At 37.0% G+C, this 72,089-nt stretch overlaps 1 protein-coding gene across 3 annotated transcripts; it reads right to left on the bottom strand.

Annotated features, from left to right (window-relative positions):
* Positions 1-23,564: 23,564 nt before the first annotated feature.
* On the bottom strand, positions 23,565-53,569 carry LOC141653474 (copper-transporting ATPase PAA2, chloroplastic). 3 transcript variants are annotated; one of them, XM_074461250.1, is made up of 18 exons: positions 51,921-51,961; positions 51,291-51,461; positions 50,487-51,235; positions 49,611-49,708; positions 49,139-49,192; positions 48,051-48,137; positions 30,454-30,618; positions 30,180-30,290; positions 29,011-29,079; positions 28,361-28,470; positions 27,505-27,610; positions 27,336-27,402; positions 27,145-27,224; positions 26,545-26,999; positions 25,617-25,791; positions 25,082-25,213; positions 24,213-24,363; positions 23,565-23,941 (listed from the first exon to the last, which is right to left on the bottom strand). In XM_074461250.1, exons 3-18 carry the CDS (start codon positions 50,668-50,670, stop codon positions 23,814-23,816), a joined length of 2,172 nt encoding a protein of 723 aa, XP_074317351.1. In that variant the 5' UTR covers positions 50,671-51,235; positions 51,291-51,461; positions 51,921-51,961; the 3' UTR covers positions 23,565-23,813. The 3 variants fall into 3 exon arrangements, with proteins under 3 accessions (XP_074317351.1, XP_074317349.1, XP_074317350.1); XM_074461248.1 differs by lacking the exons at positions 51,291-51,461; positions 51,921-51,961 and adding an exon at positions 52,877-53,569 and having other exon boundaries at positions 50,487-50,564; XM_074461249.1 differs by lacking the exons at positions 48,051-48,137; positions 51,291-51,461; positions 51,921-51,961 and adding an exon at positions 52,877-53,509 and having other exon boundaries at positions 50,487-50,564.
* Positions 53,570-72,089: the final 18,520 nt, after the last annotated feature.

Raw genomic sequence — 72,089 nt, 5'->3', positions numbered from 1 at the left:
CGAAACCAAACTTACTCTGGTCATCAGTAAAAGTGATGAAGTAGTCATAGTTACCTCTTGCGGTGATTGTCATTGGACCACATACATCGGTATGTATTAAACCCAACAACTCACTAGCTCGAGTTTCTTTTCCTATAAAAGGTGTATGAGTCATTTTGCCAAGAAGACAAAATTCGCATGTACCATATGATTCGAAATTAAATGGTTTAATGACACTAGTCGACACTAGTCTTTTAATGCAGTTCTCGTTTATGCATCTTAGACGACAATGCCAAAGATAAGAAAGATCGGAATCACCCGTTTTGAGCCTTTTGTTCTCTACATGATAAACATTACTAGAAGTGTCGAGAATATAAATACCATTAATGGAAATAGCTTGGCCATAAACCAAGTCATTAAGTGAAAACATACAACTCTTGTCTTTTATCACAAAATGAAATCCTTCCGTGCCCAACACGGACACGGATATAATATTTCTCGACAAAGACGGAACAAATAAAATAACAATTATTAAGATTCAATTCCAAACCCGAAGCTAGACAAATTACATATGTTCCTACAAAGACGATCGCTACTTTAGAACCGTTGCCCATCCGAAGGTCCACATCACCTTTAGCTAGCTTCCTTACGCTTTTTAGGCCCTACAAATGATTACACAAATGAGAACCACAACTCGTATCTAATACCCAAGTTGTATTTGAAGCGTAATTAATATCTATCATGTAAAGTTCAGATGAGAAATTACTTGTGGGTGTCACACGACCCGCTTTGATATCATCCAAATACTTGGGGCAATTACGTTTTTAATGCCCCACATTATCACAATAATGACACTTGTCACCCAAAGGAACACCCTTCTTAGGTTTGGAAGAGCTAGTCACGATAGCTTTCCCTTTACCCTTGATGGGTGGGGACATATTTCCCTTAATACCACTCCTCTTGAATGTACCCTTACCCCTTACCTTGATGTTAAGAACATCCTTCCTTATGCTCCTACTACCTCCCATGTCCTTCTCCGCTTGAAAAAGTAGAGAATGGAGCTCATGAAGACTTTTCTTCATGTTAGCCATATTATAGTTCACCCTAAATTGGGTGAACCCCTTGACTTGAGAGAGGGAGTGAAGCACTCCGTCAACGGTGAGCTCTTCGGGGATCTTGCATCCAAGCTCATCAAGAGTTTCCACGTACTCAATCATTTTAAGCACGTGTGAACTCACGGATTGTCCTTTCTTGAGGTTAGCCTCAAAGAAACGGACCGCCGCATCATATTGTAGGATTCTAGGGACTTGAGAGAACATGGTTGAAAGCCTTGATAATACTTCATAAGCATTGGCGAACTTGATGCATTGCTTTTGCAAGGACGACTTCATAGAAAAAATCAAGACATTCTTGATGGCAAGGGATTCCCTTTGGTATTCTTCATAAGCATCCCTTGCCATGGTGCTAGTTCGAGTGGTTGGTATTGCAATGGGTGGTTCAACAAGATAACATAACTTGCCATCGCAAACGGCGGCTAAACGAAGTTGTTCTTCCCAATCTTTAAAGTTACTACCATTTGCTTTTAAAGTGTATTTGTCCATGAATGAGCGAAGCCATGAATCTTTTGATATGGTGACGGGTTGGCTACTTGTAGACATTTTCAATTAATACAAAACGGAAGTGGAAGGAACAATTAACATTTATCGTAAATTTAAAAACAATTTTTAAATAATAGCATTTATATAATGATCTCCCACTAAATTATATAAATGATTCCAAGATCCATCTTTATATAAATATGGGCACGGTGGGCCGATTCATCACATACTTACACAAATATGGTGGGTCAACTTTTGGACCGATTCTACTAATAGAACTCTTGGTTGACGAATTTAACTATTAAATCCCGTCTACTAGCCCCGGAACTAAATAAGGGCACGGTGAGCCGATTCATCCCCTACTTATTCCGTTAAGCCCAACCAATTTTCGCGAATAATAACATTTATTACCCTACTTACCCAATGTAAAAAGAAAGCACCCCGGTGAGCCGAGCCTACTCCCTAATGACGAAGGGATTCGTGGGTCCTACTAATTGGTAAGGCTAATCCCAATATGAAATTGTGAGAGATCTTGTCAATTTAATTGTCTATCATGCTTAAGTGAACTAATTTAGTGAATTTTAGACAACTTTAAATCAATAATGATAAGAAAAACATGCAGTGACGATTTGGCATGCGTGCATAAACATAAAAGCAATAAATCCTAATATGGCCACCTAGTTAATCTAATTAACTACTCTATTACACTTTGGAAACCAAATCCTTTGGTCCCTAGAGTCTTCATAAGAAACACCTCCAAGGATTCACAATCTTTTGGATTTCGGAACGCCTTTCCGAAAAACACCGTCTTTAGGAAAATTCCGTCTTGGGAAAAATAAGAATATACTACTACTAAAATTAACTAAATATCAATTCCTATTATACATTAATTAAAAGAAATAAAATAAAATAAAACCATTAATTAATTACAAACCAACGATACGAGATCGTATTTAAATTACAAACCAATCGATATTCCCATACATTGCGGGTAATACCGATTTCTAATTATGGCCATACTAGGAAAAATTACATAATGTAAAATAAATAACACCATTCATCAACATGAATAAAAATATACAACAATTAAAATATGACATGTCAAATCGTCCTAACTTACCAACAACGATCATTTGAGCTCTTTTTTGCGGAATTGATCCTTCTTTTTAACAATTAAAAATTCCGCAATGAACTCTTAAAATATTTTTAATATGAACCTTTCATACTAATCTGGTACAACTCTAAAAATTAATCCCCACTAATTATTTGGTGATTTTATAGGTTTAAAAGATTATTTATAGCATAAAAAGTCATAAAAACATAACTTTTATATTAAAAATCAATTTAATCATAACCCTTATGTAAAAATAAAAAATAAATTTTTTTACATTCTATTCACTCACCAAAATGACATGCATGAAGGAAAAATTGATCATAAAAATATATTTTAAACATTTTTACAATTTTATCGGTTAATAACATCTTTTACAATTTAATTCCAAATTAAATCATAAAAACTAAAAAAAATTCAAAATAAAATTTTGATCATTTTGTAACAATTTACAGTAGCTAAAAACAAAAACAAAAATTCGAGCCTCAAAAATTAATTAATACTCCCTCCCAGTCACTATATTGTTCCCATTTGATATGGGCACAATATTTAAGGAAAAGTATTAAAATATGAGTAAAAGAGTTGTGTGGGGTTAGTGATATGAGAGAGAAATGAATTATTAGTAGTTAAATAAAGAATTGTGGGGCCAAAACATAAAGGAAAATAATAAAATATGAGTAAAAGAGTTGTGTGGGGTTTGATGATAGGAGAGAGGAATGAATAAAATAAGAGTAAAAGTTTCTAAAAATAGAAAGGGGAACATTAGTTGAATAATCCGTTTTGGGAAAGAGGGAACATTATAGTGACTGAGAGGGAGTATTTATTTGCTAAATAACCATTATTTACCGATTTCTATCAAATAAAAATAAATAAACTAATTAAATTAATCACATTAATTTATAAAAACTATAATTCTCATAAATAGAACATGCAAGTGGTTATTTACAAATAAACATGCATCATAATTTTATTAACTCTTATATAAAATAAATACATATTAACTCAATTTTATGCAATAAAAAGTACTAGTAATATACCATAAAATTTTATAAAAATCAAATTTTTGACCCATATCATCATATGACCATATTATTAACATGCAAAATAATATATTGTGTAAAAACTAATTTTAACATCAAAATACACATTTATCAATTTATCTCATAAATTCATAAAACCGTCTTAAAATGACATGCATGTAAGTAACACAGCTCTGATACCAATTGTTAAGATACATGACCCTCATTAGACTTTTCTAATGTTACATATAATTACTTGTTAATTTTATTAGGAGGTCTTTAAGATACATGCATGCAAGTAAAAGTGAAAATCTATATGATGTTGGAGTATGTGTCGTCGACAATAATGCGATCACATGTTTAAATCTCATATTAAGAATACACAAGGGATTGTAACATTTTATTATCAACTGATCCACATTAATCGGTAATGATTGGCTGACTAGAGTTTGACATTACTGTCGTATGACGGTGGTGATCAGTTGATCCCTTAAGGTCATACCTCTAGGGAAACATTCTTAATTGACTAATTAATTAATTAATTGTGTGACGATACAAGTTAATTAATTCCTTAAAATTGAACAAATGATTTTGTGGGAAATATTACGTATCTTATTGTAATTTGATTAAATAAGATTCATGCCAAGTAATTAAATTGTTTTATTACTTAAGGTTTATTTATTGTTTATGAAACAATTGAAATAAGAATGAATTGTTTATTATAAATACAAGTAGTTGTGATTTATAATTATATGACCCATTTTAAGTAATGGTAATTGTGAATTACCAGTTAATTTTTGTATGTGATTTATTTTGTTTATATAATGATTTTTAATTTGTTAAAAATGCATTTTTTAAATGACATGTCTAGTAACATGTACAATTTGTCACACAATACAAATTAACAAATTGACAAACTTAAAATGGACCCATGTTAATATGGGTGTGCCGTGATTATGGAGAGATTAGGAGTTAGTTGTGTTTTGATTATTTTATTAAGTGCAAACATAATCATTACCTACTAAACATAGACTATCATACCTACACTCTTGTGAAGAGCAACAACAAAAGGTATTGGGCACTCTTCCCTTCTCCCTCTACCCGGCCACCCTAGAGAAAAAGAGAGAGTTTTTCTCTTCTTATTTTTACAATTTATTCTTACAATTATTCATTCACTTGAATTACAACTTATCTCACTAGTTTTGTTGTTGAACAAAAACTCATAAAATCTCACATAAACCTCTAATATTATTCAATCAATACTACAAGTAGTATACTTATAATATTAGTATCTAAATTAATATTTGTATTAAGAAGGATTTCCTTGGTACAAATCCTTGGGGAGAGATTCTACTCTTGAATCTTGTTCATCCATTAGGAAAGCTCAAGAACTAAGTAAGGTAAGAGACCTTACTAGTGCCCATATAGCCGAAACTACAAATGTAAGGAACCGGTTTTTCTTTACCCTTGTATTTGTTTTGCATGCATAATATCTTAAATTAATTTTATGACTAAATTAATTATTCACATATTCAATATGTATACAAATGAGATTATTGAATCCTAACATATGAAAGGTAAGATTTTTCCTTACATTGTTGGTAGAAGAAAATAAGGGCACCACAAAGAGACTCCTTCTCTTTGTGATTCTTGAGCTAAATAAAAACGGATGATCTTCCTAAAACAGAGTATTCAAAATAGAAAACCTCTTTAAGATGGCACCCAAGATTAGCACAAAGATTACTACAAGTATTAACTAGATAGTTGTAGTAATATACCCTTAATAATAATTTGTATTACTACACTAGTAATAACAGATGAATACTATCATATTTTTTATGTGAGTTTTATAAAGATAACATGTGAAAAATATAAGTCACTAGTGAGGAAAAAGTGAGCAACAATTGCTCTCTTTTATAGGCAAAAAACCGGCACCCCCATGGACTAATGGGTGGATTTTTGCTTATTTTATTCACATGCATGTAGAGGTAGAGTATAGTGTAGGTTTGATGATTGAGTCATGTCTAATCATGAAATGGTTATGTTTCAAGCATCTTACAAATGCTAGAAGACAAAATACCCATGGAGTCCCCAATACTCCTCCATAACCGGTTATGGGGGTCTTATGGGTCCATTTCGCTTTTTTTTTTTTTACATTTGTCCCGCAAATGCTTATTAATCTCGTGTGTAATTATCTTACATAATTAAATATTAATTTGATCATATAACAATTATGTGACAAATTAATAAACAATATACACTCAACTTGTTGAGTGATATTTTATCATCATAGCAATGTATAATGGGTACTATAATGCCCAATTTAATTAGTTTACAACTCCTTGTAAATATAATTAACTTATAACCTCTACCTCAAAATATATATAAAATCTCATATAATAATCATGAGCTCCAAACTCATATTAAATAATTAACTCACATAACTAAATATATATAAGGGATTAATAAACTTGTATCAAATACAAATAATTAGTTTTTCCATTTATGCGTCATCCTATAGGTGTGACTGAAAGGGATCAGTTGAACACGGTCGTCAAACGACAGTAACGTCAAACTCTAGTCAGCCGAGTGTTACCGATGAACGTTGATCAACTGACAAATATAAAATACATCCCTGATATTCCTTGTACGAGATTTATTAATGTAGATGCACTATTGTGGAGGACACCTACTCCAACAGTATGGTGGTATTCCCTACGGGGCCACAACTCTGAGCCTCGGGATAAATGACCTTAGCAATTGCAAGAGGTGATGCATATGGAAGTGCGGGCCAGGTGTCTTTGGGTAGATCGTCATACCCTCCACCAGGAGTTTTAAGAGCATTGGCAAAATCAAGTTGAGTGAGGATTAATGGCTTACCATTTATCTTAGCGATGAGGGAGTCACCGGTTTTGTCGACCCGTATTGTTGCATAAAACTGGAACACTTCACTTACAAACACCGGTTCCCTGAGCTCTACCAACTCCACCCATCCTTGAGCGGCCAAAACATCCCTTACTTCCTGAAAGGCAGGAGATTCGTACCACAACTGATCATAGATGCGGCATGAGTGAATGGCCTTTGGAGAAATTAATCGTTCACAGTTTTTGTAAATCGACAGAGGAAGGTCGAGATTTTCAATTTGTTGCCTCACACTGGTCACATCCCATTTGGTGATTAACGGTACCCAATCAGAGGGAGAGAGGAAAACAGCTTTACCTTTCCCAGTCATAATTGTGGTTTTTGGCTTTCTTAGAGGGAGGTTGTCTTGCGGATTTCCGCCTTTTGGGTTAGGTTGTCACCGGAGATGCATTATCGAGCCCGACTTCAGCCGCTTCCTTAGTGATGTTAGGAAGGGGTGAAGTGGCTTTTCCCTTTCCTTTACTTAACTTCTTTTGTGAACCCGAGTTTTCGCAGGCAGGGACTCCACCCTCGGGTTCAGATGTTTCTTTTCCAACACTTATTTCCTCACCGTTTCCCTCTTCCTCGATATTCGGGAGGGAAGTTGTTGCCTTTCCCTTTCTCTTCTGACTCCGTTTTAATTTTTCCGGCACATCAACCACTGGAGCGCCTTGATCCACCTCTTCCTCGGAATAAAGAGGCGGATCTGAGGGATCCACTTCTTCATTATCACCATCAACAATGGTGACAGTCTCGGAGGACGACCCAGAAGAAGGTGTAGTCTTTTTCTTTACCCCTCGGGTTCGATTTCCGATCATAGAGGAGATCGGAGTTTCAGTGGGTATTGGTTTGTCGGGGGATAAAGTGGCTAAAGGTTCAGGTTCCATTGGTGTTTCCGGGCTCGGGTTAATCGGAAAAGAATAAGACCCTTTTCGTTTTCCAGTCATTTCAGTGGAGGTTGCAAGTTGTGAAGAAGGGGGATTAGGTGAGTTGGATGGTTGCGAGAGTTGAGAGGTCATGTATGATGATTTGGCAGGAAGTTTTATATTGAAGGAGGTTTTAACCATAGTCAAAGTGGTAGGTGAATTATAAGGGTAGGTGAGGAGAGGGAATGTGAACGGTTGGTTGGGGAAGTGAGAGTGGCAGTGGGTAAGGATTTGGGTAAAGTACGGGATAAGTGAGCCCAATTAAGGAGGGCAAGTGAGGTGGTTGGCCCAAGAAATAAATGAAATGTAAACAACCAAATGTTAATATGGTGAGTGTAATCTAAACATATATTTAGATATGAGGTTGAGCGATTATCGACTCACAAATATGGTATCGATTTACGGTCAATAAACGATATGAGTACACTAGAAAGAACAATACCATACTAACATGTCCCTAATTAGTCAATCATTTAGGAGAAGAAATATAATCACATTCATGAATTATAAGCAATTAATTAGACCTATGTCTAGCCTAAGTTTCTCAAATTGTTTCCTTTCAAGTGGTTTAGTAAATATATCGGTTATTTGATCTTCGGTTTTGCAAAAAATAAGTTTAGCATGCCCTTTCTAGATGCATGGTCTCGAATGAAATGATGACGTATTTCAATGTGCTTAGTCTTAGAATGTTGAATTGGTTTTTTAGAAATAGTTATTGCACTCGTATTATCACACATGATTGGAACGGAGTCATAAATAATGTCAAAATCAAGGAGTTGTTGCTTTACCCAAAGAAGTTGCGAGCAGCAATATGCGGCACTAACGTACTCACTTTCGTCCGTTGAAAGAGAAATCGTGTTTTGTTTCTTTGAGCCCCATGCGATTAGGCAAGGACCCAAGAACGTTGCAGTTCCGGAAGTGCTCTTTCTATCAACACTACACCCCGCATAGTCCGCATCGGAATATCCTATAAGATCAAAAGGACAATGTAAGGGGTACCACAAATAAAGATCTTGTGTTCCAATCAAATATCGAGGAATGCGTTTAACCGCTTTAAAATTAGATTATTTCGGATTTGATTGGAATCTAGCACATAAACAAACGCTAAATAGAATGTCGGGATGACTTACGGTCAAATAGAGAAGCGATCCAATCATACCTCGATACACCTTTTCACTAATGCTCTTAACTTTCTCTTCCTTGTCCAATTTGGACTTAGATACCATAGGAGTGGGGAATGAGGTGCCATTAGTCATCCCAAATTTCTTAAGCATCTCTTTAACGTACTTTTGTTGATGGATCATGATTCCATCTTTGGATTGCTTGATTTGGAGCCCAAGGAAAAATCCTAGCTCACCCATCATACTCATTTCCAATTCCGATTTCATTAGTTTCGAAAAGTAAGCATAAAGTACCTCATTTGTTGCTCCAAATATAATATCATCGAATATACTTGGACAATTAACCGTTTGTCCGACTGTTGATTCAAAAACAATGTTTTATCTACGGAACCTCTTCTAAAACCATTTTCAATGAGAAAATTAGACAATCTATCATACCAGCACCTAGGTGCTTGTTTTAAACCATAAAGAGCTTTGTCTAATTTGAAAACATGTTTAGGAAAGTCATTGTTTAAAAAGCCCGAAGGTTGCTCTACAAAGACATCCTCTTCCAAATATCCATTTAAGAAAGCGGTTTTGACATCCATTTGGAAAAGCTTAATGCCTTTGTGAGCCGCAAAAGCTATTAACAATTGTATGGCTTCAAGCCTAACTACCAGTGCATAAGTTTCGTCATAGTCAATTCCTTCTTGTTGATTGTAACCTTGCACCACTAGTCTGGCTTTATTCCTTCGATTTCACTGGAATCATCAAGCTTATTGCGAAAGACCCACCTAGTACCAATGACGTTACGATTAGGTGGCCTAGGAACCAAGTGCCATACCTCGTTTCTTTTGAATTGATTGAGTTCTTCTTGTATTGCAATTAACCAGTCAGCATCAGTCAAAGTGACTGTTACATTGGCGGGTTCGATTTGAGAGAGAAAGGCGTTGTGGGCACAATACTTGCTGAGGTAGGCTAGATTTTTTAGAAAGGATCTTGTTTTTATTCCAAAGTTCAAATCACATGTGAGGTTTGAAAGTGGATGTAAGATTTGATGTTTCCACCTTTTGGAACAATGGCGGTTTGTTCCCCCTCGGATGTAACAGTCTCAGTGACTGTTGTCTGCTGGTTAGAGGAGGGCTCTTCATTATGGTTTGAGTCTACGCCCGGAGTAACAGTGTCTTGCACTGTTACTATTCTGGAAGTGGATGAATGGTGGTTGGGTCTGTTACTGCTTGAGAAGAGGAACTGGAAGTAACAGTGTTACTGACTATTGATGACGTAGTCAACTTGGTCTCCCAAGATTCAACTAAGCTAAGTAACCCAGTTACTTTATCGGACGAGGATTTTCCACCTTTTGGCGCTAGTCACAACCCGGCTCTATACATTACTGTCATTTTGTGGACACGGGGGACCCACGGGGTCGCTTGGGAAACAAGCGTTTGCATTTGTGGAGTCGCCACCAATTTTTATGGGAAATTGGAACCCGTTCGAATACTTTGCGTCATGTCATGACACAAAGTAGTGACATAGACACCAAGAACTCGTAACTCTTAGCATTCTATGTCTAGAATGACTCTCGTGGATGCCAATGAACACGGATGTTCACAGAGATCTGGAGTAAGGGGTGAGGGTATGTATTAGGAAGCTCTTTTGATCGAACACCTAATCCCGCCCGCCTCGATAGCGGCCTCTACTAATGATTAGGGAAAATCATCTATACATGATATGTTTTCGATTATATGCATGCAATGCAACATCAAATAAATTAATCCTAGCATGTGAATATTAACTAAGTCGGTGAACATGTAATTTAGCACACATTAGGTCGAAGTAGGTATTTAAGGTTGATTACATGTGAAAACAAGCAAACAATAATAAAGAGTATAATAAATGAAATACGATAATTAAAATTACAATAATTACAATGATTACAATGGTTCGATTGATTTACGTCGAAAATACACTTAAAACGGATAATTTGAGAAAAGAAAGGGAAAATAAATTAAGTGTAGAAAACGAACAGATTAAGAATGATAATACGGGTAATAGTTGATTAATACGTAAGCATGGAGGAGGACGGGATATGTGATGTGGGTGTTCCCTTTACCGTTTTGGATATGCTTGTGTTGTTGGTATGCTGTTAGGACTAGATATTGTATGCCTTTAGACTAGATATGTATATATATGTTCACTATTGCATTCACGTAGCTTGTTCATATGATTAGTTGCATTTCATACACGTTGCATCTTGTTTGTAAATAGTTGCATAGATGGTCTAAATGTGGAGGGTATATGTCGTCAATGATGATAATTGTTTTGCCCGTGTCATTTCCCTCTTGATAGCTCGTGCCACTTGATGACACATGTTAGGGTTTTTGCTTGCAAAAACCCGGAAGTCTAGCTTAACAACCAAGTTGTGACCACCTTGTGAGATCGTATTAGGCCCTAGACTTGACCTAGGACCGACATAGCTACTAAAATGTGAGGATAGAGCCTCCATATGGCCGGTCCATCAAACCGGTCCCGTAGGTATTTGAGAGTAGTTCTCCTTACGTGGTATGTCATGTCAAAACGCATAAGTATGGAGCTCATTCCTTGATTCCGTAGAAGTGTTTATGTGCATATTGAGACGATTTTGTTCTATCAAGTAACCTCACAATAGCCAAATAAGCCTTTGTTACGCCCTTGGGTCAATTGTTTCCTTTTGTTAACCCATTTTGAGCCTAAGCCTTGTCGTTTATATTGCCAACAAAACAATTACATCCCATAAACAACTCACCTTGGTTGAGTAGTTCGTCATTGTGGTTCTTTTGTGGAGTATATTTCGGTTGAAATTTTGACTCTCCTTGAGGTGTATGATCTTAGTGCCACATGAGTGAAATGCAATTTTGGCGACTTTTGCTTAATAAGAGGTGAACAAGTCATGAAAAATGCAAGAAAGAAAATCAAATAGAAAAGAGAAAAATGAAATGAAAAACAAAAAGAAAAGAATGTTGTATTTGTGTTCAATAAAGGGTGGATGGATTTGCAATTGAGTCTTATTTTGAAAGAATGAAATGAATGATTTTTGGAAATGGCAATCTTTGCCAAATTTTGGGGAAAAATTCTTTTGCATTGGTACGGTTTAGTGAATTGGTTAGATGTGACGACTACTTAACCAATAGCCTCACATGTCTTAAAACGGTGCTTGCACCAACCCCTTTTCATTTAACCCAAGCCCCGTTACAACCTGATTGTCTCTCTCGTATGTGCATCATTTTGACATTTCTCTTGCGGATATTGGATGGAGTACCATATTAGATTGCTGGCATGCTTCGTAAGTCGAGTTTAGAAGAGTGATTTTGGCTACTTTTTGTCACAAAAATCACCTCATTCTTTCATTTGAGTGACTAGTGAAACCCGTGAGAGTCGGGCTTTGGTCTCCTTTTGGTCAAGGGTTTGATATGGAGTTGAATCTTGCGTGTATCGCGTCAATCTTGGGAGTATAGTTACGTACTTCCCCTTTCCCGCCTAGAATGTGTTTCTTAGGCACCCGTGTTGTCAATTTAAGTTGCTTGAACTAGAATTAGGGAGTCGATACCTTGGTAAGACCCGGAGACGACATCCTCCACTAATGACTTTCTTTATTCGGTTTTTGAAAGCAAATCGACTGCTTAGATGAGGAAAGCGGCTTGACTTTTTGTGATGCATCTTATTTGTTGACTTATGCTTAAATGATGGATGTGTCGAATTTTTCCGCAAGCCCCCACTTGCCTTGCAAGGAAGCACATACCTCATTGTGTTTCATTGCGAGTTAAAGAGACGGAGAAGGCCCGTTAATTGCCTTTCATCGGATATTAGTAGCGTAGATAGTCTTTTATATTAAGGGTCTTAGTTTAATTAATGAGCTTACTCGAGGACGAGTAAGTTTTAAGTGTGGGGAGATTTGATAACTAGGATTTTAGTCGCGTTTTACCCCTCATTTATACCTTATTCCGATTCGATTTTGCATTCTTAAATGATTAAATAGCTCATTTAATTAATAATTTGTAATAATTAGTCGTTTTAGCTAGAATTAATAATTAGTCGGATTCTTGTTTAATATTAGTATTAGTATTACTTTATTATAATAATGTGTAGGTAACGAGGAATAACGAGACGAAAATAAGACGTGTCAAGACGGAGTCAAATGGTGGAAGATTAGACGGGTCACAAATCCATGTTGACCAATGTTCTGTTGAAGTCAATGACCCCTGCTTCCCAGTTCATTCGTTGGTTTTCAATCAACAATGGCACAATCTCCATTTAATAGCCAAGCTCCCTCCATTTACCATAACCATATCATCTCCTTCACCCTCCATTCAATAAACACTTCACCATCATTCCATGAACCCAATTCAACCATTCATCACCAATCCAACCACCTTTTCCGTCACCTAACCCCTTCTTCTTCATCAATTCAATCACCAAATTCGATCACCATGGTCGATAATTCACAACCACCCGTCTTCTTCAGCCTCAGCCGACTTGACTCGTGCCATCAGACCGCCGCAGCTGCTCAGTCCAATTCGCAACCGCACCTCTCTAGCTTCTGCTTGTGGGAATTGAAACCCGATTCGAAACACTAAAACTGGATGCGGCGACCTCTTGTTCAGCCAGCAGCAGCCAAGCTTCACACGAGCTCACATCAACAGCCACGAAGTCAGCTCTTATTATTGTAGCAATCGGGTGAATCATGTAGCCGAGGGGCAAAATGATGCCCGGCCGGGTGAAGTTATGCCCGGTCGGGTGTTGGGATGTTTTGACCGAGTGAAATTCTAATGGCTTGCGTTGAAGATTGAATTTGGTCATTATTTTTGACCATTTGTTTGCCACGTGAAACTGCTGAAGAAAAGCTATATTTTGCCTTTTGTATTATTTCCTTTATTTTTGTCTTATTTGTTATTTCATAAATTGGCCACAAAAATTACAAGATTGCCATTACTTATCCTCTCATATAAAATAGAGAGAATACCGCAAATTGGATATAGAGCCCCATTTTTCAGAAATTAACTAGGGTTCTAGTCTTATTTTTCTCCCAAATTTCTTCCCTAAAATTAGTTTAGATTAGATTAATTATACTCCAAGATTCAATCTTTTGGGTTTGTAAGATAATTTCCTAGCTTTCTCATGCAATTTCCTTCAAGTTGATATGAATTATTTCTCCCCCTTCTCTTTTTCATTGTCATTTCTATTATTATTGTGTTTTAATTAATTTAGTCACTTTAATTAGTCAAGTTGTAGTCTTTATTACTCTTACCATGATTAGTGTTAATTTATTCATGTTTAGTCTTGAGATTAGTTGTTAAAGTTTCAATCTTTATCACTTTACTTTGTTTAATATCATGTTTAAAGTAATTATAAATATGTCTTGTGTTAGTTTAAGTATGTTTAGTTAGTAGAATTTTCACTAGGGTTTGATTAATCCCTAACATGCCAAGTTTACATAATTAAATCCCATTTTAATTAGTTGTTGAGTAATTAGTTTGGGTTAATTATACGATTTGACTTGTAATGTTTTATTTGGGATTGTTGTTGACTTTTGACCCTTGATCGTCAACGGGAGTTGGCTAGGTTGGGAGTCGGCTCACTTCACTTAAACTAGTTGCCAACTCGAGTTGAACCCGGGAGGGAGAACTTGAGGAGGGTGCCTTTAATTTTCGGTTTGAAATCGACCCATGGGAGAGGGAGTGGGATGACCGGGAATCTATCCTAGTCTTAATGACCTTGACCAATATTTGAGTTGGGGAAATCGAGTCATGAGCCCGGGAGGGAGTTGAGTCGATACTACTAGTGTCCTATTATGGGCCCGGCAGGGAGTTAATAGGCGAATTAGAGGCGTTTTCCCCTTGACTATTACCCTAACGATTAATGAACGGGATTTATGATGGTAGATGAGCATGTTAGTGGATAAATCGGACCCTAGACTTTCCTTATTGCTTAAATCTTTATTTCATTACTTGTTTATTTAGTTTAGTAGTCTTAGTTAGTTTAATTTAGTTAATTAGTTTAATATCAATCAATCTCATGATCCGCGTAGCTAGCTTGTAATCTAAGACAAAACTAGTACTCAAACTTGATCTCCTTGTGGTTCGACCTCGACTACCCTTACTAGTTGAGTTAAATTGTTTGATCGGGTACGACGACCTCTACCCCGCTATCAAAATGGCGCCGTTGCCGTGGAGATCAACGGATTGATATTTGTTGAGTCTTAGATTTGTTAGTCTACGTTTTTTGTTGTCATTTTCAAAATGTTGTTTTATCTTGGTTTTCCTCAATATGAAAATGAAGAATTTTGGGCTTATCTTGATAGACTTGTGCAATTTCTTGACTCACTAGATGATCATGATTTTAGTGAGGAAGAATTGCGTCTTACAATTGAGAAGGGCATGAATAGTCAAGTTAGATCTTTTCTTGATTTCTTGTGTGATGGTGATTTATCTTCCAAATCGGATGATGAAGCATATAATCTTTTTGATTGGTTGAACCGTGAAAGCCGAAAGCCTACTTTTTGTTTGCCGAGTATTAAGGAGAATACTATTATGGATGTTGGTAAGAGTGTTGAGGATGTTGGTGAGGAGTTTGTGGGTGTTGTGGAGATAGAGGAATGTGAGGATATCTTGGAGGAGAGGCTTGAGATTGAGGAGGAGAGACCTTTGGAGCAAGTTGAGGTTGAGACCCCCTTTTTTGAGGATGAGCCCTACACCCTTTTCGAGTATATACACACTACCTCTCCTACTTCCTTAAACACACCCACTAATTATGAGGATGTGATCTTTGAGGAATACAAGAGTGAGAGTGATGAAGAGAGCATCATGGTTGAAGAGTTGGAGGTCAAATGGGATGATGAATTTCTTGGTGAGGAAGTCCTATTGGAAAAGTGGGATGTTGAGGTTGATCTATTTGAAAAGCCTATCTTGGAGAAATTTGATGTTTTTCTTCATGATGATGATGAATCCCTTAAACCCATTGATTCCATTATCCTTATTTCTCTCGACCCTTTGTTGGAGGTTATGTATGTTGAGGAGGATAGTGCAAGCATTGATGGCGAGGGAGATTGTGAGGTGCATTTATTTGAACCTCTTTTTGAGAAATTTGAGGCACATTTTGGTGGTGAGGATGAGCTCCTTTTATCGACCGACGATCTTGACTTCATTTCTTATGCCCCTTTACTTGATTATGCTTGCATGGGTGAGTTGCTTGAAACCCCCCTCCCATCTACATGTGATGATTATGATGCTTCCCCCTTCCTTTTGGAAAAAATTGTGTTTGAAATGGATGAATGGAGGGGAGAAGCAGGGGATAAGGATACTAATAAAGTCTCATATGTTGTTGATTGTCCCTTGCTTGTTGGTTTTGATCATTCTCCTTCAATGAAGGAGGAAATATTTTATGTAATCGAGTTTGAAAATGTCGAGGAGAATGATCACAACCTAGACGATTGGAAGAGGCTTAAAGATGTGAGCTTCATTGACTTGGGCAAGGAGTTAAGTGGCCTTGCCCATAGGTTGTGGGATCCCGGATAGTTTTGGGACCAAGCTTAGGTTTGGCGGTTTCCTTAAAACCGCGCTTCTTGGGAGGCAACCCAAGCTTTTTATGCATTATTTTTCTTTTTGATAATTTGTTCTAAAAACCCAAAAACACGTTCTTTTCTTTGAAAAAAAATTGAAAAACCAAAAACATGCATTTAATTTCAATTTCCTCCACACATTTGTTTCTTTTTGAAACATGGTGAATAAATAAGTGTGGGGAGGAAATTTTATATTTCAAAAATCTTCAAAAACATGTATTTTATTTCCGAATTTCCTCCACACATTTATTTCCATTGGAAATTATGTAAATAAACAAGTGTGGGGAGGAAATTCTATTATTTAAAAATACAAAAACATGACTTCTATTTTTCCTATTTCCTCCCTACATTTCGTTCCATCGAGGACGATGTAAATTTTAAGTGTGGGGAGGAAAATATCCATCTTGTGTATATTTGTTTATATTTGTATATATTTACTTGTTAATTTGAGAAAATTACAAAAAAATACCTAAAAATTGAAAAATTTCAAAAATTTCAAAATTTTTGCATTGTTTATATTATATATATTGCATTTGTCCTAACCATTTTGATAGGCAACACATGAATCATCGGAGAAGACGCTTGGTAAAATTCTTCCAATCCTTTCTCATTTATCCTTCCTTTTCTTTTTGTATATATAAGCATGGAGGAGGACGGGATATATGATGTGGGTGTTCCCTTTACCGTTTTGGATATGCTTGTGTTGTTGGTATGCTGTTAGGACTAGATATTGTATGCCTTTAGACTAGATATGTATATATGTGTTCACTATTGCATTCACGTAGCTTGTTCATATGATTAGTTGCATTTCATACACGTTGCATCTTGTTTGTAAATAGTTGCATAGATGGTCTAAATGTGGAGGGTATATGTTGTCAATGATGATAATTGTTTTGCCCGTGTCATTTCCCTCTTGATAGCTCGTGCCACTTGATGACACATGTTAGGGTTTTTGCTTGCAAAAACCCGGAAGTCTAGCTTAAAAACCAAGTTGCGACCACCTTGTGAGACCGTATTAGGCCCTAGACTTGACCTAGGACCGACATAGCTACTAAAATGTGAGGATAGAGCCTCCATATGGCCGGTCCATCAAACCGGTCCCGTAGGTATTTGAGAGTAGTTCTCCTTACGTGGTATGTCATGTCAAAACGCATAAGTATGGAGCCCATTCCTTGATTCCGTAGAAGTATAAATGTGCATATTGAGACGATTTTGTTCTATCAAGTAACCTCACAATAGCCAAATAAGCCTTTGTTACGCCCTTGAGTCAATTGTTTCCTTTTGTTAACCCATTTTGAGCCTAAGCCTTGTCGTTTATATTGCCAACAAAACAATTACATCCCATAAACAACTCACCTTGGTTGAGTAGTTCGTCATTGTGGTTCTTTTGTGGAGTATATTTCGGTTGAAATTTTGACTCTCCTTGAGGTGTATGATCTTAATGCCACATGAGTGAAATGCAATTTTGGCGACTTTTGCTTAATAAGAGGTGAACAAGTCATGAAAAATGCAAGAAAGAAAATCAAATAGAAAAGAGAAAAATGAAATGAAAAACAAAAAGAAAAGAATGTTGTATTTGTGTTCAATAAAGGGTGGATGGATTTGCAATTGAGTCTTATTTTGAAAAGAATGAAATGAATGATTTTTGGAAATGGCAATCTTTGCCAAATTTTGGGGAAAAATTCTTTTGCATTGGTACGGTTTAGTGAATTGGTTAGATGTGACGACTACTTAACCGATAGCCTCACATGTCTTAAAACGGTGCTTGCACCAACCCCTTTTCATTTAACACAAGCCCCGTTACAACCTGATTGTCTCTCTCGTATGTGTATCATTTTGACATTTCTCTTGCGGATATTGGATGGAGTACCATATTAGATTGCGGGCATGCTTCGCAAGTCGAGTTTAGAAGAGTGATTTTGGCTACTTTTTGTCACAAAAATCACCTCATTCTTTCATTTGAGTGACTAGTGAAACCCGTGAGAGTCGGGCTTTGGTCTCCTTTTGGTCAAGGGTTTGATATGGAGTTGAATCTTGCGTGTATCGCGTCAATCTTGGGAGTATAGTTACGTACTTCCCCTTTCCCGCCTAGAATGTGTTTCTTAGGCACCCGTGTTGTCAATTTAAGTTGCTTGAACTAGAATTAGGGAGTCGATACCTTGGTAAGACCCGGAGACGACATCCTCCACTAATGACTTTCTTTATTCGGTTTTTGAAAGCAAATCGACTGCTTAGATGAGGAAAGCGGCTTGACTTTTTGTGATGCATCTTATTTGTTGACTTATGCTTAAATGATGGATGTGTCGAATTTTTCCGCAAGCCCCCACTTGCCTTGCAAGGAAGCACATACCTCATTGTGTTTCATTGCGAGTTAAAGAGACGGAGAAGGCCCGTTAATTGCCTTTCATCGGATATTAGTAGCGTAGATAGTCTTTTATATTAAGGGTCTTAGTTTAATTAATGAGCTTACTCGAGGACGAGTAAGGTTTAAGTGTGGGGAGATTTGATAACTAGGATTTTAGTCGCGTTTTACCCCTCATTTATACCTTATTCCGATTCGATTTTGCATTCTTAAATGATTAAATAGCTCATTTAATTAATAATTTGTAATAATTAGTCGTTTTAGCTAGAATTAATAATTAGTCGGATTCTTGTTTAATATTAGTATTAGTATTACTTTATTATAATAATGTGTAGGTAAGGAGGAATAACGAGACGAAAATAAGACGTGTCAAGACGGAGTCAAATGGTGGAAGATTAGACGGGTCACAAATCCATGTTGACCAATGTTCTGTTGAAGTCAATGACCCCTGCTTCCCAGTTCATTCGTTGGTTTTCAATAAACAATGGCACAATCTCCATTTAATAGCCAAGCTCCCTCCATTTACCATAACCATATCATCTCCTTCACCCTCCATTCAATAAACACTTCACCATCATTCCATGAACCCAATTCAACCATTCATCACCAATCCAACCACCTTTTCCGTCACCTAACCCCTTCTTCTTCATCAATTCAATCACCAAATTCGATCACCATGGTCGATAATTCACAACCACCCGTCTTCTTCAGCCTCAGCCGACTTGACTCGTGCCATCAGACCGCCGCAGCTGCTCAGTCCAATTCGCAACCGCACCTCTCTAGCTTCTGCTTGTGGGAATTGAAACCCGATTCGAAACACTAAAACTAGATGCGGCGACCTCTTGTTCAGCCAGCAGCAGCCAAGCTTCACACGAGCTCACATCAACAGCCACGAAGTCAGCTCTTATTATTGTAGCAATCGGGTGAATCGTGCAGCCGAGGGGCAAAATGATGCCCGGCCGGGTGAAGTTATGCCCGGTCGGGTGTTGGGATGTTTTGACCGAGTGAAATTCTAATAGCTTGCGTTGAAGATTGAATTTGGTCATTATTTTTGACCATTTGTTTGTCACGTGAAACTGCTGAAGAAAAGCTATATTTTGCCTTTTGTATTATTTCTTTATTTTTGTCTTATTTGTTATTTCATAAATTGGCCACAAAAATTATAAGATTGCCATTACTTATCCTCTCATATAAAATAGAGAGAATACCGCAAATTGGAGATAGAGCCCCATTTTTCAGAAATTAACTAGGGTTCTAGTCTTATTTTTCTCCCAAATTTCTTCCCTAAAATTAGTTTAGATTAGATTAATTATACTCCAAGATTCAATCTTTTGGGTTTGTAAGACAATTTCCTAGCTTTCTTATGCAATTTCCTTCAAGTTGGTATGAATTATTTCTCCCCCTTCTCTTTTTCATTGTCATTTCTATTATTATTGTGTTTTAATTAATTTAGTCACTTTAATTAGTCAAGTTGTAGTCTTTATTACCCTTACCATGATTAGTGTTAATTTATTCATGTTTAGTCTTGAGATTAGTTGTTAAAGTTTCAATCTTTATCACTTTACTTTGTTTAATATCATGTTTAAGTAATTATAAATATGTCTTGTGTTAGTTTAAGTATGTTTAGTGAGTAGTATTTTCACTAGGGTTTGATTAATCCCTAACATGCCAAGTTTACATAATTAAATCCCATTTTGATTAGTTGTTGGGTAATTAGTTTGGGTTAATTAAACGATTTGACTTGTAATGTTTTATTTGGGATTGTTGTTGACTTTTGACCCTTGACCGTCAACGGGAGTTGGCTAGGTTGGGAGTCGGCTCACCTCACTTAAACTTGTTGCCAACTCGAGTTGAACCCGGGAGGGAGAACTTAAGGAGGGTGCCTTTAATTTTTGGTTTGAAATCGACCCTTGGGAGAGGGAGTGGGATGACCGGGAATCTATCGTAGTCTTAATGACCTTGACCAATATTTGAGTTGGGGAAATCGAGTCATGAGCCCGGGAGGGAGTTGAGTCGATACTACTAGTGTCCTATTATGGGCCCGGCAGGGAGTTAATAGGCGAATTAGAGGCGTTTTCCCCCTGACTATTACCCTAACGATTAATTAACGGGATTTATGATGGTAGATGAGCATGTTAGTGGATAAATCGGACCCTAGACTTTCCTTATTACTTAAATCTTTATTTCATTACTTGTTTATTTAGTTTAGTAGTCTTAGTTAGTTTAATTTAGTTAATTAGTTTAATATCAATCAATCTCATGATCCGCGTAGCTAGCTTGTAATCTAAGACAAAAATAGTACTCAAACTTGATCTCCTTGTGGTTCGACCTCGACTACCCTTACTAGTTGAGTTAAATTGTTTGATCGGGTACGACGACCTCTACCCCGCTATCACTTATCACTTCCATGCATGTATCTTAAACACCACCTAATAAAATTAACAAGTAATTTTAGGTAATATTAGAAAAGTCTAATGAGGGTCAGGGATCCTAACAATACCCCCTCCACTTCGTATCATCTTTAACATGTTGTGTCGGTCCTTATATCCCTCGGGTGACTGTTTCAAACTTTTCATATATCATCAATACCTTATCTATCACATTGCAACCCACAAAAAGGTCAATCTTGTCGGGCTTATGTTTAAACGCTTCGCTCTCATAACTGCCAAACTCCGCGACCTTAATAACACGAGTGTTATTCATTTGCCTTATGGGATGTGGGTGTCCATTGTCCTTCGAGCTCACGGCGTTTTACTGTTGACAAGTGTCGGGTCTTTTGATTTGTTTGACACCATGAGTAATGGTCAAATGGGGAAAATGTTGATGAGGATTGAGGATGATTAGCTCAATGCCATGAATTCTAAACCGGTCCTTACGGTTGGGTCGACTAGTAAAGGGATGGGAGAGGGCTCTAATGTCAACATGGGGGGCCGTTCTTCAAGCTATTGCTGATTTAAGTGAGTGGTTGAAGGCTGATGTTGAACAAAAGGGGGTTGTTCTTAAGAATCTCGTGTCCACCGTTGACACAATGCGCGGTGAAGTGGATATTATTTCAAGCCTTGTTCAAGCTAAAGTTGGTGGAGGTGATGGAAGGGACTCGAGCCCTATGGATGATGATCCTTTGGATGGGGACTCGAATGATGATCAAGCTTCCTCACCTTAAAGCCTACCTTGCCCTATAACCTTCCTATTTTGTCCTTTTGCTTTTACCCCTCGCCCTTCAATCTTATCTAAATTTGGTGGTGTAATCTTAAACTTGTTTTAGCCTTGGTGAACTTTGTTTGAACTATGTTTAAACCTAAGTTTGTGTTGACCTTGTTATCTTGTCACGTTTATGCGTATCTTTCCGTGTCTTCTAATGCGTGATTGCTCTTGACTGATGGTAGCATACTTGCCCTTTTGACGATGTCAAGAGGGGGAAAAGGTAAAACTCATGTTCTTGCTTTTTAAGTAAATTGACTAACCCTTGTCTATCCCTATATTACTTGATTAATCCTTGCTTTGTGGTCTCTTAACTATGTTTAGTCTATCTTGCTTTAAGTCTTTGCCTTGTAAGGGTAACTTGTCCCCCATCTATGCTCTCCAATGATGCCCATTGACTGAATATGAAAGGGGGAATATGGGTTAAGATTTACATTCGTTTTTTGGGGGGCTTGTCATCATCAAAGGGGGAATTTGTTGGGTTCTCTAAATTGATGATGACATGCCCATTTAACTTGTGTTTTCTTAGTTTCCCATTTCAGGATTAATCGATCAATTACAAGTCTTAATCAAGAATATTCGAATGTTTGCTACCCAAGATTTAGAGTCGTATATGTCAACCATTGTAAAGATGAATCGTAGAATATGTGCAATAGCAACAATCAAGCCTACTGTTACACTCACAAGTAACAGTACGCTTGACTGTCACTTTGAACGGTAACTCTTGAAGAAATACTCTAATTTTGAAATCCTTTCTTTTATTTAAAATGGCAGTTTCACGCATCATTTTTCAAATAAGGTTTTCATATAAATGTTTTGCAAAATATGAAGAGATGGTCTTTGAAAAGATATTGTAATTTACACTTCAAAAGTTTTCCTCATTTATGCTAAAACTCTCCTTTGGATTTTGTGAAACAAAGCTTGGCCATTTTCTCATATGCTCAAAAGTTGTCCTCTTGTGTATGGCCTCTTCACTTTGTTTCTGAAAAATACAAAGACCTTTTAAGGTTGCTTACAAGCCTTCTTTTCTCCTTTGTGATTCTTAAGGTGCTAGTTTGGGAAGGTCAATACTTTTTGTCACATGACCAAAAGTCTTAACTTAAAACCCTAACTTGCTTCCTCTTGTTTTTCCTTTACAAAAGGAACACCTTCCTTCACTTTCAAAGTAAGACTTTTACTTGAGAAACCAAAGTGTTTTCCAAAATTAGTTTTAAGAACTCAAAGCTTTTCTCTTTGCAAAAATTTTCTAAGTCTTCAAGAGTCACAGTCATCACCACTGTTGTTTCATAGTATTGTACTCTCTCATCTAGAATCGTTTGTACCAATAAGTTGTCTTTCTCAATTCTTTCAAAGAATCAGTTTGAGGAAACTTGGTCTTGTAAACATTCTACTTAGAGTGTCGAGTTCCTAGACGGAGTAGACTTAAAACTCGTGTCGCAAACCAGAGTAGGTTGTTGGTCTTTTTATTGTAAGTGTCTTAAGTAGTCGGAGTAGATCGTTTCACTTATTAATAAAAGAAGATTGGACGTAGGCCTTTAAAGTGTTGGCCGAACCAATTCAAAAACTGTTGTGTTAATCTCTTTTCGCTTTTAATTCCGCTGCAATTTACTTATTAGTTCTTCATTTATGGTTTTGCTAGCAATAGTCCCGAATACTTGTGGTCTGTAGCTCTTACTTCACTAGCTAAGACAATCAAGTAACAGTTAGAACAACTGTCACTCCCAAACTTCATTAATCTTCTTTGGCTTTCGTGATACACATTTAATCATCCAATTTATTTGATGTATCCATTTGCTCTTCATATTATTAATCAACTTACCTTTAAACAATAAAGATTAAGTTGAAATATTAAAATAGTACCTAATTCACCCCCCCTCTTAGGTACTTAGAATCCTAAACTCTTCAACGAGTAATTATTGCACAATTAGTATATTCTCTATATTAAAAATCGCAAGCGTTTGAGGCCTTAATGTAATTGGTAGGTGCAGAAAAGTTTTAATTTCTACATAGAAACAGGCAAGCCTACAAGTTCAAGCTTGTACTTATGTTCCTTTGTGGTGTTTTCTCTTTCTTGTCTTTGTTTGAACCATGGAGTTGTAGTAGAAGCGAGTTGGTGACGACAAATATTGAACTTAAAGCCATCAGACCACCTGATATTCACAACATAAAAGAGTGGCTTAGTCACTGACCTCCCTGATACAGGAGAATAGCCGATTAGGCATTCCGTAGGTACTTCCAGCAATATTTCAGAATGAACTCCAAATGTAGTTTATAGTAAATTTCATTGAAAATCTTACTGAGAATTCACTGACGGAAATGACAATAATTCACTTGCATATATGAAAAAAAGAATAGTTTTGGTCTAACAGCCACAGATATGCACAAAAAGCAAGAGTGATATATTCTTGAGAGATATTTTACCTGATAAAGAAGGCGTCATGGCAAAATCGAATTGAGGAAGCAGTACACCAGCAGCTACAGGGATTGTAATGACATTATACGCGACTGCCCATAGTAAATTCTGATGCACTTTTCCCATAGTTGATCGTGCCAAATCAACCGCCTCTACTACCTGATCAGATTACGGTCCAGTAAAAAAGGATACAAAATATCTTCCTAGAAAGCAAATATCACAGAACTTGTCACAGAAGTTAAAATTACGAAGTGCATTGTATGTTTGGATTCCTTCACTTATCTACCATCTAGTAAGGGTTGGGAAGCTTCTGAACAGCAAACTCGAGGAGTTCCAAGTTATATTTCTTAACACGAATTAATCACGACATAAAACTGCAATTGATTAAACTAAAAGAAATACACTTAATAGGCAGAAGAATATCTGTGAAGAAAGCTCCAATTCACACAAGTGTCACATGTGAGTGTCCTAACATGGGAAAAAGATAAGAGAGTTGATCACTTATAAATTAAGAAGCTATTCCACCCATAGCCAATCGGTTTCGGGATGGAACCTCCTTTGGACTCATGAAGTGGACCCTCTCTTCTTCTTACAGGTGTGTCCCAAGTCCATTCGTGGAATTTAACAACAGTCAGATTACGTGAGAGGATTTTGGCACAGTAACACCTAGCAAAAGTAACAATGAGGCAGAAGAAGAAACTGTAACATGGGTGAAGAAAGCAGAAACCACATACAAGTTCTTGATTCTTAAGAAAACAGAAGAATATTTAAGACAAAAAAATATCAAACAGACAGTTTTCGCACACTCAGCGACAATGGACTTGAAATTTGAATATGTTACATTTAAAAAAAATATGATATGATAGTACAATTTGACCTGTGAAAGTCGGTTCCCAAGAAGTACGATCGAAGCAGCATCAGAGGCAGCATTTTCTTGAGTCCCAGTTTTTAAAGCGATCCCAACATCTGCAAGGGCCAAAGAAGGAGCATCGTTTATCCCATCACCAACCTGCATGGAACCCAGTATTTATGAAGGATATAGACAGTGCTATAATTGTTTCCATTTTCATTAGAGTCAAAGACTCAGTATTCTTCGCTCCCGCAGTGTGATTAAATAAAGTAGAGAAACAAAACTGGCTGCATTATTATTTGTTGTGAAGTAGCAGTCATTCATTATGACATGTATGGGTCATTCGAAAACAGCCTCTTTGTGTTGCTAACACAGAGGTAAGGCAACATACATTTATAGATAGTGCTACTATGATAGCTGAGAGTATTTATGCAGCAGAACTCGAGAAGCACCATAGGATTTAAGCATTGGCTCAACAACATACTAAGCTCAGTGGAGCTCGCTGAGAAGTGGTGCGCTAATAAAATATAGCATATACATACACGTGGAGGTTGTACGTTACCATAGCAATACGATGCCCAGACGCTTGCACATCAGAGATATATTGAGCTTTCTTCTGTGGAGTCAGGGATGCCTGCACAGATTTGGTATTTATTCCAACAATGTTTGCAATACTCGCAACTGCCTCTTCTCTGTCACCTGATAAGAGAACTGTTTTGATTCCTAATTCCTTTAGCCTACAGAATAAGAGGAGAATTAATACGCTGAGTAAAATCTTAATTCTTGAACTTGAGTAATCTACAGCAGAAAAACAAAAAAAGGTAAAAAAGTCAGCACATGTTTATCAGAGCTCTGACGATTTGCCAATACAATACAGGAGACGGTATACCTACTAGATACGGAGTATTTGAGAAAAGAGCCATTAAAACTTAATTAGAGTTGCTTAATTAGCATTGCGGATTCTACTCTTGAAGTGAGTGAATTAAGAGTTTTTATTTTTCGCCTCTCCTGGGATGACTTTGTTTTGCGAAGTTTTAATTTCAGAAGTCAGTGAACGACAAATACAGGTTAACCAGGGCACTCAACTATAGTTACACTATTGATGAAAGCGGTGCTGTTCTGATAAATCAGTACTGTAAAACATATTAAATTGTCTTGAACAAACAAAAACGCACTGCATTATTCAAAAGGGTAAGACATAAAATCACATAAGTTACCACAGTGCCTAAGGGCTCCTGCAAACTGCGGGGTAAGGGAGGTTTAACGTACGAAACCTTACCCTCGTGTTAAGAGCACATAGAGGTAGTTTCTAGATAACCCATAACCAAACATTGCGTCGCATGACTACTAGTTCAAAATAAAAGGAGATGCGACCAGTATATGAAAGCTGTACGAAGTATGATTTATTCCACCATAATCACAAACCCAAGATCAGTGAGTCCTTGACTTTATTGGAAATGAAAACATGAACAAAACAAACCACCGATTACCTTGCGACGGTAACCTCGGCATCATGCCTCAACGTATCAGAGATTAAAATGGCACCAATGACACCCTCACCTTCCCGTCCAACATAAACCATTGTTTCTGATTTATCTAATGATGAAGTTGGTTTAGCTGATTTATTCATCAAAGTATGCTGCAGACATGTTATATCTGACGGGTTTATCTTTCTTTCAAAGCGTCCATTAACCCATTCCAAAGCACCAACTGCAACCAAACGCCCATCTACTTCAGCTAAGGATCCAAAACCTGGCTCCGTCAACTGTCCCTTTGTGCCTGGAATTTGCAAACTACATGACTCTGCTTTATTCACAATAGCATTTGCTAATGGGTGTGATGTTGTTTTCTCCACAGCAGCAGCAAGCTGGAGGATTTCTGAAGTATCATAAGCAAAAGAAGCCACAGCAGAAACAGTTGGTTTTCCTTCTGTGAGGGTTCCTGTCTGACAAATGGGGGAAACTCAGACTTAGAAGAATGCTTTCCTAAGATATAGACAGCCAAACTGATAAGTTGGATATTTCAACTCTCAAAACAAATCTTACAATTCAGCAACAACATAAATTAAAAGTGCATGCATATCTACTCACCTTGTCAAAAGCTATATAGTCTATGCTAGCCAGGCGCTCCAGCACATCTCCTCCTCTCAAAAGAAGTCCCTGTCTCGCTCCTGACAATTAAGGAATCGAACCCAAGTAAAATGTCAGTAACCAGAGATAAATGTGACTTAAAGTGTAAAGAATCACATAAAATAAATAGACCACAGCAGAGGGCTAGGTACCCAGAGAAGTGCCAACAAGAATTGCCGTGGGTGTGGCGAGTCCCAACGCACAGGGGCAGGAGACTACCTGAGAGCGATAGAGTCTGTATGTTAGACCAACAAGATGTTTCCCAGTGAATGACGATTATGTTTGAAAGGGTTTGATTCATTGTTATAAGTTATAACTCACCAAAACATCCACGGCTAACTTCAAACTCAAGATCAAAGGACTACCATCAGGACCAGCAATGTCATTGAGCAAAACATCAGGGAATATTTTTGCACCAGCTGTAATCCTACAAGCACAAAAAAATTACTAAAAATTAAGTCAAGTTTGTTCAGAACAATACAATAGGTGACCTCTTATATCTTAATTAAAACAAAAACTAGAATACATAGAAAGCATCATCATTGTGACATTAAAATTACCAATCAACATCATTCCTTAGGTTTTCTGTAAATGATCAATGCATAGACCAAGTACATAATTAACAATGCGGATAGACAACCATGGCAATGGTGGAGCAAATATGAAGCTGTACAATGCCCTTATAGAAAGGGCATCATAAACATGGATAATAATACTACCTGAATCACCAAGAAAAAAACACAAAGACAAAAAAAAAAAGCCAACATCCTCATGAAGTTATGCAGCCAATAGCCATGGATAAATTTAACCTCCAAACACTAAGAAGCTGTAGGAGCTAGGATATACAGATATTTGTCTTAGCCTCGAATGTCAAAACACTGACTCTGATCAAGAGCAGAATGGTGGAATTTTCTTTTAAGTTCAAAATTTAAACATGGCTGTCATACAGAACCTTCGTAGAAGAAAGAGTGTCCTATAAGATCAGAATTTGAGAATATTTACATCTTAAAAATTCCGTACAACTTTAATTTTTATTTAGCAAAGCGGTCAAAAATATCACAGGTCATTTATTTAGTTCAGGAATCAGGAACAACTATCATGTTCAATGTGCCACAACAAAATACAGGTATAACAATTATCATGTGACGAAGAACTACTAAAGGAAGTTTAAGGATACCAGAAAGTAAATGTTGCCAAAGACAGTGCCATCACACTATAAACAAACGGTCCAGCAATTGAATCTGCAAGCCTCTGTATTGGAGCTTCATTACTCTGCGCATCTTCAACCTGCAAATACAGAATCAAGTATAGGTCAAAAGCAGCTTCCCTGCTTCAGAAAATAAAAAATCAAAGGTTACACACACAACATTTTGCACTTTTTTCAATATTTCTAAATTATAACTGCTCAAGTTTAAGCCTTCAAGGCACTCGTTGAATTAAATTATTAGGCCATGATAATTTGGACAAAACTTAAAATATGTGTACAGTGAGGTCTTCATTGTAGATTACAACTGTTAAATAACACACATGTATGCACCATATTTGCCAAATCAGGATGCAATCACTAAAATGTGCAAGAGTAGGGTCCATAGAGACAAATGTTTACAAAGTAACACTTGGGAATTTTTAGGTAGCATAAACCAGCTAATGTTCCTATCGCAGGTACGGAGTGATAAATATTGAGCTAATGCCAGTGATAAAGTAACATAATGTAATGTAATACAGTGAACTTTGGATGCTATCAGTTTTAATTTCCAGATGCCTTCATAAATGGGCAGCAGAACATTGCTGTGGCCAAAGGTTCAATGCGCATGGATTAGATCTTACCATGTTAACAATCTTGGATATAGTAGAATTGGAGCCAGTGGAAGTAGCTTCAATTCTCAAAGGACCATCCTGTAATAAGAAAAGATATAGCTAAATGATTCATTTCTAATAGCAAGCTTTGAGAAACAGAGAAACGATAGGTTAGCTGAACAATCAATTATATTGTGTGAAAACTCCGTGAGAACTGAATACTGTAAGGTGTTAATCAAAAGAAGCTTAACTTGTCTACAATCAGTTTTCACATTATAATACGTATATGTATGAATTTCCATTTCCATTAAAGCGAAAGATTCACTATTGCCGGCTTTGTAGCATGATGGAATAAAGAAAACTACTCACTAAAGTATGTGTTTCATATATTGTTAGATCGTAAAGTAGCAGCAGTTAACGCTTCTCAATGCAATCTTCACTATGGCCCTATGGGTCATCCAGAAAATACCCCTCTCAGTTACACCGTAATGGTAAGGTTGTGTGTACGGCGGGAGCCTTTGATGAGTTGGGGTAATGTAGTTGCATTGTATTATTAAATGCGGCATGCTGAGTGTGACATACGACAACCTAATGTTATAAGAATTATGATTCTACTTGGACCAATGAAGTGGCTCAGATAAAATTGGTAATGTTCCGACTAGTAGATTATATGTTTCATTTTAGTCCGTCCTCATCAATATTTTAAACTTTTTCAGTTTGTGAGGTGAAGAGTGGACCTTGCACTCCCTATACTATTGTAGAATGTGCTCACCCAAATCTTTTACAGAGAATCAGAGAGGTTAAAATTTAAATTTTAAATTTTTTTTTTTTAAAAAAAAAGCAAGGAAAAAGATGGAGAAATAAAGAAAATAAACAGTACATAAAGTGAAAGAAAAAATGCATGTTATATATGGGTTTCTTAAAGTATACGATTATCTCCATCAATATCTATGGCTTTAAAGGATAGTACACAAAAGGAGGCAGTGGAAAGCCTTTTGCATATATTAGAAAAAAAGATGCGGGATGTAACCTGCGACTGCCGTGCCTATGCAACTATGGATGTTATAGCTTCTGAAGTGCTAGGGTAGAATTATAGATACTCCGTATATGTTAGTGTAACAAACTAGCAGTATAGCATTCATGATTTTCACAAGATATCGCCAAAAAAGTTCTACACGACAAAAAGAAAGAAAGTATACCCAGTTTATTGTTCCAGCTGATACTGAAAGCCCTTCCTCCTTGAAAACAGGAAGAGATTCCCCAGTCAGCATCGATTCGTCCACAACACTTCTGCCAGCAATAACCATGCCCTGTATCCCACGAATACTTAGATAAACATTACTACATGTGTAATTAGTTTTTTGCTTTCCATGCATGTGCATTTCTTGCAGCCTAGTAAAACCTGTTGAATTCATCTCACCCAGTGCATATAAGAAATGAACATAGAGCAATATTAATAAAGAATGTACTTACATCCACAGGTATCGTTTCTCCAGGTAAAACCAGCACACTATCACCAATTCGAATATCATCGGTAGGCACGTCCATGCAAATGGCATCAGAGGAGAGTACTGCCTTTGCAGAAGAGTCACTTTCTGACGAAGTAATCACCAGTCGTGCTTGAGTAGATACAAGTGACTGCACAATCACATTAATTAATCAAATTATCAGTGAAAACAGACAGATTATTTGAAGTATTGAAACCAATCAAGCTCTCCTATACAATCAATTTCAATATGTTCCTGAGAGAAATAATTTCAGAACTCTTGATGAAAGAGAAGAATTATATGAGGGGAGAGTTATATGCTAGACACTAAGCAGAAAAGGTAAAAAGAAAAGTGATGGCAAGCATCAATAAGAACAACGTCAAACAAGGTTGCCCAGTGTATAGGAACACCTAAATCTTCCACAAAGAGAGAAGCAATCAAAGTACTGCGGGAAAAAAATTGTTTGGCTGGAGCCATGTGCTTTACCCAAATTGGAATGTTTCCTTCCTTCTTTTGTACATATGAATATGATTAATCGCAATAGCTAAAACATAACTCCGCCTGTGAGTGTTTTCGGGCATTTACTGTCGGTCCCAAGCCCGGATAAAGGAGGAGGGTTGCGGTAGGTCTCTCTGGCAGCCAGCATAAAAACTTAGGTGCTGTTTGGCCTTGCTTATGGAAAATAGCTTTTCGTTTTTAAAATGAGTTTATTCACAAGTTACTTTTCGGAAAAGTTTTAGTTGTTTGGCCATCCTTTTGTAAAAGCGGTTTCTCACAAAATTTATATGTTTGGCCTAACTACTTTAATACAACTTTTGTTTGCTTATTTGGTTCTTTATATAAAAAGTAGAAGTAGAAGTAGTAAATATCTACTTCTCCTTTTGGGGGTGAATAATCAATTTTTGACTTCTCAAAAGCACTTTTAAAACTCTCTAATTTATCATGTTTGACCAAGCTACTACTTTTTCAATTACAAAAGCACTTTTTAAGCTTGGCCAAACAGCACCTTAGTCACATTTTATGGACATGAATCGGAATTTGTATTTGATGTTTTTTTTTGTCATATTTAGTGTTTTTTTATTTAAATTTAAAGAAATTAAATTATTTATTCTTCTCTCCTTTATTACACTTTTTTACCAACCACTTTCTTATAGATTTTACTTGGTTCATTCCGGATCCTTAATTCTATTTCGGTTTTTAAAAATCGTTGTAATATTTTCTCTCGATTTAAATTTTAAGTTTTTATGAAAGAAATCCGGAATTCGATTTTAAAACCCCTAAGTTTACCTTGACTTTCCATTACATTTTCGTTCAACCTTTTTGTTTATCATTTTCCCTTTTTTTATTCGCATTTTGAGGCGTGTGTTCACCCATGGACGGTTCGAAAGGATGATTTATGTCAGCCGACCCCAAATCATTTTGGGATTAAGGCTCTGATGTTGTTGTTGTTGTTGTTGTTGTTGTTGCTAAAACATAATTACGTAGCTCTCATTTCGTCTACGGGTGTCATCACAAAATGTCTTTTTGTACATGGGACTATGTGTAACACCCCGTATTTTATTAAGTTGGATAAACTATTTTAATTGCTACTTGGTATTTAATTACGTTGGTTAACGATTTATATATTTATTTTCTCGGTTAATTAATTAATTTCATTATAATTTTTTCGTTAAATTTAATAATCGTTAATAAGTTCTTTTAAAAGTCAACTAGCTGACTTTTTATTTATTTATTTAATAATTTTTGTTTCTTTCTCGAGTCCGTTTTATCGAAGTCAAGCTAAGTGGGCTCCGGACGGATCTGAGAAGAATCGTTCAGTTAGCTATTTAGAGTTTGTCTGTTAAATTAGCAAAAATCTTTAAAATTCGCTAATTCAGTAAAAATCGCTACTAAGTCTGATTCGAAATGATTTCGTATTAATTCCGTTAACTAGCCGAGCTTGTTTTATTTTCACTCATTAAATTTCTTTATTATTAATTTCTTTTCATTTTTGGGACTCTCTCTTAAATCGGTTTTATTTAACTCGAGACGGTTTTAAAAACTAGCGAAATTTCTTAACGATGAAGAAACATACTGCTCCCTCATTTCTCACGCATCATTCCTTCTTCTCCCTTCCTTTTTCTTCTTTTTCGTTCTGTTTCATTTTTTTTTAAAATTTTAAATTGATTCTGCCACTCCGTTTGTCATTCGTTATCAATGATTTCCGTTCCATAGTGCTGCTTTCATCGTTCCTGTCAATCCGTTGTAAGTAAAATTCATTTTCGTCATGTATTTTTACAAACCCAATTTATACTTTCTGCTTTATTTATTATAAGACGGTTGTAGATGCTAAGATAGACAGTCTCGTATAAGATTTGTTAGTCATGAAGGACTAGTTCGATCGGAAAAAGGTAACGATGACGGGTTACTCGATATTACTTGTAAAATATGTTTATTTCGAATGCTGGTTAGTCTATTTTATAATTGAGACGGTGTATAATTATATATAGGGATCCTTATGGATGTTAATTAGTCAGTTGTATAGTTGAGACGGTGTATACTGATATGTGGAGATGATTGAGACGGTGTATACTGACCTATAGGGATCATTTGGGATGCTAGCTAGTAAGAGGTATATTTAAGACGGTGTATGCTGACATGTATGGATTGTTTTGGGTGCTAATTGTTGTCTTTTATAGTTGAGACGGTGTATACTGACATGTAGGGATTGTTTTGGGATGCTATTTGGGATCTTGTTTAGTTGTGGTATATTTAAGACGGTGTGTACTGGCGTGTAAGGATCGTTTTTGGATAATAGTTAGTCCGTTGTATAGTTGAGACGGTTTATATTTACATATAGAGATTGTCGGATACTAGTTAGAGTATTGTATAGTTGAGACGGCGTATACTGGCAGGTAAGGATTGTTTTGGATGCGGTTTTGATAAAAGAAAATGGTATATTATTTTATGGAATTGTCTTGCTATATTTGTACTGTGTTGCAGGTGAGACAGTAAGCATTATGGGCCGTATATGTACTTTAATTATGTTGGAACAGTGCGAGATGCTAGATAGATTGGTCGGCGATACATGGTGGTATTTTCATATTTAAGTGTGTTTATTCCCATTCCCGTATTTCGTGGTTGTTTCCACCTTTGGATTGTATGGTTAGTCCATGCTAGATATGTAAGTACACTGAGTCTAAGTGTGTTTGTCATTCTATACTAGTACTAATCAATCTCATTTGTCACGATCGTTTCAATTCGGATCATAGTTCATGTGTCGTGGATTAGGTGGCCGGATTGAAGTTACGCGGCCGTGGTTATGTGGTGTAGCCCGGTTACGAGTCTCGGGGTTACGGGAAGTTACCGTAGCCGTTGAATCGGATGCGTGTTGTATTCCGAGAGTATAGTGTCGGGTTCTGAAAAGGCGTCTTGTACTTAAGCTAGAATTTGCTTATATCGGCTATATGTTGTAGTCCGAAGTTTAACGGGGTATGTGTTGTATCCCGAGAGCGTGATGCTATTTAGCTGTCCTACCAGGAGATCGTGGTTTACTCTTTATGGTTGATTTAGCATTTGTACATTGACGGCAGTCCAGTACGTCAGTACGTCATTTTGGTCATGGGTTGTCCTCGTGCTTCTTTTACTACGATGTCGTGTTTGGTCGTAGTAAAGTGAGACACGTTTTGAAAGGTGTAAGTTCCGTTATCACATGATTTATTTATCTTTTCTATGTTGTATGTTTGATAAACTAATGGATTTTGTGTTGTACTTACGTTATTACATTGTAATACGGCTGGTAAGACACCCGAATTACTCCTTACTGACCGTGGCATTCATTTTTATGAATGACAGGTGACATGTCGGTGTTATACGCGGTTTTATATGCTGAGGTTACAAGACGAGTGGCTAGCGAGCGTTGTTGAGGTAACGATACATCCTTTTAATTATCATTCGATATTGCATTTCTTAAATTTGGAGGGATCCGAGATCCCTTGCATATTTCTATTCGTATTATGTTTTTATTCATATTTCTATTCGTATTATGTTTTTATTTTGTAAAAGTAGTAATTAGGTTAAATAGTTTTCAAAGGTTTTCAGTGAACTCCACGGCCATACCTCAAAGTTTTAAAATTTTACGTATTTTCCGTTGTTAATTATATATTTATTCTTTTGTATAACCACGGGGGTTCACAGTTCGTATCAGAGCATAACGCTCCCAACGCACATTCGTGTAACCCCAATGAAATTGACCTAGAATAGGTGAGAGTGGGTAGAAATAAGGACCAAATTTGATAGTCTGTGTGTGTTTGCTACTTGTTAAGTACTAATCTGTTTGTTGGTTTTGGTGGAAGGTTTATATACAACTTGTAATCGACTACCAGATTGTCGACGTGTGAAGAAAAAGAGAGAAAGTGGTCGTTGTACTGTATGACGATTTGTTAGACTAAAAGAAGGGGCACTTCTATTTCCTCGTATTTTCTAACCGTTCTTGGTACTGCTCGCTTTATTCTTTTAATTTTGATATCTTCATCATTCCATTCCTTTTCTTTGCTATGGATCGTACTCTTATTTCTTCTAGTCAAGGACATTTGAACTCTATGTTTAAGAATTCTTCTTTCGGCTTTTCTTTATTGGTTCGATCACATTCTTTCTACATCTTTTCAGTACCATGCCCTACTTTACCTTTAGGTGGATTGATTACTTCGGTTTTGGGGTGAGCCTGAAAATCTTTGTGAGAAATATTTTGGGAATACTCGAACCTAGATCTTTTCATAGGTTGTGTACTCGGTAGTTGGACTTGATCTTGGATGGATATAGTCTTGTTTACGATGAAACCATCTTAAATTTAGAGGAATAATTTTCATTATATTTGACATGGGGATTTGCTAAAATAAAAGGTATTATTCTTTGTTACTTTTCTAAAACACTCTTTGTTCTTGGTTGGGAATCATCTTTCCGACTTATCCTTCGTGTCTTATTCTTTCCTCTGCCTTGCCTTAATTTATAGAAGCTTGCCTTGGACTTTTGGAATATTGCAATTGTTGGGTAAGCTTAGAGAATTCAGGTAAATGGTCACTACAAAAAAAATGTTTCGATGCGACGGACACACTGCGACGGAATATTAATCCGTAGCAAATTTAAACCTGCGACGGACACTGCGACGGACCTCATGCTGTGCGACGGACTTTCCGTTGCAGCTTATTTTCCCAAACCGCCAAATTTAAATTTTCTGACATGGCGGGAAGGTCTGCGACGGAATTTCCGTCGCGATAATAAAATAATAATAAATTCTGCGACGGAAAATTCCGTCGCTATATTAAAATAATATTTTTTGTGCGACGGAATTTCCGTCGCAGACATTTTAAAGTGTCCAGCTGTACACCTCTTAACACGCTGGAAAAATAATATTATTTTAAGTCTGCGACGGAAATTCCGTCGCAGGATTTATTATTATTTTATGTTTGCGACGGAAAGTCCGTCGCATGTTTTCTTTATACGAGCGTGGCGTCTTCCTCCCCCTTCATTATCACTCTTCAATTATTTACCCCAAATCACCCAAAACTCCGTCTCCCTCAATCTCACCACCACCACTCCCACCACCACCCTACTCCCCAAATCACTCCTCCTATTTCTCCTTTCCCCTTTCCCCTTTCCCTTTTTTCCTTTCCCCTTTCCCTTTTTTTTTTTCTGCCGCCGAGCTCCCTCGCCGCCGCCGCCGCCGCTCTTCTCCCTTGTCTCCATCTCTTAATTAATTTAAGGTTTGTTTAATTTATTTTACTATTTTGATTAATTAGGGTTTATGGTTATTGTTTAAATTAATTATGATTAGTTTAGGATGCTTAGTATTATTAGGATTGTTTAGTTTAGTTGAAAGTCAATTTAGGATGTTTAGTATTATTAGGATTGTTTAGTTTAGTTGAAAGCCAATTTAGGATGTTTAGTATTATTAGGATAGTGAAATTTAGTTAAAAGCCAATTTAGGATGTTTAAATCAATTTTATAATACTTAGTTTAATTAAGTTTAGGATTGGTAAAATAAATTAGTTTAATTAATATCTAATTTAGAATGTTTAGGATTATTAGGGTAGTTTAATTTAGTTAAAAGCCAATTTAGGATGTTTAAATCAATTTTATAATGCTTAATTTAATTAATTAAGTTTAGGATTATTAAAATGATTTAGTTTAATTAAAAGACAATTTATGATGTTTAAACCAATTTAAGGATGCTTACTCTACTTTTGCTTAGTTTTATAAGATTTATTAGTAATTATTAAGTTTGTTTTGATAAGTTGTGTACATTTGTGTCATGTATATTTTTTTTACAAATATTAATTCATCTTATGCTTGTGTTGTGATTGTTAATATATTTTTGACCTAGTACCCGTTCAGGGATTACACATTAGGTGTAATTCTTGAATAGTCCCCGTTTTGGGACTGTCTTTGAATCTTTTATGCCATTTAGGTGGTAAATACTCAATTTTTTTCTTGATTGTTATGAGACAAAATTTGGTTGACATTTCCTTTAATGTTCTCCGAATACATATGTAGAGTGAGAATTCATTCTAAATAATGTATTTGGAGAACTGTAAGGAAGTGCTGCCGAATTTTTGTCTCATTACAATCAAGAAAAAAAATTGGGTATTTACTAATGGTATGAAAGATTCAAAGATGGGTTTAGGTTGGAGAGACATCATCACCTGGAGTCTGAAATGGCATTGCAAATCATTGCTGAAGAAGAAAATCATCATGGCTGTTTTGTCTAGCCTAATATACCTGATCTGGGAAACACGTAACAAGTGTAGAGTAGAGCAACTCGTCGACATCCCGACGATTGTATTGTGAGCAGTCGGAACGAGTCAAGGATAGGATGAATGTGTTAAAAGTTCAGAGTTTCCGAAGTAGAGATTTAGCATGGGTTAATTCTGTATTAGCCTACTAAATTTGTTTGTACCTTGTATGTTGAAGTTGGTGTCTTGTACCTCAAATCCTAATTATTAATGAGAATTTTACATTCCACCAAAAAAAAATAGGTTGGAGAGATAAGGACCCAAATACTGAAAGTATTTTTTTGCAGGTTGTGGTTGTAGTGGTTGTTGTTGTATGAAAAATTCAAAGATAAGTTTATGAATGCTCTTACCATTTTTATTAATAATTTTTATTTACTAATATATATGTAGATTTGCAATGAAGAGATTAGAACGAAACTGGATGTATGAAAGGTTGGATTCCAATAAAAAATTAAGGAAGGAATTTGTAATAGAGGTTAATAAATTCATTGATTATGTTAAGCAACAAGACGAATTCATTAGAAATAAAGAAATTAGGTGTCCATGTAGTAAGTGCAAAAATAAAAAGTTTTTAGTTGAACAAGAAGTACGAAAACACCTTGGTCTAAAGGGTTTTTGTGACAACTATTATGATTGGGTGTGTCACGGAGAGAAATTTCCCGTTGAGGAAGAGGAAATGGCAATGCCCTCTGACAATCCTTATAGGGATATGGTAGAGGATGCGTTGCGCGATAGCATTGATCAAATTAGGGAAGAAGCTCTTAATGCCGAGGTGGTTGATGAATCTCCAAATCCCAATGTATTAGCCTTTTTTCAAATGTTAAAACGTCTTGAGCAACCCGTCTACGAGGGATGTCGACTCTCATTGCTACGATCGGGTGCAAGGCTTGTCGCTCTGGAATGTGAACACAACTTAGCCCATAAATGTGTAGATGGTTTCATGTCACTCATGGGAGACCTTCTTCCTCAAGATCATATTTTGATGCGTAACTTCTATGAAACCAAAAATGTTCTCAAAACTCTTCAACTTCCTCATGAAAAGATAGATGCATGTTTTAATGGATGTATGCTTTTTTGGATGGACGACGCTCTTCTCGACAAGTGTAGAAAATGTGGTAGAGCTAGGTACAAAAGTGCAAAGAATGCAAATGGCAAAAGGATCCCCCAAAATTTCTTAAATTATTTCCCAATAGGGCCACGTTTGCAACGAATTTATGCCACAAAAAACCTCGCGGAACAAATGCGTTGGCATTATGAAAACCCCGAGTTAGTGGGACAATGTCTCATCCAGTGACAAAGTGAGCGTGGAAACATTTTGATCATCTTCATCCTTCTTTTGCATCCGAGCCTCGGAATGTTAGACTTGGACTTTGCACCGATGGTTTCTCGGCTTTTGGGCCATTCGGGAACACATATTCATGCTTTGGCCAGGTGATGCTTACACCTTACAATTTACCATTACGGCTATGCATGAAAAGATAATTTATGTTCTTAACATTAATTATTCCTGGACCAAAGAGTCCCAAACAAAACCTTGACGTCTATTTACAGCCTCTAATTCACGAGTTGAAGCAATTGTGGGACACGGGATTGTTTACATATGACGTGTCTAGGAAACAAAACTTCGACTTAAGAGTCGCACTCCTATGGACGATCAACGACTTTCCCGCTTATGGCATGTTATCCGGTTGGTTAACTTTGGTGAAAATGCATGTCCATGTTGTACGAAAAAAGAGACTAAATCGACTTGGCTTGACATAGCGAGAAAATGGAGTTGGTTTGATTGTCATAGACAATATTTAGACACTGATCATACTTTTGGCAAGGATAAAGTCCACTTTCGAAAAGGAAGAATAGAGAACGATGTTCTTTGGAGAACGAGGTTATCGGGCGAACAAGTGTGGGAATGTGTGAAAAATTTACCAAAAATCGTGGATGCATCTGACCATGAATTGAAGACGGTTAAAGCGAAACGAATTGGGTGGTGGAAACAAAGTATTTTTTGGGAGCTTCCATATTGGAGCACACTACTAATTCGACATAACCTTGATGTCATGCATATTGAGAAAAAAAATTTCGAACAACTAATTCACACGGTGATGGATAGAAAAGACAAGACAACCTTGAACCCAAATGCACAAAAAGACATCTTACAACTTTGTTCAAGGTTGCGAAAGATGTATTCAGTCGTTTTGAAAAAAGAGCAGAAGAAAGTGTTGTGTGATTGGATATGTAATTTAAAGTTTCCAGACGGCTATGCTTCAGATTTGAGAAGATGTGTCGATATAAATGAGTTGAAGCTACATGGCTTGAAAAGCCATGACTGTCATGTGTTTATGGAGCGTTTACTGCCGGTTGCTTTAAGGCACCTTCTCCCTAAAAATGAGTGGAATGTCATAACTGAGATTAGTCAATTTTTCAGAGACTTGTGCACTTCATCAGTACAAATTGAAAAAATAACAAGTCTCGAGAAAAATATTGTCGAGATAATCTGCAAATTGGAAAAAATACTTCCATCTTCATTTTTTGACTCAATGAAACATCTGCTAATTCATTTGCCATATGAAGTAAAAGTGGGTGGTCCTGTGCAATATAGGTGGATGTATCCTTTTGAGAGGTAATATCAATATCTTTTACGAAGCCTTTTAAGGTTATTACTTAATTTCATTCATTCTTAACCAATTTTTTTGTAGGTTCTTGAATCATTTGAAAAAAAAAATTGGAAATAAAGCTCGTGTTCAAGGGTCATTATGCAACGCATATTTGCTTGAAGAAATAGCAAATTTTTGTTCTTTTTACTTTGAAGATCATATAGACACAAAAGCAAAAGACCTTGACATAGGTCAGAAAAAGGCGAAGTATTCTACCTTGCCCGAGCTATTTCAAGATCATGAGGGCACTACTTCTGGAAAATGTCGTGAAAGATTTTTGGAAGATAACGAATATGAACGTGCACACCTCTATGTTTTATCTAATTGTGATTCTGATGAGTTGAAACGTATGGAAAGGTAGGTGAAAAAAATTTTAATTTTAAACGTTGTTTCAAGTCACACATGCAAAAATTAATTTAAAACTTAATTCGGCATTTTTGAATAGGTTGTTTGAGGATTACATCAAAAGAGAATATCCTGAGGTTTCTATGGCCGAGGATATTTGGAACAAATTTGAAACAAAATTCCGTAACTGGCTTAGAGGTCAAGTAAGTAAATAATATATATTCTATAATGCTTATTTAAATTATATTATTATTTGGTAAATAATTGGTTCATTATCATTAATTCTAGGTAAATAATTTAAAAGATCTAGTTGTAGTTGCCTTAGCAAATGGACCTTCAAAAAAAAGTAAGAACATGGAAGCGTTATTTCATCAATGGATACAAATTTCGAGCTTTCATAGATGGGAAAGATTTGGAAAAGTCTACAATTAACAATGGAGTGTGTGTGAGTTCGACTGAAGGAGCTGACTACTATGGAACCCTAAATGAAGTTGTTGAGTTGTCTTATACTGGCGAGAAAAACCCTTACAACGTTATTTTATTCAAATGTAATTGGATAGATAACTCAGAAAGAGGAATGAAAGTACATAAGGAATATAAACTTGTGAATGTTAATCGGAGCAAAAAATTTCCAAAATATGACCCATTTGTGTTAACATATCAAGTGGAACAAGTTTGCTATGCTCCTTATCCAAACATCAAAAGAGATAAAGATCAGTGGTCAGCAGTACTTAAAATAAAGGCAAGATCACAAGTGGATGCTCCTACTGATGAATCTATCTTTCAAGAAGATGTTAATAATGGTGATACAACATTGACAATAATTGAAATAGAGGATGAGAATGAAAATGTGGAGGAGGAACAAGAAGAAACGCAAGGAGATGAAATGCAAGTACAGAATGATGATATGCAAGAGGAGGAAGATGAGGAAGAGTTAGGAGAGGAGGCTTTGAAGAAGTATTTAGAAGAAGATGATGATGAGGATTTTTTAGAATCGCTTTTTGAAAGCAACGAAAACACTAATTTAAGTGATGATGATGATGATGACTAGGATTTATATTAGTTGTAGATGTTTTGTACCCTTTCTTTCAATCTTATTACTTTGTTGGTACTATTAGTTGTAGATGCCGTATGGCTTAATTTAATGAAATCTAGTTTGTTTTCATTCAATCTTACTTTGCCAATTTCTTATTTGGTAGCTATTATTTGATTATTTGATTTCTTACTTTGCCAATTTCTTATTTTGTTGCTATTATTTGAAGCTTTGAATTCTTACTTTGCCAATTTCTTTTTTTGTTGCTATTATTTGATTATTTGATTTCTTACTTTGCCAATTTCTTACTTTGCCAATTTGTTATTTGGTTGCTATTATTTGATTTCTAACAATGTTGAAGAATTTAGTTGGTTTCTATGGCGTCGAGGAGACGAAGACATGGTAGTAATAGTAATGCAGGAAACCAAGGACAGGGAAACGAGAATGAAGAAATACCAGCAGTTGACAAAATTTCTCTCGATTCTCTTGAGCAAGAAGGCGTTTGGTAAGTATGTTATTTTTTCGTAATTAATTATTTTTATAACGATTTATATATATATAAATAAATATATATATATATAGAGTAAAGCTGTAATGAGTCCACCATATATTTTGAGTCCCTAAGTCCCGAGTACATCCCTTAGATATCCCACTAAGGATGGTTGAGATTGAAAGCAAAAAAGCATACTTAACACTAATGAGTTTTCTATACACTAATTAATCCACTTTATCTCTCTAGCTTTAATTATACATTCACTAATGGATTAATTATATACAAAAAAATTTTTTGAGCATAATTTTTTTTTTTTGGACTGAAACTTTATACAAATGTTACTACATTTTCACTGTTTTAAAAGTGTAATTTCAACGGAAAAAAGTGTAATTTCAACGGAAAAAATTGCGGTTTGACGGATTTTATTTTGAAATTTGAAAATTTGAAGCAAATTTACAATATATTTTGCGTTTTACGAGTGTAACTCAGTTTTTCGACAAATATTATTTTGAATTTTTCCAATTTTAACATAACTCATTGTGAATTGAGTGACTTATAAGTGTAACTTTAGTCTTTTAAAAGTGTAATTTTAGTCCATTAAAGTGTAATATTAGTCCATTAAAGTGTATTTTTAGTCCATTGAGAGTGTATCTTTAGTCCATATTAAAAATGTAACTTTAGTCCATTAAAGTGTAATTTCAGTCCATTGAGAGTGTAACTTTAGTCCATTGAGACTGTAACTTTTGTCCATATTAAAACATGTAACATGAGTCCATTGAGAGTAAAACTGTAGTCCTTGAGAGTGTAACTTTAATAGATATAAGTGTAACTTTAGTAGAGAAAAATGTAACTTTAATAGAGATAGTTGTAACTTTAATAGAGAAATCTGTAATTTTAGTAGAAAAAAGTGTAATTCTAATAGAAATAAGTGTAACTTTAACTTTAATCGAAAAATGTGTAATTTTAATAGAAATAAGTGTAATTCTAATAGAAATAAGTGTAACTTTAACTTTAATAGATATAAGTGTAATTTTAATCGAAAAATGTGTAATTCTAATTGAAATAAGTGTAATTCTAATAGAAATAAGTGTAATTTCAACTTTAATAGAGATAAGTGTAATTTTAATAGAGAAATGTGTAATTTTAATAGAGAAAAGTGTAATTTCAATAGAAATAAGTGTAACTTCAACTTTAATAGAGATAAGTGTAATTTTAATAGAGATAAGTGTAATTTTAATAGAAATAAGTGTAACTTTAACTTTAATAGAGGTAAGTGTAATTTTAATAGAAGTAATTGTAATTTTAATAGAAATAAGTGTAATTGTAATAGAAATAAGTATAATTTTAATAGAAACAAGTATAAAATGGACTAAAAATATCGCATGAAAACATTGGAGGCGGGATTTTCAAAATTTGAATTTTGAAATCTTTGGAAGCAGGATTTTTAGCACACAATAGGTAAATTTAAACAAATAAAATTAAAAAAATGAAATAAAAATATTAATGCGAGATTTTTAGCACACAATGTGTAATTTTTAGCACACAAGACGAATTTAAACAATACGAGATTTTAAAAAAAACTACCAACTTTTCAAAATTAGATCTAGGTTTAATTTTCAAAACTAGATCTAAATTATTTGCTCTCTTATTTTTTTTAGCTTACATAACATCAGATTAAAAAAAAAAAAAATCTCATACAACATACATATCATTCCAGAGAACAGTCGAAAACTAAAAAAACGAAAACACGAAAGTAAAAACGAAGATTAAACAAATATAACAACCTGACAACAACACATATTTAAAAGACAAATCTGATTTTTTTTTCAAATACAGAAAAAAGGAAAAAAATAAAAAAAACGAACGAGGACTGTAAAAAAAACGAACGAGAAAGCAATCTCCCTGTTTCCTTAGTTCAACTTTAAAAAAAAAAAAAAAATTGATAAAAAAAAAAAGGAAATCTGGGAAGAGAGAAATGAGGGAGAAAAGGAGAAGAGGAACGAGCAGGGGCTGCGGTGGCCGGAAATGGTGGGTGGTAGCAGATTTGGAGAGGAACGAGCAGGGGCTGTGGTGGCCGGCGGAAATAGTGGTGGGTTGGTTGGAGGCAGGGGTGGGGTTGTGGTGATGTCGGGTTGGAGGCAGGGGTGGTGTTGTGGGGCTGGAGGCAGGGGGGGTGGTGTTGTGGGGCTGGAGGCAGGGGTGGTGGCGGTTCGGCGTGGCGGGTTGTTGGTGGTTCGGCGTGGCAGGGTTGTTGGTGGTTGCGTGGTGGGACGCGTTTATGGGGGGCGGATGGCGGTGGTGGGCGTGGTGTGGTGGTGGGTGGAAAGAGGTCGGGGGAGGAGGTGGGTGGTGGTTTCGGGTGAGGAGGTGGTGGATGGTGGTGGGAAATGAGAGATTTATTTTATTGGATTTTTGATTTATTTGGGATTTAGAGAGATGAGGGAATGGTAATTATGTGAGATGAGAGATAAATGGGTGGGAGAATAAATTATATATAGTAGATTAAAGTTTGATTAATTTGGATTAGTGAGGGTAGAGAGAGAGACCCCTTAATTACCCATTAATCCCCTCTTTTTTTCTTTCCATCTCAACCTTCCATTTTCCTCATCTAAAGGCTCTCAAGAGGACTCATGGACTCACACTTGGAAGGGGACTTACTTGATCTTAACACTATATATATATATATATAAATATTTATTATCTTCTCATTCTTTTTTTTCAGGTTCAGTGATGAAAAAGTTGTGAACTTGATATCGGATACTATTGGATGCAACTACAAAGAACATGCTCCTAATTGGAAATCGGCGTCATCTACTCTAAAGAAGGATTGGTGGAATTGGTTTGAGGTATTAGCAATTGTCATTTAATTTAATATTAGGTATTTTATTCATTTATTTTATATTTATTTACAATAAAGTTTATTTTCTAACTTTATTGTTTATTGAACAGTGGCGTGTTAGTTACGATCCCCGTGACAAGGCAAGGGTTAAGAAGGCTTGGGAAGATGCCATGAAGACCCGTTTACGGCAAGTGATTTATCGAGCTTATCATAAGGAAGAGCATGAAAAGCCGGATTGGATTAGTGTTGACTTGCACCGTCAATTGAAGAATAGACCACTTGAAGATCCTAGTTTCACGGGAAGATCGGAGCAGAATTCGGCCAACCGTAGGTCGGGAAGTGACGAGAAAGGGAAGGCGTTGGCTACTCACGTAATGGGTCGAAAAAGCACTTTGCAATATACGGACTCAATGGTAATTTCTTCACTTCCTTTTTTAATTTATTACCTTTTTTTTCTTTAACTTTATTTAAAGTTAGTAATTATATTTAACAAGTATCAAAATTGTAGATTGATAAAGATGGGAAAGGAGATATTCCGTCCGCTTTGCAGTTGTTGGAGAAGACAAGGAAGCATAGCACAAAAGGATGGTTATCCAAAAAAACTGGTCAACTCTTCGTAAGTTGCTATAATTATTTAATTTTTAGCTCATTTTTTCAATCATGATTATTTAGTAGATGGTATCTAATCTTTCGTTTTTTATTCATATAGGGTAAAATCATCTCAAAGAAAACTGAGCTTCAGAGTCAAGGGGTCGAGAACATTGATGATAATGAAATTTATATTGAAGAACATGGAGGGTTTGATAAGAAAGGTAGAGTACTTGGCGCGGGAAATGCAGCACCACAAATTTGGGAGCACCACCGCCGCTCGACTGGTAACCTCTTTTCTACTCCTCATACTCCGGGGTCGAGGCCGAACAATCTCAAAGGCTTGCGGCAATAGAGGAGTTCTTGAGCCAACAAGGTTTTACCACTCAAACTTGTAACCCCGGAGGTAAATCTCAAGCTAGAAATGACTTTGATGATGATGGTGGTGACAATGCTAGGCCTACTCCTACTCACGTGTATTGATTAGTAGTTGTTAGTTGATCTCCTACCTTGTAGTTTATGAACTTATTTAGCTTTCTTTGTTGAACAATTATTGTACTAAACGGTTGTAAACCTTTTATTTTAAGTTAATGCGAAGACTTTGTTTGGAAATCTCGTCTTGAACGAGTTGTGAATTTGTCAATTCTTTGGATTTTCTGTATGTTTGTAGGAAACCGGGAGTATATGTAATTGCTTTCAAAGCAATTTGGGCGCTGGAAAAGCACTGTAAACCCACTGGTTATTTCTTCCCTGCGACGGAATTTGCGACGGAAAATCCGTCGCAAATGTTGACTTTCATGTTGACTTTGGGAACACGTGTCCCATATGAACAGTGATCTGCGACGGATTTTCCGTCGCAGATATTGACTTTCTGGTTGACTTAAGTGCCTACGTGGCCTGTATGAACAGTGATCTGATCCGTCGCATATATTGACTTTTAGGTTGACCATTATGTCCACGTGGCCTCCTATGAACAGTGGATGGCGACGGAATTTCCGTCGCAAGTCCCTTCTTTGCGACGGGTTTGTGCGACGCTTTGATCCGTCGCAGATATTTAGTTGCAACGGAATTCCCGTCGCAAAACCAAATTTTGCGACGAAATAAAGCGCCGGGTTAAATCCGTCGCAAGATCTATTTTTGCGACGGGATTGACATATTTGCGACGGAGTTTTCCGTCGCTATGGAACCTTTTCTTTGTAGTGGGTGTTTTGAAGATCTTGGAACTTAGATGTGCGATAAAGGTTGAGTGTATTTACTGCAAGGAACCGATTGTGCAAGGTTGAGCTTGTGTTTAGGACTAAACTTTGATACTTATTGTTGGTAACCTTTCTGGTTTCAGGTTTGTGATTTGATAACCGGAGAACCATCTTGAGGAAAATTAAGTGAACCATCTTGAGGAAAATTAAGTTCACTGAGATTATTAGTAAGGATAATCTTTTAACTAATTTTAGATCCAGTCTAGTTGGGTAAGTAAGCATGTAACCTTTGGGAAAATATTAGTGGAGTTATCTAGTGACATATTCCTTCATGACTAATTCTTTTTCTTGTCCATAGATCGTTTGCTTCTAGTGTCTTAAGACTAACCTCCTTTCAAGAACTTCCATTTAATGGTCATATCTAAACCTTTCATAATATTCCAAGTAATTCTTTCCATCATGCTCCATTTCGTGCTTATGCTCATATATCGCGTCATCGATTGTTCCTGTCTTTGTGCGTTATCTTGGTTTAGATGTAATCTTTAAGCTTGTTGGTTGACTTAGTCTTCCCTCATTCCGAATCTCTATCCGTTCCTAGTAATTTCTTGACCTGAGTTGTACTTCACAAGAGAAAGAAGCGCAACCACTTTAGTAAGCCATTTTAGTAAGCCATTTTGCTTTACTGCATCATAATCCAGAGGAAATATGGAGAAAGGGCAATATATTGCAGTACCCGGAGTAAAAACAAAAACACTGACCAATTTTAACTTTGTTTCGAACCATAGATGTTTGAAATATGTAAATTAGCGGTTAGACAACTTTCCAATAATTTTTGGAGTTGAAGTGAGCTTTTTATATTAATATCACCATCGATAAGATGAGTGTGGCGGAGATGCGCATGTTGAGGTGGATGTGCGGACATACAAGGAAAGATCGGTTAAGGAATGAGGTGATTAGGGAAAAGGTAAAAGTGGCGCCAATAGAGGACAAGATGATGGAAAACCGACTAAGATGGTTTGGCCATGTGAGAAGGAGACCTATGGACGCACCAGTTAGGAGGCTGGAGACTTGGAGAACAGAAAAGGTACCTAGAGGTAGAGGAAGACAGAGACAGACATGGTTGAGAGTGATAGAGCATGATATGAGAGTGCTGGGCCTTGAGGAGAGTATGGTGATGGAGAGGGCACAATGGAGGGAAAGGATACATGTGGATTTTTAGTATTTGATGTTTTTTGACATATTTAGTGTTTTTATTTAATTTAAAGAAATTAAATTATTTATTCTTCTCTCCTTTATTACATTTTTTTACCAACCACTTTCTTATAGATTTTACCTGGTTCATTCCGGATCCTTAATTCTATTTCGGTTTTTAAAAATCGTTTTAATCTTTTCTCTCGATCTAAATTTTAAGTTTTTATAAAAGAAAGCCGGAATTCGATTTTAAAACCTCTAAGTTTACCTTGACTTTCCATTACATTTTCGTTCTTCCTTTTTGTTTTTCATCTTCCCTTTTTTTATTCGCATTTTGAGGCGTGCGTTCACCCATGGACGGTTCGAAAGGATGATTCATGTCAGGCGACCCCAAATCATTTTGGGATTAAGGCTCTGATGTTGTTGTTGTTGTTGTTGTTGTATCACCATCGATAAATAGGAAGCATAAGCACTTACTAGAAGTTCATTCATATCACTAGAAGCTTTGATCCTGGCTCTCTCCTCCAGAGAACGGCCAAGAAGCACGAACCCAAGAAGCATTACCTGCATGCTAAAAGCCAATATCTCCATATGAGAAGTGCATCCTGTTTCTGTATCTCTCTTAGAAGAGGAAATATTGAGAAAGAAATACGGCAGGCAGGGGAAAGGGAAGGACATTAAAGGAATTAAAAACTGGAAAGCTATAGAAACAGAAAACTGGAAAACTAAAAAAAAAAAAATGCACTATCATTCATAGTAGTGAAAAAAAGGCATGGTAATTGTTCACGTAAATAGACAACGTTAGGGGTAATTTAAAACATTAGTGAATTAAATAGTTTTTAACAGCATCACCTTTTCAGTTAAGTGGATAGAAGAATATGAAAAAGGCCTATTTGTATACAGTATGAGATATGGTAGAAGAAACTTTACAAGTAAATATCTACTTCCTCTATTCAACTCCACTCTACCATAATGTAAAATGCACAAATATTAAGGTAATAATAAACAAGTAATAGAAGCACAAATGGTTGTGTGAAAGTTGTTTTATTTTAATTAGGGTGGAGTTTGATGTTAATTTGTAGTGGGATAAGAGTGGCAAAAGTTGTAAATATGAGGTTTTCATTAGGACAAATGTGTCAATTTACATTATATTTTAGGAAAGTGGTAGAGTGGAGTTGAATGGATGAAAAAGGAAATATGGTAGAGTGGAGTTGAATGGAGGAAATATGATTTAGCTTTAGTATCATCCTTAAAAGTTACTCCTGACCCAAAAGACGACACTAAAACAGACACCTGCAAACTACAACTTACAGCAGGAGAAATGCGTCCAGAATCAACCAAATACCAAATGGTAGATAATCTACAAACATGATTTGACTGGGTATAGATTGAAGACTAACCATGTCTTTAATAATCTGAATTTCCTAAGTAATAACTGACAAAACAGATTTGATAGGATGGCCGAATGAAAATGCATCAAAGTAATGACACTTACAAATCTAGTTCAACACATACAAGAACGTAAGACAAATAGACCAACAACTGTTTTTGAAGTAATAACTCACCGGTTCATCAAAAAATGAAGCATTCCACTCAAGTTCAGGGCTGACAAGTGAGGCCTGTGCAAGAGAGAATGTTATCGTATGAGAAATTCAGTACACAAAATCGTACATCTGTTAATTTATAGACTCCGTATGAAGTTTTGTTTTCTAAGTTGACAGTTTGTGGACTCAGAATTCTCTTTAAAAAAAAAATAAGGTACTTTGAAAAGTAGTTTGAGTATACTTATGGAACTTATCAGTGGACTTGTAGCGAAAATGGTTTTCTCAAGTATATACTCGTACTCTGTATTTCACAACATTCTCATATTTTTCAAGAAAATTGAGAGTTTCTTGAAATGTGAGGATGCCATTAAAAAAACCGGGGAAGTAGCATAATAACATAAGATTCATTGTTAAATGACACTCCTTGATATATACAAAAAAAAAAAAAAAAAAAAAAAAAAAAAAAAAAAAAAAAAAAAAAAAAAAGACTTACAGCGCTTAAGATGAATGCAGCAGCTGATCCAAAACCCACAAGAGAATTCATATTTGGAGAACCTTTCATAAATCCCCTGAGACCATCAAAGAGTAAATCTGAGAAGAAAAAAACACAGTATAGAGTATCAGTCCTTGACCAAGAATCAAGATAGTTCAAATTTGACATAGCCTTAAAATAAATAGGCTATAAGCTGATAGCAGTAAAAGCACTTCCTAGATGACTGTAATCATCACCTTCAGGTCTATGTAACAAACCACAGGTGTGTGGAACTGTCCTCGTTTTTTATTATAACATTTAAGGCAGTGGAGGTCAAGGTAGGAAGAAAGATAATTTCAGCAGGGACAAACTTTAAACAAACCTCTAGCCCGCCTTGAATAGAGAACGTATATGATTACATGACATTCATCACGTTAAGCTTTTAAAATTAGCTCCATTACGAAAATATGACAATCAATCAGAGGTATTGAAAATTATTATATGCAAATTTCTAAAACACACACCAGTTAGCGACTATGAAGACAAAGACATGCCTTGGCTGGGGCTTCTAAGGTCTGATCAGTGATCCAACCTATTTTCAGTCCACATAGTAGATATATGTATGTAGCCAGAAATTTTGAACCCAACTGTAAGTTTATTTCTCAATGATTTCTCATCATCTCTTACATGCGACTAAACTTAATTCAGTAAGCTTACAAAGCTACCAAACTGAAGTTTATTTCTCATTTGTTTTTTATCACTCCGTATGTCTTACATGGGAGTGATGGGACTGAGTCACTGAGCTAACAAACTGAAGTTCTCATTACTTTCCCCACCAATTCTTACACGACTAATTTTAGCTCTGCAACGATTAACACATAAAGCTAAAATACAAACCTCTTCCAGGTCCCAGTAAGGCTCCCAGAGCTACACCAGCCTTTACATACGAATTGTGAAGCACATCCCAAATTCCTCCTGCATCAAATAAACAAGAGGAATCACTACGTTGTCTGAGTATAGAGCCATATTTCACAAAAAGAAAAACAACACATGGGAGGAGTAATGTCAGGCAAACCCGCATCTGTCAATTATGTTTAGCACAACAGTAAAATGACCGATCAAAAATTAATAGCCTCTCGAATTTAGCTTCAATCCTATGACACAAATGGTCTAAGACTCAGATATCACGCGTACAACAACAATTGCATAATACTCCTGGTTTTATCAACTATAAACATCAAAATCACAAGAAATATTGATAATATCTTTTAGTTACAAACTACTCAATTTAAGCTACTACAAACAGTCGAACACCCCAATGGTATGGCGATAAATAAGACCACGTCACAAACTGCAGGTTAAGCTACTACAAACACCCCAATATCAATGGATACAATGCAACAAGCCCAACCATTTATCACATATAGTCATATACACATAAGTGATACTCGGAAGTCCCTCATTTCCAATAGGAGCCTCGTAATTTCACTGGCATCACCTACTACTCCATGAGTTCTCTTTCATATGTCATGTGCCCTTTGACATTAAGCGTGTAAAGTCGGTGGTAAAGGCATTTTTCCCTCCATCATTATCATTACTCTTCCGATATTGTGGTAAGTATGGTTATCAATAAGCTAATTGAGCAACTATAAGTGACAGTGCATACCTAAATCTACTCCTAATAAAAGCTTAAATTAAAACATACTCCATAAATCCAACTAAATTATTAAAAATATTAACCAATTGGAAACCTAGAATTGAAATTGAATTCCGATATGTTTGGGAACCTAGAAATGGAATTGAATTGCGGAATGGAGACATTTCAAGCATTTGGGAACCCTTAAATTTTGGAATTGGAATTTTACTCAATCCCTTAGAGCATCCACAATGGTAAGCTAGTTGCTACTAGCTTACCTTTGCCACATCAACTTTTTAAGCCACAACAATTTCAAGCTACAATTTGCTCCGATGGTTAAGCTAATTTACTAGTAGCTTAATTGAACACACTTAACACTTTAGAGCATCTCCAATGGTTACCTAAAAGGGCTTGCTTGCAAATAAAAAAGATGTCAAGCTACTTGCTTAACCATTGGAGCACTCTACATAAACTAGTTTAAATTGAGCTAGTAGCTCCATGGAGCTAGTAGCTCAAATGGTCCTACAAGAAGAATGTAACCAATAGAAAAATAGAGGGTGTGTTAAGTGTGTTCAATTAAGCTACTAGTAAATTAGCTTAACCATTGGAGCAAATTGTAGCTTGAAATTGCTGTGGCTTAAAAAGTTGATGTGGCAAAGGTAAGCTAGTAGCAACTAGCTTACCATTGTGGATGCTCTTATCAATGTCAAGTTCCAACCTAATTAAAAGTTGGGACATCAAAATATTTAATTTTTTCCAAATAAAAAATTACAAATTTGTTTTTTGGGTGATTTTGACCCATACACGTCCCGCCCCCTGTCCAATTCTATGGGTTTCCCAAACATAATTGAGAAATTGAATTTCACGTGATCTCCAAACGAAATTTTGGAATTGGATTTGGAATTGAATTCAAATATTTTGATTTCTATAAAATCATGAAAATTAAATCAATGCTGCATAACCAAACAAGGCCATAATCTATTTCAATTGTTGCATTCCACTATGTAACACCGACAAATAATACTTTTGTTTCATTTGATTTTATACGTTTTTCAAATTTCTCTCATATATGTAACTCTATTGATCTATTTCATTATTCCATTCAATTATACTTCGTCAAAGGGCTTGCATGGAATTCATGAAATAATTAGGGGTAAATTTTAATCGGGTGATAATTACTAGGGAAGTTAATTGTTAATTACTTGGCTAATGAGTTCCTTGGTGATAGGTTTGGGTAATGATTAATGAGGAGAAGTTTTACTCCCATAATAATCATATCATTACCCAGGCGGAGGCCTTCACGAGAGTAATAGATTCGAGAGGCGAATAATTACTCCAATATCAAACATAGAAAATACACCTTACATATTACTCCCCTATTTCATTTCCCACTTTTTACCCTCAATCCAAGCAAGCCCTAAAATGAAAAATACTTCATTTGATGGTATACATTTTCAAATTATTCTCATATACTTTTAGAAAACGTATACAATTAAATGAAAAAGGGAAACGGGAATTATAAAAGGAGAAAACTATTAGAGAATATATTATCATATAGGAAAGAATATCCTATAGAATATTAGGAATATTCTTGGAGTACCCTCCAATCTTTCCTATATGATAATATATTCTCTAATAAAAGCATATATACCATGAGAAACATGAATTCCAAGGGAATGCAAAAGATGACCAGCATGATCACCACAACAAAGAGCAACCAAACACAAAGCAACCACCACCCGATTCCTACTCTCCACAACACCTTTCTTCTTCTTCACTACAACCTCCTTCCACTTCCTTACGCGCTCTCCAACTCCACTTCCCGCCACACGCCGCTTCGAATCGTACCCGCACTCCGTCAACTTCGCCGCCATCTCCTCCGCCACCACCACACTCGCACTAACCTCAGGCTTCAACCTCACCGCTGCCGTCTCCGTCACCATATTCACCACCGCCGACTCCACGCGCTCGTCGGAGGATAATATCCTCTTGACGCGGGATACACACGCGCCGCACATCATGTCGTTGACTTCTAGAAGAAACGAGTTTTCCGTCGGAGATTCCGAGGTTTTCGTCGGCGCATGGACGTTGACGATCCTATGTCGTGGTGGTCGTCGACGTGGAGGAGAGAGAAAGTGAGAGCGAAGTCTGGGTATGTGGAGGTGGTTAGGGAAGGAAGGAGGAGAGGATAGAGAGAGTTTGAGTAAGTTGATTGTCGCCATTGTTGAAGATTGAAGGTATGAAGGTAAAGAAGGAAGTGAGGTGGATATAACATGTAGTAGCTGTTATATTTTGAGGTTGGAGAAAGAATGGGGGTTAGGTGGATATAGTGTACCAGCGAGTCAGAGAGTGACACGTGTGGTGAACCTTTGTAATTTACTTAATCTTTTTCGTATAGTAATGTTTCTCATGTTAAACGTGGGGTAATATGGTGGCACATTTTTAGTACCTAATTTTTCCTTTTTTAGAAATGAATCAATTGAATGGGCCTGAAATTTGAAATTGAATTGAATTGAATGTAAATAACCGAATCGAATCGAGCTAAATGGAGTGAATCGAATCAATGGGTAAATTGAAATGAAATGAATCAACTGATTAAATTTAATTAAACTAAAATAATATTAATATTAATATTAATACTAAATATAATAAATAATAATAATAATAATAATAATAATAATAATAATTATTATTATTATTATTATTATTATTATTATTATTATAGGTATTAATATTAATAATAATATTAATATTATTATTATTATAATTATAATTTTTATAATTATTACTATTATTATTATTATTATTATTAGAAGAAGAAGAACAACAACAACAACAACAATAATAATAATAATAATCCTCTATTTACTAAATAAATAGGCGAAACTCCAAATTTTCCCGCCTAAAACATGTTTCCGAGAATAGGGTTTTGTATTTTTAGCATATACTATAGGTATTTACATGACGGGCTATAAATGGGCAAAATCTTTTAGATTTGAATATTTATAACATTCAATATTTCACATTCTGTATAAATTTATCTCCGGTTTTCTATGATAAAGAAATTATTTATTTATTTTCTTAAGAACTTTATGATAAAAATTCATTGATTATTTATGATAAAAAGTTGGCGCTAAAAAAAATGTTACTAGTAAATATTTATAAAGTAACGTTATTAGTTTATCGGTAACAAAAAAAACACTCATTTCATTACTTCTTACGATTTAATTTTTTATTTCTCAAATCAAAATAAAATGATGAGAAACATGAAAATTAGATGAATTGTCAATTTAAATTTCACAAATAATACACTAAAAAGTAAAACTCTATAAATACCGTGCATACATTGCACGGGGTCTATACTAGTAATAATAATAATTAAACTAATTTGAGTGATTAACTAGGTAGCCACCATGAACCATGGTTCGCCATCAATCTAATTAGGTGAAATAATAGAGCACCAATTTGCTAGATTGATGTTCAAAGTCTAGCCGTTTATCATCCTAATTTGACAAATTAAGTAACCACCACAAAGCACCAACAATCCTAATTTAATTAATTAGATAAATAAAAATCGACAGACCCTAATTTCATCTTTAACAAATAAATAAAATTTGGTTGATTAATTAAAACTCAACCAATAATATTAATAATTGATAACAAGCAAATTAATTAATTATTTTAAAAAATAGAATTCATCTTGTAAGTTTTAAGTCATTTGAGAAATTAAATTAAGTTTTAGGGAAAAATATTGATTAAAGAGTTCACTTGGTTCAGTTTGAGGTGAAAAGGGTACAGAATAGAACGTTATGAAAAAGTGTGTGTGAAAGAGTAAAGTTCGTATATGAAAAAATAATTAGGTATTAATAATAGTAATATTAAAATTAACAATGTTATTAATAATATTATTATTAATTAATATTCATATTCATATTCATATTAATAATAATAATAGTAATAGACTAATAGTAATAGTATTAATTATATTAATATGAATATTATTGATTTTAATAACCATAATATTCATAATAATAACAATAATGAGGATGATTAATTAATTAATAATAAATTAATGATGATGATTTTTAGGGTTCCGTTTGTCGTTGTTGGTCATCTGCTGGTTGCCGGCCACCTTATCACGTTGTGGTCGCCAACTATTAACGGTGATCGTCATCGAAACAGGCCCCGTTGGTGTGAGAGTTTGGTTGTGCGTTTTTGCGGCTGTTTCTCATCACCAAAACGACGACGGCCCTTTTCTTTGGTGTCTGGCCTGGGTTTGCGTCGGCTTTGCTGGTGGTTAAGGTTGTGGGATCGTGCCGGTGGTTGCTGTTGCTTCTGCCGGTGTGTTTTTGCCGGTGGTAGTTGCTGTTTGCCGGTCTCGATATTGCGGGTTTTAGCTGCTACTGTGCGGGGTTCTTCTTGCCGGTTTTAGCTGCTACCTGCAAACGTTACCTGCTGCCGCCAATGGTGCCACTTCCACGGTCAGTTTTGCACCATCCTTTTGGGTTCTTTTTCTAGCTTTTTCCTTTTTCCGCCGCCTTGTTACCGCTGCTTGTTTGTGCTAAGTTTCTGCTTGGTGCCGGAGTTGTGGTCGCCTTTTACCTCGGTCCTGGCCTGCTGGTGGTTTTGGCCGTGGTTTGTTTGGTGGTTCTGTTTTCCGTGCTGGTTGGTGAGGGGTTTTCGTCCTTCATGCCTGAGCTAGTTCGGTATCATTATCCTTTTTCGAGTCTTCATGGATGTCGGGATGGTTTCGGTAAGGGCCTTACAAAGGCAGCTTGGCAGAAACATTTTCAGGTCCGACATTGTCATGATGGTGCGTTGGACCTTACGCGTCAGACTCTTACTGATAGTTTGACTGTTTATTCCAATGCCGAGAGTTCTTTGAGACGGATGGGGCTGTGGTTGTGCGGGGTGTGTTTTATGACCCGTACTGTTAGAGCAAGATGTCGGCATAGTCGGGGTGATGTTGTGGAGCATCCGGGGTGTGTTGATGGCATTTACACTTTCCATATTCATGGTATTCCGAGACCTTTGGCTCCTTCCTCGCCGGTTCCTTCCTTCGATGATAGTGTCGAGCTCGTTCGCTGGTCTATATCTTCGCTGGATCGTTTGTTGTCTTTGGGCCTGCGCACCGTGAAATCTATTCCTCCTAAGTGTCGTCTTGGGTTTGCTCGGGCTTTGAAAGGGGCCTTGGATGCGGTGTATGATGCCCCTAGTGATCTTTCTCGCCGGATTCGTTTGCTTATTCTACCACTTTGTTTGCTCAGGACTTTCGCTCCTCGGAGTAATCATGAGTGTCGGACTGCTATTCGGCGTCAGCATCAGGAGGAGAGTATTGCCAGGGCTATCCTTGCTTGGGGGGCACCTGGGGGGGGGCGCGTTATTCTGGAGTGTTTTGATGAGGGTCCTTCTTCATTTTCTATGGATGAGGATCTGGATTTGAGTGAGCTTAACCTCCGCCAATGCCGGCGGAAGATTTCGATGGCCATTATCTGCTGGCAGACGGGTGCTTTCTTCCTCTGGGGTCGCTCCTTACTCCGATGCCACTCTCGTGGCCCTGCGTGAGAAGCACCCTGTCGCCCCGCCTCCTTCATTGCCTCCTCTGTCTGGGGATCATCATCCTCTGGTTGCCTCTTCGGCGGTTGTCTTGGATATGATACGGAGCGTCCCTCGTGGTACTTCCTGTGGGAGGGATGGTTTTCGTGCCCAACACCTTTTGGACTGTTTGAGTGGCGCTGCTGTGGCTATCTCCGATGATTTGATCACTTCTATTACTAGGGTGGTTAATCTTTTTCTTGAGGGCCGATGTCCTCTTCCTCTGGGTGAGTACATTGTCAGCGCCCCTCTCACGCCACTCGTTAAACCGGGTGGTGGAGTTCGTCCCATTGTTGTTGGTACGGTCTGGAGACGGCTTGTCTCTAAGGTTGGTGCTTCTATGGTTGGTCCGTCTTTATCTTCTTATTTTGATGGGCTTCAGTTCGGGGTGGGTGTGTCCGGTGGAGGAGAGGCTATCTTGCATGCCTTGAACCGGCTCATTGAGGCTCGGGGGGCTCGAGTGGGGCTTTCTATCTTTGCTGGTTGATTTCGAATCGTTCAACCTTGTTGACCGTTCGACCATGCTTCAGAGGTCCGCCGTCGTTGCCGGCTCTCTCCCCGTTGGGTGGAGTTTTGTTATTCTAGCCCGCCCGTCTTTTTTATGGGGAGCACTTGCTTGTGGTCATGTCGGGGTGTTCGACAGGTGATCCGTTGGGGCCTTTGCTTTTCGCGTTGGTTTTGCATCCCTTGGTTTGCAAGATCCGGGACACTTTTGACCTCACTTTACAGGCATGGTACTTAGATGATGACACCATCGTGGGTGATACTTTGGAGGTGGGGAAGGTTTTGGACTTGATTAGGTTGGATGGCCCTCGTTTTGGTTTGCATCTTAATGTCTCCAAGACGGAGGTCTTTTGGCCTGTTGAGGATCCACGGAGTCGGCTTCCGGGGGTTTTCCCCATTTCTATTTCTCGACCATTGCGTGGTGTTACAGTTTTGGGAGGACCTGTCAGTACTTGTCCTGGTTTTAGCAGTGAGATTGTGGCGACGAGAGTAACTAAGACCATTGAGCTAATGGACTTGGTTGCGAGGATTGAGGACCCGCAATGTGAGTTGCTTCTTCTTCGAGCTTGTACTGGTATCTCTAAGCTCTACTTCTCCCTTCGTACTTGCTCCCCTACTGTTTTTGGGTCTGTCCATCTTCCTTTTGATACCGCTCTTCGTTCTAGCTTGGAACGTATTGTCACCGCGGCAGGGGTTTTGGGATTAGCGTGGCGCCTTTTGCTACATTCCCTTTTTATCTTGGTGGTCTTGGTGTCTATGCGGCGGGAGATGTTTTATTTTATGCTTTTATTGCGTCCCGCCTGCAGTCTGCTGGTTTGCAGGCTAAGCTCCACGACCCTTCTGGTATTGTAGCTGCTGGCCCTGCTTTTGATGATGTCGCGCAGGTGTTTACTGCGACTACAGGTTCTGGTATATTAGGTCACCCTAGTGAGATTGTTGCCCCCAAACTTATGAAGAAATTGGCAGACATTTATTTCACGACGGTTGCTGCTACCTCAGAGTCTGTTTTCTCTTTGACACCACGCCCGACTTGGTTTATGGCGATGTCGCGGGTTCTCACTCCTCTAATTGGTTACGTGCGGTTCCTATCTCGGAGTGTCAAAGCGGTATGAACGGGAGGACTTACCGTAGTGTCTTTGGGGTATCGTCTGGGTGTTCTCGTTATTCGCGGTATCTAGGCCTCCGTCCCGCTTGCTCTCGGGTTTTTCTTGAGGATGTTTTTGGGGACCACGATGTTTCTTGTCTTTGTCTTTGTGGGCGTTAAACATCGGCATAACCTTATCCGGACACTCTTTTCGACATCTGCTATAGATCCGGTATTCTTTGCGGGAAGGAGGTTGATATCGGTTTGGTTGATGGGCATGGTGGCTCTCTTCGTCCTGCGGTTATTGCTTTATTCTTGGGACGAGGGGCGTGATGTGTGCGTCGACTGACGGGTTCTTCACCTTTGACTCGGGATCGGGTTGACAGATTTTGTGCGGGCCGGGTTATCGCCGATCTTTGCTCAGTGAAAATGTGCTAAGTATGGGGATTTGTGCGCGGTGGCGGGTTATGGTTTCCTACCTTTCTCTTTCTCTTCCCTTGGGGAGTCAGGTTCGGATGATGTTGCCTTGCTCAAGCGGATCCGAGAAATTCTCGATCTCGGGATACGGGGGCTCGGGTAGCCGCTTACATTTTTACTAGGCTTAGCTTTGCTATTGCTAAGGGTGTGGGAGCCCAGATTGTCTCTCGGCTCCCCACCAATTTCATGTAAACTTTTACTTTTATTTTAATGAAAGTTGCGCGCATCTTATAATAAAAAATAATAATAATAATATTAATAATAATAATAATAATAATAATAATAACAAATAAATAAATAATAAATAATAAATATTAATAAAATAATAAAATATTAATATAATATTAATAAAAACTATTATGTTTAAGATTCACAAAATTGAAATTGGCTGAATTTAGTGGAGCCAATCAAGTGAGTGAGAATGGAATGGAGCCGAGTTGAGTTGACTGAATCGAATAGAGCCGAATCAAATCGAATCGAATCGAGCCGAATCAATCGAATAGAGAGCCGAATCTAACTAAATTTGAGCCAAATCAATCGAATAGAGCCGAGTGAATCAATCAAGTGAGCTAAAAATAAGCCAGAAAGAACAGGGCCTTAATTGCTAGGATATGTGAGATTAAGGGTGATCAAATTGTACGTGGTTTCCATTTTCCGCAAGCCATAATGGCTTGCAGATCTTGATTTAATATATAAAGTCCTGCCCACGTCTTTTATTCAAAAAAAAAATATTTGTCAATTAAGGGAGTAATGGTGGAATTACTCTCATAAATCCACAAATTATTGAATTTGTTACGTAAGGTTGTACACTTGTACGCCTTTTTCAACTTGTTAGTACTGCATTCTGAATGTCAAGTTGATTTTAGAGTTTTAACTCAGAAGTTCGACTAACCAAGACACAAATTCTCATTTATGAAGGATGTTATCCGTCAGTCACAAGCTGAAAACGAATCGGGTTACATACCATATTGTGTAAATATGGGTAAATTGGACCCATTTTACTTTTTGCAGCTAGTGACAACTCTCATTAAACAATTGTTTGATATTTGGGTTCCCAATAGAGTAAGAGAAGCGTTAGATTGTCAAACACACATCCAATTGTTTAATTTTTATTTTCAAATCTACTTTTCATCTTCTCCCATTTCTCTCAAAAAAACCCTAATAGTCTCCACTACTAGCTAATCCTTACTGCCTCTCTCTAACATTCATCTCCCCTAATAATCTTCATTTTCCCTCTATAATCTTCATCTTCTCTTTACATTTTTGCACAAATCAAGAGGAAAGATGGTGAGGAAGACAATGGCTACAAAACTCCCCACCACAATGGCAAATTGAAAATTCTAGGCTACCCGAATCGGAAGTTGAAAGTGTGTTTATAATTGTGTTTTAACTCTATATTTTAATTTGTGACTTGCATGCAATTATTTTTATTTTGTTTCCTGTTGGAAAAATCTCATCTAATTAAGTTTTCATAAAACAATCTCGTCCAATTAAATTTTCATAACATAGATATGAACACTGTATGTGAATGCAACATTGTCATATATATGAACAATAATGTATATATGAAGTATATGAATGCATATGAATACAATATTATCATATAACAATCTCATCTAGTTAGGTTTTCATAACATAAATTTACTTGACTATCATAGAATTGCATAAACGATTATATTTGCTTGAGCATTAATATTGGTTGATAACATAAAGCCCGTCTATTATCATATTACGTAATGAACTAGCTACTGGTATTTGATGGGAGGTAGTGCTACTGATATTTCATGTGCATGAATGCATATGAATCTGTGAATTTTCAGCATATATAAGAGACGTTTTGTAATGAGAACTGGCAAAACGTTACCATTTCACTTCATTGTGTCACCGGTTTAACCAAATATGTTAACATTTCAGTAACCATTTAATTGTTATCAGTATAACATAATTGTAGACTAATTGTATTCAAATGGTAACAATGTACTCTAAAATGATAAAATTGCACACATACCCCGATGTCACCATTTGTATCTATATATATTTTCATTTTACAAGTCTCTAAAGTAGTTACATTTACAGATTAAGGTGATAACATTTTTAACACAAATTCATATGTCACCATCTGAGTTCATATATGTTTATATTTTAAGATTAGTTCTAATTAAAACACTCATTCTTCAAAATGGATCTTTATCCTTATTACTAAAAGATGGTAACATTTACACAAACCCCCATATTACCATGTTTATTCATATATGTTATCATTATTACTAAGATGGTAATATTCATATATGTTATCATTAAGAGTATGTGTAAGAATGATATCATTTCTACATAAACCCTAATGTCACCAACTGGGGACATATACAATTCCATTTTAAGATTCTTTCAAATCAAATCACATATCTTCAAAATGGTTACATTTTCTTACTAAGATGGTAACATTCTTACACATACTCTAATTGTGGACAAGGGAAATTCATCCACGCAAAATGTTCATTTTCAAAAAAACATTTTACATCGTTGAAAGGAGTCGCCACAAAATTTTGAGGTGAAATTTAGAAACCAAATTTTAGAGAAATTAAATGAGTTCGTGTGAAATTAAGTGTTAGGAAGTTTAAATAATTTCATTAAAAAACACCCAACCCCGCCCGTTGCAAAAACGGTCTCTACTCATGGAAAATGATGGCTATTTCGGATATAAGCACATGTGAAAAATGCAACCATTATGTTAATTTCTAACATATGAAGTAAGTTTCTAAGTCGTTTAATGCATAAAACTCGTTAAGTGATTTAACAGGCGAATTTCATTCTAAATAAACAACAACGTAACTAAAAGGAGAGATATAAATTCTTACGCTTAGCATAAGAAAGATGAACAAACATTAGGGGTTAGTTCATAAAACAACTATAAGAACAAGCAACAAAAAAACGAACAACGAAAGCAACCAAACAATGAACAATGAATGCAACCAAACAACGAACAACGAAAGCAACCTAACAACAAAGCAACAAGGCACGCGAATCTAGGCGCCCTAAACAACTAGCCATGATCGAAAATATAGGTCATACAAGGCCTAATCTAGGTCAAGTCAGATTTCATTCACGTGATATGCAATAATTCAAGGCATACAATATTACACAAACGAATAGGCAAATGTAAACAAATGAAACGAAACAATTATGTACTATAACATAGGACACTCGATCGAGTATTGGGTCACTCGATCCAGTAACCAACTACAGAAGCAAAAATAACTTAAAACCGAGACAAAACAGCAGCCAAAACATGGATACTCGATCGAGTACTGACCAACTTGATCGAGTACCCAAATATTATGACAAAACAGCCAAATGTCGAAGGAAAATGGACCCAGGAAATAGGGTACTCGATCGAGCATTGTTTGACTCGTTCGAGTATCCTGCTGTACAACTTCTTTTTTGATAAAAAAAACTACGCAACAAAATTCAACTATGCAAACAACAAGCATGCTATTAACATAAAACAACAAATTAAAAACTTCGTTTTAAAATAGACAACCACTATTTATGAAAATAGGATTGTCAAAAGATTGAAAATTGAGCAACAAAACAGCAAAAAAAACCGTGTGACTCTACACGGTTTTCGAGGCAAAACTCGAGTCGAAAAATCGTCAAATTTAATCATCGAGTGTAAACGGGAGGATGATAGGCATGCACTTCTATACTAACGAGAAATAGGTGGTAGAAAGATGAATTGATTTTGAATTAGAATAAGTTGTAAATTTCATTTACATGTTAATCGATTCATTTACATCTTAAGCATTCCTGCCCTAAAATGTCTAATGAACTTGAGAATTGTCGAATTAATTTAAATCTTTGATTTAAACATGTTTTTTAGCAAGTCTTGCCTCGAGAATCGTGCCATGATTAATAAAAATAAGTTGAGAAAAATAAGGCCAAAAGGTTGAACCACGCGCGACAGACAACAAGAAGCAACAAACGTTTTACAAGTCGAAAGAAACTCAGTTTCAATGAATTTCCCTCTTCCAACACGAGGATATGTAAATGAGTGATACTGTCGTTTTGTACCAAAAATAAATACCTAAGTTACTACTAACAGAAGTCAGCGGTAAGTAGGGTCGATCTCCACAGGGAGGCTAAATTGCTATCTATCTGTTTAATTCGGTCATCGGTGTCACAGAAATGGGGGTTTTGATTGTTGAACTAAACTAATGAAGCTAAGGCAAGAGAGAAATGAATGTAAGAAATTAACAGAAAGAGAAAGGAATATGCTAGGAGTCGGTCTACCGTGGCAGCTACACTATCGGGTCAACTGAGTCGATTAAACTATTGATAAGAAGAGCTATGGTCGTCACCTTTCGGTCCTTAAACCGCCCTAGGGTCTCCTAACTTAGCTTTCGCCCTAATTAGGTATTACCTATTGTAATTAAGCAAGCCTTCCCTTCCAATCTTTCGATCCAGGTCGGGGTTAACTAGATAAATTGGTCGGAGCATGCATTCATTTGACCTAATAACAATTAAATTGCCTAATACAATTCTTATCGCAAGACTAATCTAATCAAGTCAATCCTATCATATTACTACCACGGCTTCCCTAATCCTAACATACAAAGAGAATTAGCTAGACATGGAATAAATAAGAACGAGAAATAAAGGAAGTAAGAACAGTAAACATTAAATAAGAGTAAGGAAGAGAAGAAAGAATTACTGAATTAAATGATCCGGAAATAAGGAAGAATAAAAGCAACAGTAACAGTGTATGTGGGATGATCAAGTTCCAGAGGAAAAAGAGAGAGCTTAAATGTCGTCCTAATCTTCCTATTTATAAGAAAATAGAATTATTAATTAATCTAATGACGGAAATAAGCTAAAAAGCCCAAGCCCATAGCGAATCCACTCGATCGAGTGATTTAAAACCACTCGATCGAGTAACTAAAGCTTAAACCACTCGATCGAGTAGAAAATCTACTCGATCGAGTAAACCATAAATTGAATCTACTCGATCGAGTAGAAAAAGGGCTCGATCGAGCATAAATCTACTCGATCGAGTACTTTCCAGCAACGATTTCCTGCTTTGCGCACTGAACTTCAAACGGCTGCCATTTCTTTGTTACTTGGGCAAACAGGGTGATTCCAGTGGCGTTGGAAAGCTAAGAGGATAAGCTTTCATTTACAATTGGAATAAACTGAATATCTGTTGTAGAACTCGAGATATGGCTCTCCAAAGCAGGCACTAGCAATTTGAAGTTCTTCCTTTGCTCGCCTAGCTATCTTTCTTCTTTGCGCATCTCAAAATAGCTACATTCCCGCTCCAAATTCACTCTTCCTACAAATGCATGCTAAACGGACGGTAAAAGGCTTGATTCCACTACTTTTGGGTTCATTCCTGCAAATAAGACAAAATAACCCAAAGTAGCATATTCGGGGCATTTCGTAGCATAAAACCACGATAAAAGCATAGAAATACGTGCATAAAATAGGCTAAAAAGACTATATAAAATGCACGTATCAAATCTCCCCAAACCAAACCTTTACTCGTCCCCGAGTAAACTACAATGCAACTAATGGAACGGAAAAAGATAACTCAAAGCTAGCTACAAATGCCCACTTAAGCCAATTTAATGCAAGCAAACTAGTACTTATAGCAAACAGTCAAATGCAAACGAGTTATAGGATGTTTATGAAAGTAGCTGAACCGTCGACCTTGCAAGACCTTTAACAATGGACTCTCACGGGTCACTCTGCTCTCATGAAGCAAAGTGTAGATACCCGTATCCGTCGATATTGGAATTTATAGAGAACCCGACAAACACCCGATGATGATAGGACACATGTATTCTTTAGTTGTCATTGTCATTATTTGGAGCTCGTTTTACAATGTAGAATGGGCGTCGTCGATGAAGTATTTTATTAATTTAAATGATATTTAAATTAATGTTTTTTTAAGTGAGTTCATTTTATTAATTTAAATGATATTTAAATTAAAGTCTTTTTTAAGGTGATTTCAATTTAATTTATTTTATTTTGAATTTATTTTCCCAAGTTTATTTTATTGAAAATAAAATAAATATTTGATTTGAAAAATCATTTTATGATTATATTTGGTTTGAAAAATCATTTATTTTAATGTGTTAATTGATTTGAAAAATCGATTTAAAAATCGAAAAGAACTCGTTTCAAACACGCGTTTTGGAGCCCGATTATAGCTCGGTTTTTGAGCCCGTTTTCTTTACGAATTGGCAAGAATCTCGAGTACACTAACCAACCTAGACCACTACCCATCCAACCCTAGTTCGAACCCCATAACCATGGCCCAAATCCCGTCCCAAATCACCCCAATGACCGCGTAAAACACAAAGCACCCCTGTTTCAGCTCAAACCCGAGTCCAAAACCCGCTCTAAATACCACCAAAACCCGTGCCCATTAACCCTAACCCATACCCTAGTATCCTACCCATATTACCTTACCTTAATCACCAAGAAAACCCCCCAAACGAACCCTAGAAAACCCCCCAAAAGCTGCTGGACAGCAGCTATGCTTAGCCAAGCCCGTCTGCCTCTCCTCCCTTTTACCCTACTTTAACTCCTTATAAATACCCTCCCTTCACCATACATTCAGGCCTCTAAGTTCTCCATACATACAACCTTCACTTACAAGCTTAAAACTCCAGAAACAAACCCTAATTGCCTCTCAAAAACCCTCCACAAAACCGACTTACAAACTGAAACAGTTTGTGTGTCCTCTTCGAAAAACAATTCGTTCCTCCATCAAACCTCCATCAAAATTCGAGTTTCTTGTTCCAAATTAACCATACAACATCCATCTACACATTAGACAAAGATTTACGAGCCAAATTGCCCTTGAGAGTACACGAATTCCCTCGAAAAACAGAGTGTTATACACTCTGTTTTTTGTGGCTTTTTCCCTCGTCTGTCGATTCTGTTTGTGCTCGTTTTTTGTGCCCAATAACTCAAAACGAGCAGGGATTGTTTTAAGATCTCTGTTCTCCTCTCTTTCTAGTTTTCAAAACATCTTTTAAATCGAATTTTCATCGTGAAACGAGAGAGAAATCGCTGTTTGAAAGTTGCTGTCCAGATTCGATAAAAACGTGTTGTTTGCTTTGTTTCTTCGTCGACGACGACGGCCTCTCGAGATAAAATCTACCATCGATTACGACCCAAGACGGTGTCAACGATACATGTAGGTTGAGGGTGCATCAAATCCTCTTCTTTCTCCCTTTTATTTCGTTTTTTATGTTTGTTTTTTATAGTTTGTTTTTGTTTGTTTATCGTTTTTTTGTTTATCGATTGTTCTAATTAACTACGAAACTAGTTTAGTCCGAGTATGAGTTAAAGTATCACCATGAACACCCGCGTTGACTTGATATGGGAAAGAAACCGCTACATCAGTCGGTCGTACACCCCCGTCTCATTTACATATCCTCGTGTTCAAGGTAGGGCATTAATAAAACAAATTCTGACTTCGCTCTTCGCTTTTGACCCCTCTCTTCTCTCGTGTGATTCGACCCACCTTAGGACCCGTCACATGTTAGTATGACCTCTGATTGTTAACATATAACTCATTTAGATGACATTAGATCAATTTGATAACCTAATTAGACACGTTAGGGTACATCGACATAGCTTTAAAAATCAACTAACAATTCTGTAACTTAATTGAATGCATCTCTCTCTCTTTCACCTAATTTCTCGCTAGTATAAGAGTGCGTGACTAGCACCTTCTTATTAACACTCGACGAGTTAATTTAATTAGCGAACTTGACCTAATTTGACCCCTTAGGCCGTGTAGAACACCCGTTTTAGGCGAAGCCTTCCCACCTCCTTTTGTCATCGTTTTCTAATGCGTTTTCCGCATCGCTTTGCGAATTGATCTAACTAATGAACCTGACCTAGGACCTAGAGTAGTCGTGTTTGGTTTGGCCGTGATTTGGCCGTGTCTTTTGGTCCTTCTGGTTTCGTCCGTTTTATGAATCGCTTGTTCTTTATTGCTTTATAACTTGTAATTTATCGTTTGTTCATCGAGTTGTAATTTTCAAGTTAGTTTCCTTTTATCGAGTCAAAACCTCTTTCAAAAACCTTAGTTTTGTTTGGTTAGATGGTTGTGTCCCAATGCATGTAAGAGCGTAGTAAATCGCATGTTGTTTAAAGCAACATGGCCCGATTTATGCTAATGCATGCATTGGTGCGTGGCCCTATGTCTAATTCGATGAGATTAAGTGAAAGCACACATCAAGAGGAGTGACCCAAGGCCGTGAGTCATGTAAGCCGTGGGCCACCCCTCTTGTGCATGGTTTCCTAGGCCGAATGGCCGTGTAATGTATCGTGTACGGTTTTGTATGTAGCAATTGTATTTAGATCGAGTTGTATCTTTAATTTATTGTTGTGTCGGCATGAAATGCCTGGTTTGTAATAGGTAGATCCCAACGGCTCCCCCATTCCCCCTAAGCCTTGTTTGCTTTCGTTTATATGTTGCTTAGATCAATCAACCCACATGCTAAATTACAACTTTGACAAAGTTAGTTTAGTTGCATCTAAATCGACATAGAAACTTCACATGTTAGGGTTTTGAAAACAATGTTTGCATTTCATATATCGTAGTAGCTATGACCTTGTTTGAAATCCGACACTTGACTTAGTAGAGGCCGTTATTGACGGGCGGGGTTAGGTGTCCTTATGGGCTTCCTAACACGTACCCTCACCTCTTACTCAAGATCTATGGTTTGTGGATCCGTCTAAATACCATTGGATTACGAGAGTCATTCAAATCGAGTGATATAGGGTACAAGTCTTTATCTTTAATCACTCGTAGTCGATTGGCTTTATGCTTTTCGATGAAAGGTGTAAAGTTGATTTGAACGGTTCCAAGTTCCCATAAAACTTGGTGGCGACTCTAATTTGTCTTAATTCGATTCGAAGGAACCTCGAGTCGATTATGCCTAGTGTGGATCCCGAGGACGCAGCCTTCAGGGCCTTGTCCACAGCTTGGCGACTCCTGGGAAAAGAGGACTAGTTACACTTTGTTTCTAGGGTCTTTTCCTCCGAGGTGAAACTTGAAAAGAAAGTGTTGGAAAGTAAAACATTACTCATAGTGCTACGATTCATGCATAAACCCTTAAGGATTTTCCTGGCCGTCCCGCGTTTCTTTGTGATGCGTGGGGGGCGACGTCCCACTATGCTAGGAAGCTGCACATTGCTCGCTTCCACTTCACCTCGCGTGGTTCTTGATGGTGGTGACGCTCTTCTAGGTACTTTACATTAAGGCCCTTGCTCTATAAGACCGCAAAAGGATGGAGGTCATAGACCTTCTTATAGAAGACTTGCCGAGACTTAGAGATGTCTAGGAGCATACATCCTTATAACATGAGAATGACAATGTGCAAGGTGTTTTCCCGAGTCTTTTCAAAATTTTCCATGTCCATTTCAAAACCGAACTTTTGAACAACTTACTTTCAAACTTAGCATGATTTTCAAAACGCGGAATGCTGCCCAAATAGGACTAGAAATTTCGGCCAAAATGAGCTTTTATAGCCGGCATGCTGCCCATTTCAAATCTCATTTTCAAATCAATCTTTCGTTTTTCAAAGTCAATCCAAAATGCCTCTCGAACCTCAACCAAGCATGAAATGCGTCAAGTCGTGTCCGGGTCATGGCCGTGTTAGGCCGGGTGTGTTTCGTTCTAAGAGTCTAGAACACGACCTTGTTGGGTCACCCAAGCTCACCTCTTGGGCCTTGAGTCATGTTGGTCGACCATTTGGTCTAGGATAGTCCACAGAAACGTCCAAGCTAGGCCCTTTAGGACGTTTCACCCGAACCTAAGGACTATGTTGGTCCAATCACGGGTTTAGTCACACCGAGTCCGATTTAGAATCGTCTTTATGACAGTTTGAGTCATGTCGTTTTGCCGAGTCTAAAATGAACCAAGGTCTAAATCCAACCGTGAGTCGAACCTTTGGTTAGTCAGTCTCAAGTCGAGTCTTTGTTTGAGTCAAGTTGGGGTCGTGTCCTTAAGTGTGCAGGGGCTCTTACTTTAAATATTGACTCGACGGGTTTTCTTGTAGAAAGGCCGCCAAAAACCCGACGTCAAGCAATGGAAGATGCTGTTAACAAGCTCACCGAGGCCGTGAACCTCATGATGACCCGAATGGATGCAATCGAATCTAAGCCGAGTGAAGATTCCCCTCCATCTACCCCACCTCGACGATCCGGAGAAACGGTTCAAGTTCATCGAAGACCGTTTGAAACTCTCCCAGGGGAAGAACATCCACTATGAGAATGCTAGGGCCTATGCCCCAGTTCAGGATAAGTTGCCTACAAACATGGTACTCACTGATATCCCAAAGTTTAAGGACACAGAAGATCCAGTCCACCATGTTAAGGCCTATAAGGGGTACTTAGCACTCAAGGGAGTACCTGCCGACATGCTCTCCAAATTTTCGCTCAATCTCTCGGATGAACACCCGAAGGCGTGGTTCTACAATCTGACCTTAAGAACTTCCCCAATTTCAAGATATTACGGTGGAGTTACGTAAGCACTATGCTTGACAATGTTGAGATTCAAACCAACATAAGGACTTTGGAAGTAATGACACGAAGGAAAAGGAGGGCTTTACCGAATTCCTCGCAAGATGGCGCAATTTGAAAGCGTGAAACTAGCCAAAAAGCCTGATGAAGTTGAAATGGTAGATAAGTTCGTAAAGAATCTACGACCTGTTTACTGTAATGCTCTGAAATACCAGAATTTTGGTTCTTTCAAAGAGTTGATAAGAATCGGGATAAAGGTAGAAGATGATGTCATAATGGCAGAGGCTGAAAAGCCGAAAGGGTACCAAGGGGCCTCATCATCTAAGGCCAAGGCCCTAGCAACCACCCATATTGATGAAGCCATCAATCTCTTAGAAGGGCAATCGAAGAAACCGAAGCGCCAAGCTCCAAGGGCATTCACCGATATCGGATGCACTTATACATACGCTCTCCAAAGGCTCATAGCCCAAGGAAAACTGAAGCCTATTGGTCCAACTCCGGACCCTCCCGCTGATCAACAAGGTAAATGGTATAAACCAAATGCCTACTGTGCCTTTCATCAAGGGAAAGGCCATGATACTGAAAGGTGCTATCGACTGAAGCACGAAATTCAAGACATGATCGAGAATGGAACACTCCCGATCCCAACTGTTAAACCCAATAACATCACCAATACGTTTGGCGATCACGCCAACTTTGTTTCTGTCGAAGACAATGTCGATTATTCCCATCTTATCCGCCCATGTCACTTGAAAGGGGTGTTTATCGGGAAAATATTTGTGGATTGCTGTGAATTCTTGCCAAACCCAAAGAATGAAATTCAAGTCGAGAGTCTTGCTCTAGAATGTACTCCTCTCATTAACGAAGTTAATAAAAGATAATTCGATTCACCAACTTCCATCACTAGCGTAGATCCTCAGAGGACTACCTCGGGATGGAGGCCGACCATCAAAGGGATCAAGGACAAGAGCCGAGCATCTAAGCTGACAGCTGAACAAGAGAAAGCTCAAGACCAGATTTGAAAATTATGAGTCGGGATCTGTTTTCTTATCTTAGTCGAGTCGAGTCTAGGACTTTCTTTTCTTGAAGTTGAGTCGTTTGTTCCACGATGACCTAGGGTGCGTCCTAGGAATCGTTCCTTCGAGTCTGTTAAGCATGTGTCATTCCAATAAAAAGTTGTAGTTTCGTTTCCAAATATGTCTTGTTTCCCATCCTCAATCATTCCGAAATATGATAAAACGCACAACACACTCAAAGGTATCCCTGAGGTGGAAATATGTCTCGTTTCAAAATGTAAGGTACACTAGGATCCTGTGTTTGATTCCTTTTACCTATTCCATGTCTGGCGGTAGAAAACCTCCATCAAAACCAATGCTTAACACAAGCCTTTAGATGATTCTGCGACGAACCCTAACTAGCTCCTTGTTTCCCCTATCGATGACGGAAGGCAAGCCTTTTCCCACAAAATCATCCCATCTCGAAGAGAGAAGATATCAACCCGTTCTAACAAGGAATTGTTAGTTCTTACCCAAATTAGTTGGCGAAGCCCAGTTTTCAAGGTGTATCCATTTATGACTAAGAGAATGAATAGAAGATCATTTTCAAAGAGAGAAAAAAGATGAAAAAGAATGAAAAAATGAGAAAAAGAGAAAAATTGGAAAAATGAAAAAAATTAAAAAATGAAAAAAAAGAAAAGTGATGAAAGAAAAAGGAAAAGGAAAAAAAGATGTTGAAGTTATTGCAGAATGTTTTTGGTTGAATGTCGAAGTTACAGGGGCCAGAAGTCAAGTCAAGTACCCATAGTTGAAGTTCAATGGGAGAAGCCTAAAAGCGTAAGTAGTGACCTCTTTACCCTCTAAGTCCTTCCTGGGACGGTTACAAGGGGATAGTCAGGAATTTTGAGAATCATTCCGCTTGTGCTGTTACACCCAGCCTTTAGGGTCCAGATATGGAGATTTGAACCCACATTGTTTTCCAACCCATTTGCACTCGGATTTCATCAAAACCGAGACACCTTTTCCAACCACGACGTAAGCCATAACCCGTTGGCCTTAGCACCACAAAACGAACCTTTAGAATGATAGTTTACCTTGCGAACCTATTTTTACCAAGCTCCACATCCCAAAGAACCACAACCTTTTGTACCAATCCTAGACACGGGATTTAACGGTACCTTACATGCTAGAATGGGATACGACATGATACCTTAGGTGAAACCTTCGAGTGTGTACACACAATCAATATGTCAAGTTTATGCACCATGATCGAACTACGTCGGATTTGATTTCGCTCCACGCGAATACGTAGGCAGTCCTTCTGAACAAGGGATTCAATCCACTCATCAACCAAGTTGTCATATTGTCGGTTTCTTACGGGTCTTAACCAAGTCCAAATGAAGCCACCTTTGTTTGAGTCGGTCTTAGCACTCGATGTAGGCTAGGATGAGGATATAGGTTCAGATGAATAGTATCGAGTCTCAGAATGAGCTTTATCTAATGGTTTAGGCAAAGATGCCGAGTCATATAGATGTAGGTTTGTGTTGGGGAACAGAAAATATGAAAAACCCGCTGAAAAGAAAGAAGGCGTGGAAGAAAAATAGTAAAAGCCCGCTGAAAAGAAAGAAGGCGGTGGCAAGAAATGATGAAAACCCGCTGAAAAGAAA

Source organism: Silene latifolia, chromosome 4, assembly GCF_048544455.1.
Source record: "Silene latifolia isolate original U9 population chromosome 4, ASM4854445v1, whole genome shotgun sequence".
NCBI lineage: Eukaryota > Viridiplantae > Streptophyta > Magnoliopsida > Caryophyllales > Caryophyllaceae > Silene > Silene latifolia.
Note: the sequence above shows the minus strand (reverse complement) of the source record. Positions and strands in the feature narration are given on the sequence as shown.

Excerpts from the sequence above, each read along its gene's own strand:
- LOC141653474 (XM_074461248.1), bottom strand. The coding sequence starts at position 53,447 with ATGGCGACAATCAACTTACTCAAACTCTCTCTATCCTCTCCTCCTTCC. Across the intron at positions 29,080-30,179 it reads CAGCTGGAACAATAAACTGG|GATGGTCCTTTGAGAATTGA; the intron begins GTATACTTTCTT and ends TTCTTATTACAG. Across the intron at positions 25,792-26,544 it reads GCCGAGGTTACCGTCGCAAG|GCTAAAGGAATTAGGAATCA; the intron begins GTAATCGGTGGT and ends CTTATTCTGTAG.